This window comes from Dermacentor variabilis, chromosome 3 (assembly GCF_050947875.1).
Source record: "Dermacentor variabilis isolate Ectoservices chromosome 3, ASM5094787v1, whole genome shotgun sequence".
Classification (NCBI taxonomy): domain Eukaryota; kingdom Metazoa; phylum Arthropoda; class Arachnida; order Ixodida; family Ixodidae; genus Dermacentor; species Dermacentor variabilis.
Window position 1 is genome coordinate 44,861,480 of NC_134570.1, and position 56,008 is coordinate 44,917,487.

General features: G+C 48.0%; 2 protein-coding genes and 1 long non-coding RNA gene across 3 annotated transcripts; all 3 read left to right on the forward strand.

Annotated features, from left to right (window-relative positions):
• Positions 1-18,627: 18,627 nt before the first annotated feature.
• Positions 18,628-20,102, forward strand: LOC142574497 (uncharacterized). Its single transcript, XM_075683560.1, has 5 exons — positions 18,628-18,631; positions 19,078-19,276; positions 19,354-19,552; positions 19,630-19,829; positions 19,907-20,102. The coding sequence occupies exons 1-5, from the start codon at positions 18,628-18,630 to the stop codon at positions 20,070-20,072; spliced, it is 768 nt and encodes a 255-aa protein (XP_075539675.1). The 3' UTR covers positions 20,073-20,102.
• A 709-nt stretch (positions 20,103-20,811) lies between these two features.
• LOC142575489 (uncharacterized) lies at positions 20,812-25,504 on the forward strand. Its single transcript, XR_012826653.1, has 4 exons — positions 20,812-20,937; positions 21,015-21,211; positions 21,289-21,489; positions 21,568-25,504. It is a non-coding gene; the product is annotated as an uncharacterized LOC142575489 (long non-coding RNA).
• Positions 25,505-35,733: 10,229 nt separating this feature from the next.
• On the forward strand, positions 35,734-37,258 carry LOC142573949 (uncharacterized). Its single transcript, XM_075683148.1, has 3 exons — positions 35,734-36,841; positions 36,916-36,983; positions 37,065-37,258. The coding sequence occupies exons 1-3, from the start codon at positions 36,715-36,717 to the stop codon at positions 37,170-37,172; spliced, it is 303 nt and encodes a 100-aa protein (XP_075539263.1). The 5' UTR covers positions 35,734-36,714; the 3' UTR covers positions 37,173-37,258.
• Positions 37,259-56,008: the final 18,750 nt, after the last annotated feature.

The window sequence follows — 56,008 nt, forward strand, 5'->3', positions numbered from 1 at the left end:
CCCTGCGCCGTTCCGCAAGTCCCTATTCGCAAAACTAAGCGCAGCTACTGATGGAGGTGGCGTTGCTGCATGTCTGGTAACGAAGATCCCCCGCCGCCGACGATGACGCTTCGTGATCTATTTCGACGGCACAGCAACGACACGCCGCCATCCCGACATAGCCTGGAAGCCAAGAATACGCAAAGACAACCTGACGACGCCACGTACTATCCCCAGGTCAACGCGACGCAGGTGTGAACCGACGCGAAGATCGATGTGCAACGGAAGCAAAGAACCACTGGCCACGACGTGCTTCTCAACGGCCACGAAGTCACCGCGCTTGTAGACACTGCAGCCGACTACTCCATCGGTGGATTATCCGCCGCTGAGTTGAAGAAAGCATGGGACAGAACTCAAATTCGAACCCCTTGAGGACACCTCATGATTGTCATGCCGCCTCATGGCCACCAGTATCACGGGACAATATCTTCGTTTTTCTTTAACCTTTTCGGCAGACGAGGAGTCTTTTCATTGCAGTTTTCTTGTTGATTTACAAATTAACGCTTTCACCACTGCAAGTGGACTTGATAGCGACCGTTTACTCGTATTTTACTGTGATTGAATTTTGGCTTCTTTAGTATTGACACTGTTTGGGGATTCCCATTGATTCAATGCTCCAACACCTTTGTATATCTCTTGCTGAATTGTTTCCGCAGCTTCAACCTTCAGAGCCATGACTGTTTGATTTCATGTTTGGTAAAATTGTTTTGGGGTCCTTTTCGGGGGCCTTCCAGAACCCAACCCCGTATTGTCTCGACTACGATCAATCTGCTTTCGACATTTTACGTTCTACCAGCGAAAAACTCCCAATAATTGACCCCTTCAGCAGTCCTATGGCTTGTTGCAGTAGTCTCGGTTCTGTCACCCGCCACTTGTAGCTTTCCATTTTTCTCCTTGGAATTCTGATTTGTAGCAGGTAAACAGATGCGACGTCGGCTTGTAGATCTATTACCATGGCTGATTTCTTTCCTCGCGTTGCTACAGTTAATTGGACAACGTTAATTTGAAGTTTTCGTCCCCTTCGAATGAACCAGTCGTCGGCCTTTCGTGTAATATCTTCGCTCCTATTTCTCTTACTAATCCAGCTGCAACAAATATCCGCTGGCGTTCGCTGTCTAATATTAATCGACATTGTCTGCCACCTTATTCTTTCCCTATCCAAGCTACAGCAGTCTCCAAAAGCGCAAGATTGTTTTACATTTTCAGTTGCGTGTAGAGTAGCCGTCGTTGCTTCCGCTTGCTCTGTTCCGACCTGCTCCACCTTTTCCATGCCGCACCGTTATGCCTACTTATCTAGCATGTTGTCCTTAGCACTGCTTGTATTTCTCTCTTCCTCTACAAATAGGTGCAGTGTTCTGGTCGGTTGCATCTGAAACACTCTATTCTCAGTGAGAATGTTTTTCTTTTTCCTCATTGGAATGTTCCGATGACAGTCCTCAGTTACGTGGTTATTCTGCTTGCAGAGCAGGCAGCTTCTATTTCTGTACTATAAAAGCTGTAATTCCGAACCTGTATGCTATCATTCCTTGGCTTCGCAACGGTCCTGTCTTGTTAACACAGTCTTCCTCGGAACATATTTGCTATCGCTGGAATGCCTTAAGCCTGTCCAGCTTTTCTTTGCATTGCTTTCCTGTTGCTTCGCGCGCTAGCTTTCATGGCTGAGCTGTTTTTCATTGCTCCTTGTGACTTGGAACTTGCACTGATAACCCCGGTGGAATTGCTCTCTTCAACGCTGTCAACATCGACGCGAAACTGGCACTCGAATCACTGAAGGTGCAGACCGACAATCTGTTCAACTGCTCTCCGTGTCCTATCTTGCGTAGTTAATCAGTTTCTCGCGGCAACCTCACTTTCTCTAGACTCAAGAGCGCACTCATGCGCAGCTCCACTGCTCGTTCACGATTTCCGAACTTGTTCGCAGTATTTTTATCGCTTCATCGCAACTTTCATATCCAGATAAAGCAATGAAGCCCTTTTATAGCATACGCTGTCATTCCGGTTAGAGGTGCTAATAAACTTGTTCCTTGCTTATGTTACGTCTGAGGTGAACTGCTCACTTGTATTGAGTCCAGAAGCGATTCCACTCCAAGGGTCTTCCGCCAAACTTTGTCATTTGCAGATTTGGTTGCTCATGTATTACCCTTGCGTCTTCTGAACTGTGATGCCACCTGCGTTCCATTGTTCAAATCCAACTGTATGGCCTCTTGAATTCTGAACTTTATTGTAGGCAAGATCGTCGTTATTTCTATGACGTATTCTATCATTCAAAGACTGCTTTGGCAGTATTTTCTCTTACAAATTCCTCTATTTGTTCTTTGGCGCTGTTGAGGATTTCGCTTATTCTCTTGCGTTGTGTGCAACTTTTGTCTGCTAATTGCGTTGATCAGCTTCGTGATCTAGGGCGAATCGCTTTGCTTTTTTTCGTAAATATATGCTTCGCTCATTTCTAGTCGTGTAACAATGGCGTCTTGCTTCTCAGTGAGCTGGTCCGATGCTTATATATGGTCTTCCCTTCGGTCTCGTTGCCCGATCCGCTGCTCCGCCACAGTTTCCTTTTCTGCTTCTTAGCAGGTTGACCTTCCTTATGGGCGGAGAGGTAGTAGGCTGGTTCACAGCACCATTGATGAAAACGATAGACCGACGACTGCTTCAAATATGAGCGGTTTATTAAAGTAGCACGTGCTCGCGACACGGAACCGCCCTCTTGCTCAGTCTTCGAGTGCTTCTATGATATTTTACAATAGATTTCTGTACTGTGGCACATAGCCTCAGCGTGGGATCGGCCAAGAAGTGGGTGGTGCAATGGCACATTGACAGAACGGGTAATTGCCGAGGAAGCGGCCGGTGCAATTAAAATAAGACACGAACAAATACATGCTTGCTTAAGATGTCGCATTGTGTAGCGCGGTTAATTACGCGAGAGAATGTGCACTCGCCTATTTTCTTTAGGTCAAACACGCCGGTATGAACAGCTTCGTTAATTGCACAGAAATTCCAACGTGTTCGATGACCCCACATTTGTCTGCAGTTGCACTGTTTTTTACGGTCGCAGCACACGGGTATAGCCGATTGTTGTTGCATAGCTTCTCGAACGCGAGCGACTCTTTCTCGTATCTCTTACAGATTCTTTAGTTCCGTCCCAAGCTTGTGTTTTCGTGCTTTTGCTGCAGTTTTCCTCGATAAACCACATTCGTATTTTTCAATTTGCAACCTCATTGAAGTATCCGTCGAGAATTCGGGAGCTTACATATAACACGGTTTGCTTTGCCTTTCGTCTTACTTTGCATTAACCGTGGATACGTTCACTAGTGACCGCTTCCGGACAGAGCATGTCCTGATTGTGTAAGCCGAAGAGAGCTCGTGTGTCACCCTTGCTTCTTTACTGCTGAGATGATGGAAGGTTCGGTGCTGCAACACGCGCTTCCGCTTGTCGGGGATGGCTCGGCTGCTCAGCGCACGATAACACGTAACTTGGCTTCCCGCTGTTAATAAACCCCGTAGCAACGGTATCTTCTAGTTGCGTACTCGTTTGCTATAAACGCCATATGCGATAAACGATATAATTATATAACGTATGCCATAAACCTACTGACATTTTCTACATTGTCATATTGTTTCAATCATTTCATTCATACTAATAACCTAGATTTCGCAAGCATCAATTTTTTTTTGCAGCGTTGTTAACTAGTTTTTTTGTTCAGCCGGTCTCTTTTGCTTAATGTCCTGAATATCGACAGCTGTTTGCTCGGGTTCCTTGGCGATCTGCTTAAGGTCTAAGCCTGGGTTGGTTTCGATGTACCCTCGCATAAGAAGTAAGCTCCAGTACAGAGCCGTGTCGATCACCAAGAATGGTCGTGGGAAGGCTAGCGCTACTAAAAAAAAAGTATTGCCCTCGCTTACCCACGTACCACAACGTTTACCCACCTGCACAATGTAGGCGAGGGGATTAATTTGAGACCCGAGTGCAGGTAGCGCTGCCATACCCAGTCACCACGACGTTGACTGTGCGAAGTTTTCAAATTCTGAGGTATGGTTGCGCTATGTCGATATGTGCAGAGCGGTCCACACGTATAGCCGTTCAGTCGTACCACTTAATCCTACAAAAGGTGTAGCAGAGAGCAGCATCTGGCGATGTGCTCCTGCGCAGCCAAAGTCTCATCGAACCGCACTGCTTGTTCCACGCGTGCCGGCAGATCCGGCGCGAACATTAGCTGCACAACGTAAAACTGGTCAATTACGAGGTGAGTGTTGGTAGCAATGTCATGTTCATGCATTATTGAACAAGCAACTAAACCAGCCATTAAGATGCATACACTGTGCAAATGAGTGCGCAGGACCATGCTGGTTGAGTCGCTTGATACTAAAAAAGAGCACCGTCCTATGCTTTATGGTGTGTATGCGCCTGTTTAACTGGTTTAATTCCTTGTTCGGTATGCACCAACTCCCCCAGCACTTTGCCTTACTGCATCCATACCTTATTGTTCCAGAATCTTAAAACCTGTGCTTTCGGTTGCAGCCCACGTGTAAGATGGATATCCAATGCGCTGCTCCACGTTTGTCATCCTCCCAACGTCCCCCTCGGGAGATGGCCGAGAGCACCGCTCGTACCCTGACCGACCGTTCCCCGTCGCCTGTTCGGTCTCGCCGGCAGACGAGATCGCTCATCGCCCTTAGCTACGGGCAAGTACCACGCACAGACCACTCGTAGTACGGCTGTGTCCACGAGTGGTCGAAAAATGAGCCTTATTGTTTCTGTTCGTTTCAGATTCACCTTCCCTTTCGTTACATAAAGTTGTGTGATCGCTTAAACAAATATACGACGAAGGAAATAGAATGAGGAAAACCAGGGAATACAAGTGCTTGTCGGTAGCTGACTAAGTCCCTGTCCTCAATATTTTGCATTCCAGTGAAAGCGCTAACATATCATTCTCACTAAAATAGAAAGAAATGTAAATTTTTATGCAGCTCGTCAAAATTCACTTATCCGGACTACCATTTCATAAGGAAGTATGAAATGCATTTACTATGTAGTAATTATAATTCATCACATGACTAAACAAAGCTTAACGTTCTGTCAGCAATTGCTTCAGTTACCTCACAGGCTCCCGAAGGGGTATTGCGTGAGGGAAGGATACAGGGAATTAGCACAAAGGAGTACGAAGATAGTACGCATCGCTAGCGAGTAAACAGAAAGAACAAGTCTCTAACAATGATAAGGCAACACAAAACTTTGTTAGGCGAGGAAAACCCTACTAACCGTTTGTAGCGTGAACTTGGATAGCCCCGAAAAACGTGGCATCTAAAAATCAAAAAGAAAAGATACCTTGTACTACCGAAGCCTAGGGGGAAAAAACGAGGATTTGTAGCTTGCTGAAATGTCTCAGGACTTTGCTTGCTGAATTTCAGTTTCAATATTGCAACCATTCCCGACAGCGGGGTTCAAGAAGTCAAGCCTGTCTGCCGTAATTTGTCCTTGGTTGTTTATAAATTTTTTGTAGATCTCTTAACCTCAGTATTAATATGTCGCCAGTATGCACGTGTGGTTGGATTGCGAATATCAATTTGTAATTATCTCGGGAATCCCTAGTAGCCTGTTCTTCGGCAAGTTTAAAACCAAAGGAAATGCTTTATTTCGTCGTTTGCCTTTTAATTTTAGTGCTAGAAGTTGTGCCCCACATTACAATACACACTGCATCTGTGATCGTGTCGAAGATGGGCTTGACCTGCATTTAAGTGGCATTTGGTCTCGTCCTTCCTACAGCACCCATTCTATTAGATCGCTTCACGTTTAAATTTCCAACGTGGTCATTCCAAGGCAGTCATCGAAAGCATCCAATATTATACTGTTTGTCCGCTCTATATGATCAATGCCGCTGGACCTTAAGGGTTTACTCCCATGCTTCGAAAACTTGCAAAAAATGGCCACGTTGCTTTGCTTTATGTGCTGCAATTCAATTGCAGCTCGTTCACATCTGGCAACTTTGACAACTCTCTTAACCACCGGTTTGACTTTATCTGTTAAGTCAGCACTAGACAAAACAATTCATGTCATCCGCGTACAAGACCTTTTTTTTTCCTATTGGTGGAATGGTAGCGATATTTACTTATAAAGCAAAAAATAAAAGCTGCCCTAAAATACCCTTGTGATACACCTTTAGCCATTGACGTTAGCTTGGAGGTAGATGCACTCGTGTGAAACCCATTGCGACAATTTTGGAGATAGTTTCTAGTTAAGTTAAGCCCCCACCCACGAATTCTGTAAGAAAACTCCGTAAGAAGTGCTTAGTATTTGACTTCATCAAAGGCCCGTCTTAGGTCCAGAAATATTCATACTGCATTCTAGCTACTGTTCAATATTTTATTGCTTCCTTTGTTTGCAACATCGGTAGCTCAGTTGTCCCGCTGAAAGCTCCACTGGTGTCGCGAGACCACTTTCATGCTTTTTCAAGAAACCGAGCAATCTTTTTTTTTTTTTGTGCAAAACTCTTTGGTATGTTCCAGTGGAAATGCTCAGTACGGAAACCGTCTTTTCAGGATCCCGACGTCTGCGTTCGATTGAAGCCCATAAGTTATCCAGTGGGCTGCTCCCCGTTTGTCATCCTCCCAACGTCCCCCTCGGGAGATGGCCTAGAGCACCACTCGTACTCTGGCCCATCGTGTTTGTTAAATTACCTTCCCTCAACCATGGCGTCCTGCTGGCAGTCGGAACCTTGCTCCTCGCCCGCCACTGCTGGTGAGTATCGCGTACTGACGTCTCGTACTTTTGGCTCTGTCCTCGAGTGGTGAACAATGAGCCCGCTGCTGTTCTCGCTTTGCAGATGACCGTTTTGGATGGCGGTGAGCGCGGAGAACGTCCGAGGCAGTTTTGCCAAAAGGTGGGAAATTTTACATATCGTGGATATGTCCGAGATCTCGGTGGAAATTATTCTGGCAATGAAAAACGTGTTAAATTTGACGTCGGAAGTGCTTTTTCGCTTTAATGTGCTGCAGTTTACAAAAGCGTGGCAGTTTGGCTGAGCTGGTATGTCCTGACTTCTCTCGACTAGTAGCGCAGCTCAGAAAAGGCAAAAAGGAAGGGGGAAGGGGTAATCAAAGGGAACGTTCACTCTGTTCTCCGTTCCCTCTCATTACCCCTTCCACCTGCCTTTTTGCTCTTTCTGAGCTGCGCTGCAAGCCTAAAAAATGCAGCGAACTAATATGGGCAATAGTTGTTTATCTTCGCAGACAACTGAAGTCAATGCGACATGCCTGAATTACTACACGGACCCTATTTTGCGACATTTCTGAATGTCATCTTATGGTTGGTCAGCTTCGGTTGCGCTTTCTCCAGCTGACTGCAAGTTGCAGTTACACGCATTACCCAAGGCTCACGTAAGCGAGCTCGGCCACTTTTTGAGTCTCCAGTGCGAGTAAGACTAAATTTTGGAAGCGGTTTCAGCAAAGCGGGTTAGATCTTTCGTTAAGGCGCTGAATTGCTCCCCTACGGGGTTATGACCACCAGTTTCATACGTTTTGGGTCACGTGTTCAGCCAAAACGTGGCCATGTATAACAAACTGAACATCGTGCAATTATTTTCTAAGCCAAGTGTGACGCTTGAAACAGCCGATGAGGAACGGGAAGTGAAGCTTCTTATTTAGATAGCTTTCTTGACTGATGTCGTATATTACTTGGACGCGTGAATAGCTGCAACTAGAACTCGTTGTCTGAGGCGTGAAAGGGATTTTATCAAGGCGCTATACATGGTTTCGAAACTTCCCAATTTTCTTTTCTAACTGCCGGCCACTCAGGCGCACCTATCTTGGACTCCATCGTTCTTGTTTAGAGTTTCCTTGTCGAATGGGGTTTAGTTCAGTCAGCTGCAGTGAAATAGGCCACAGGTTCTCAGCAAGCCACTTCCTCACAGCGTATGGATGCTAATCTCAATAAATTTGGTCCTGGCGTGTGGAAAATTTTCGCCCACATATGTGGCAAAATTACACGTGACAATTTGGCAGCACCGGTTTCTGCTCAAAATTCCCAAGTATTTTCTTGCCTACTTTCCAGATCAGATGCTTCTGAGCAACAATCCTTCCACGGCTGTGGCCTTTTGCACATCGGCCGGCAACTGGACATCAGTCCGAGTGTGGCTACAACCCCAGGACCTGCGCAGCAACGCCTCGTCACGGCGAGCGTCGTCTCTGCGAGCTTCGCATCGAGCGTCCTAAACGCTCATCAGGTGGTCTTTGTGCATATTCTAGATGGTCTAGCTGGCGAGGGTGGCGCACGCCTTGGGGAAGTTAACTGTTTTGTAGTTTTGTAATGTATAGCGACATTACAGAATTGCTTAGCTGTAAGCCCGATGTTTTGTGGGCATGGCTTGCGGCCACACGGGTCTTCTCCGTGCCGGAATCGAAGAGGACGGGCCACGTGTTGCGGGGTGGCGGCCTATAGCTTCAGGTTTTAGCTGACACACAGGCTTAGCTCACACTGCGCAGGCTACAGCTGATAGCCGTCCTCTACGAGTGCGTCAGGGATATGGACCCTTCCGAATGGCCTTGCGACCCGACCCCACTATTTCGTGACAAGGTAGCCCGGGCGCGTCAGTGCTATCGAGCGAAATGTGGAATCACGGAAGCAAACGCCATTCTGAAATTGCCTCGCCAGCTTTTAGCTATTGCGGCGACCTTACGTCGCCTACGGTCTGGAGCGGAGCCCGGCCGTGCAGCAGCTACGGTGAGTGGTCCATTTCTTTGCGGTTCCAGCTGTTCATTTCCGGTTGTTTACTTTCCTCCTTGCGTCGCAGATGACCTTGATCACCACTCGTGCCGTCACAGACCGTCTTAACGCTTTTGCGTTCCCTCGGCGGCGAAGTGTTGCTGGTGGACTGGACTTCGTTCCTCGCCCAGCACTACTCCTGGCAAGTACTGTAGCGGCCCTCACGCAGCCTCGTCGAAAGACTGCCCCCGCATCAAGAGGGAGCGCGCGGTTCTAAAGCAAATGTCCAGAGACAACACGGCCCACAGGGAGGCAGCCGAAGTAGTCCGGCGTCGACAACGACACCATCGTACGTCTTCAAAGAAGGCGCACGCGCGAAGCGATAATACCCGCACCACTACGGTACCACTTTGTCGCGTCGCGAAAGGGCCCAACACTTCCACGAGGGAATCAGATAAGACTCTTTAGAGGAATGGCCCACGCTACCGAGCCGCTCCCTTGCTAAGCAACCTCAGAAGGTCGCGGCCCCACCAGAGCCTTCTCCGGCCATTGATGATTCACCTAAGACAGATCGTCAAGTCATCTCGGTGCTACGTTCCCTCATGGAGGCCATCCGAACGATTTTATTGGACATGGGGATACCGTCTGCTCGAAGCGCAATTAAAGTACTGGACGCCTAAAGCCCAGTGCTTGAATCCCTCAACTAGAAAGATGGCTACCCATAGCCCATCCTTCCGATAAGAAGTCAAGGCAGCGTCCGTCATCCAGTAGAACGCCAGAGGGCTAAAATCACGAATTTGAGATTTCCGTCAGTATGTGTACACCAATGTGTTTCTACTCATCTTCATTTGTTAGCCCAACCTGTCGAAACCAATCAGACTGTCAGGATACGAATGTATCAGGTCATCAACAAATGGTGCATACAGCAAAATCATCGTTTTTTTTTCGTCGTGAACTCGCCTATGTTTTGCAACCAATTGCGCCCCACGACGACAATGTGTATGCATCACAGTTAAAAAGAACCCTCTTGTTTACTCTCATAGGCGTGTGTATATCGCCTTCCAGTAATTTCGATACTAAAAGATTAGCGGATATCTTGAGTTTGTCCCGCCCCATGGGTCATCATAGCAAATTTCAATGCACACCATCCAGCATGCGGAAGTACAAAGACAAATGCAAGAGGACGGAGATTAGCAAGCATCGCCTACAGCTATGGCCTTACTCTCTTGAACGATGGTAGCCTCGCCTTTCTTCAAGGCGTGAAATACGGCAGCTGCCTCGACCTTGCTTTCGCCTCCAACTCTCTCGCCATATGTGTGAAGTGGTTTCCAGACATTGAGACACATGGGGGGTGATCACAATCCCACTTATCTGAACATCAAAGGCTTGTCGTCTAGATCTGGCCCACTGAATACCATTCGGACGATTCAATGGGCCAACTTCAAATCTGATATGGAAGATGCCTGCCGCGAGGGCCTATCCTCTGGGTTAGAGCAAATAATTAAAAATACGATGCAAATCGCCACTCGCGTGCTGACGACCTCTTACGCGCGAAACGACTTCGACATAGAATTAGAGCGATTTCGAGCACTTCGTCACCGGGCAGAACGTCGATAACGACGTAAAAATCAATCCATGACCTTAGAGCAGCCGGGAGGATTCAAAAGATTCAGCGTCGAATCTATAGATTAGCGTTGGAACGTTGGGCAACGTTTTGCCAGACACTCGACCCCCCGCAAGCCACTCTCACATTTGGAAAACGGTGCAAGGTCTGCGTTGCCTTCCGGAACAGCGTTTTCCATTCAAGGCGATCGCGCTTTTCTAAGAACGGCAAGACATCGATGTCGCAGAAGACTTTTGTGCGCGGATGGCAGACCAAGCGACACGTCCAGATCCTCCAGCCCAAGATGACGTCCCCCATTCCCGTGATTGCCGCATGGACCTTCCTTTCACAATGGATGAGCTCGAGGCGGCACTAGCTCTCTGCAGGCGCTCATCATCTCCGGGTCCAGATGGTATATCATACCGAGCCTTGTGCTATCTCGCAGAATCCGCACGGATAGCATTGAGTCCCTACAACACCTCATGGCAGGAGGGAAATGTTCCTGACGAATGGAAAGTGAGCCGCTTGGTGCCAATCTTGAAGCAGGGCATATCCCCTCTGGAGCTCACCTCTTGCCGCCCAATAGCGTTGGCCAGCTGGGTAGGAAAGATAATGGAACGGATGACCCTTGACCGCCTGGAATGGTACCTTGAACACTACAAGATTTATCCGAATTCCATGGCTGGTTTCCGACAGGACCGCTCTTCCATCGACAATGCAGTTAATCTCGTTTCATATGTCCAGCACGAAAGGTCCCGAAAACGTTTATCTGCAGCTTTATTCTTAGATGTGAAAGGGGCATACGATAGCGCATTACATGAGGCCATTCTCGACGCTCTTGTGACGATTGGCCTAGGTGGTCGAGTATTTTTGTGGATTGCAACTTACTTATCTGCAAGATCATTATGTGTTAACTGACGGTGGCCCAACGGCGCGACGCTGTACCAGCAGGGGCGTTCCTCAAGGCGGTGCTCTCAGCCCGACGCTATTCAACCTCGCTCTTATTGGGCTTGCTGAATACTTGCCAACTACCACCAAAATTTCAATATACGCAGATGACATCTGTGTCTGGACTTCGGCAGTCACACGTCCTCAGATACGTGCACGGCTTCAAAGAGCGGCTACTTTGACAAGGAGCTACTTGTGTGAACAAGGTCTCAGCATATCACCAGAAAAATGCGCCCTAGTGGCGTTTACTCGCAAACAAATGACGCCTTATGTCATCTCAATCAATGGGCGGACCATTTCCTATGCCAGAGCCCACATATTTCTTCGCATAATTATCGACCGAGACCTCTGTTGAAGCCCGCACGTGGCCTACATGAAACGGCGCCTGACAGCAACCTCCCAGTTGTTTAACTACTCGACAGGAAAGACGTAGGGGATGTCAGTTGACGCAATAATGACTCTACAGAGCTCTCTTTCTCGGTTTTTTTAATATAGACTATACCTGTAGTGAACACCTGCAAGACATATTCGTGTTCTGGAGGCAGCTCAAGCACTGTTTGCCTTGGTTTGCCCAGATGCACGTCAACAGAGGCTACTATTGCGATTGCTCGGGACCATCCAATCCAAACTCGCATCACGGTGGAAGCCCTGAGAACGCAGATCAGAGATTTTGCACGTGCCCCCTATCCCCACCTTGCAACGCTACCTTCAGACAGGCACCAATCATCATTCTCTAAATCTATCGTCAAGTGCATTGACAAACTTCCCTCGGGCTTCACCGCTGCATCTAAACCATCGATACCCCTTGGTGTCTTGTCAGCCCCACAGTCCATCTCAGCGTACCAGGAATCGGGGAAAAAGTCTGAGCTGTCGTCGCCTGTGCTGAAACTGTCTCTGCTTCTTCTGCACGAGAGGTACGCAGACAGTGCATATATTTATACTGATGGTTCCACAAACATCCAATGTTCCTCCGGTGCTGTGGTCGTCCCAGCAAGAGGTATTACCATCAGCTTTAGGACTGACCACCCAACGACATCAACAACGGCGGAACTAGCTGCTCTTCGCGCTGCGCTTTGTTTCGTCAATCGGGAACCATCTTGACAATGGTCAATTTTCAGTGATTCAAAGGCAGCCCTACAATCTGTGCTATCAGCTCTGCGTCGCGGGTCATTCGAACAGCTCGAACAAGCATATCCAGCGGGCGGTTCTGCACATCTAGTCTCCGGCCGTGTAACGCCTGCATTTTTCTCGCTGGTGGCTTTTAGCTGGGAGACGCAGATTCGTTAAACTCCCTGCGCTACTGACAAGTACCATCTATACACTCCAGTGGTACTACGGTTGTTTCCTCGTGTGGCGGATAAGCCCTGTGGCATTTAAGGTTCCGAACGTCTGCTTTTGAATGAAGCCGTGTTTTCCTCTGACGGCTATGGTTAGTGTTCTCTCAGTGCTCCTTTTCTTAATCCTGTTGCTACACCTTGCCGGTTCCGCAAGTACACAAACTTTATGGGCTTCCGATGAAATTTGCTGTCGAATGTATTTATTATGCAGACCTTCGAGGTTAGGTTTATGCTTCGGAAAACTTCGCCACAGGATTTCCAAAAGGCTTTTGTATGTCGCTCTCCCGGTAAGACTACGTTGAATTTCTTCCGTTCCTGGTTATATTTCTTAGCTGATTTCATTTCCTAAACCGTAATTTATTTCGTCTACTCAGAGTGCCACATTTTTCATGCTTTGGTAACTCCACGTAGTCTTCACTTTTGTCGAAGGTTGCCGTCGTATTCTCCGCAATTTTCTCCACAGAAACTGGGAGCAAAACTGGGTTCGCAGAATAGGTTCTCAGGTCCATCATGAACTTGTGTGAACGATTGTTTTCTAATGATACAACCTACTTCGTATACTTGGGTGTATAGTTCTCCATTATGCAGTACACATCCACCGATCGCTTTCCGCGGTAGACTTGAAAACCACGAATGAGCCTTTCACAGAAACCGCCCCCCCCCCCCCCCCCACAATGTTTTGGGGAGGAAATTTGCACTTGGTGATAGGTCGTAAATTGATCACTTGTATATTTACGTAATGTTCCTGTTACCGCATTCAATCCCTTATTCGTTCTCCTGAAAGTCTTGCATTGTTGCTGTGCACGTTTATGTTCGAGCTGAGAAACGCCGAAAATAGTGAAGAAAACCGATGTGAAGCGCCTCCAACAGTTCCGCAGTGTACACCTCTCGCCACGGCACTTGCGCAAGTTGCTACACAAACTTTGGCAATGTCTCCTTACTTTTTTTGTAGTTGCTCCCAGCGCATCGTTGAAACGTAGACCAGCTATTTCAGTCAATTTGGTCTTCGTTACTCTACCCTCAAGAGGAGGTACTTCTTACAAGGATCTGGCATTGTATCTTCGCCACACAACGCACTGTCGTATTATTTCTTACACGTATACGCGCCAGTGTACCGCGTACTTCACCGTGAAGTTTGTCCATATACGTGTCGCACTAATAGTCAACGGATTTATTCCATTTACATGTGATCGGGTGCTGCTCGTCTTGTGATACGGGCCCTACCGAAAGCGTCTTTGAAGTCTCATTGGTTCTTTATCGTAATATATCGAGTATTCACCTACTGTGCACATTCGCTTACTTGCTGAATTTCTGCGATTTTTCAATATACACTTTGTTCTAGCCAAATGAGGCAGATGTCAGCGGTATTTATTTCTTTTGCTTTTCGTGGACCGTAGAACTTGTCCTCCAATATTCACGGAACGAAACATTCACGTTGTTGCTCTCCAAATATTCAAGTAACTGCCGAACTTGTCAACTTCAATGCCTCCTCTTGGGATCATTTTCGACGTATATCTGACACGAGAATAATCTCCTTTCCTTTCATTTTTATCCGGCATGTTGTAACAGCTATTTGGTCTGTAGCAACTGGGATTCCTTCCACTAAATTGTTCACTACGACATCTTTTCTACGGGGATTCCTGGTTATATCTGCTCAACTTTTCACAACTATTGACGTATCCCCATTGTTCTCCTAATGAGAAATTTTTTTTCGTTAGTCTGTGTTCAACGGGTGCTTCGTGCACTTTCTCCAATGCAGCACGATCGTACAAGTGGTCTGATACTTCACTGTTGCTCGCAAGTTCTAATTTGCGAGACTGACAACGGTGTTCATTAGAGCAACTCTGTTCTTTGCCAGGACCAGCAGTGTCTCCGCTCTGATATAACATTACCATGAATGCTGCACTTGAATACACCACCGGGCTTGCATCCGAGAAGTGTCAGTCCTGAGGTTCAGTTTCTTGTTTTCGATGCGCTCTTGAGTCCTTTATCTTCCTCGGTATATTTTTCCATAGATCATTTATCTTTGTCTGGAAGAGGGTTGTCCCAAGATTTCGGTTTTTTCCCGTCATTGAATACCGATATTGGCTGTTACAGTGCAGGACGTTAAATTCCAGCCGACCGAATATTTTTGCCCTGGCTTGAAGTACTCATTGCTTCGTGAGCATTTCACTAGTCTTCATATCGATATAATAGCACAATACCGTCCGCCGTGTCCCAGTTCATTCCTAGAATACTGGTCTGGCTTGATCACGTAAGAACGGCACCTTGATGCGCATTTCAATTCTAATTTCTTCACTGTTTGATGTCCCTTTCCAAAGATTCATTGCAGCTCGGCGATTTTTTTTTTTTTTGCTTTTGCGTACACGCTTTTTGCTTGGTTTATGATGTTCCAAGCATAACTTCATCAACGCAAACTTAACTACGTTTGCTGTCGTTGCACTTGGATTGGATTGGAGCCAACTTTATGCCTGCAGTTGGGCGCTCGCGCGCCCCGACGAGGGCCTACGTCATCCTCGAAGTCGCCGTTACTCGGCGCGCGGGTCTCCGCTCGCCGTTGCCGGCTCGCTGGGTCCGTGCCTTTCGAGCGCCTCGAGGACCTGCTGGACGGCCCAGAGCTGATCGTCTCGGTCGTAGCTCTTCGCGGCTGCCTCGAGCCGCGGTGGGAGCGTTCTTGATTTTGCTTCCTCTGGATATTAAACGCAGTCCCACAAGATGTGCGTGTAGTCTGCGGTCTCCCTCCGGCAGACTCTGCACATATCTGTCCGATATGTCTCGGGGTACATGCGATTCATCAGTGTCGGGCTCGGTAGCGATCCGGTCTGGAGCTGTCTCAGTACTACCGCCTCCGCTCAACTGTCTCGGGTGCGGGGCGTGCCTCGGGCCAGGCGGGTAGGCCTTCGTGATTTCATTGTAATCAGTCTTGCGGTCCTTGGTTCCGAACCACGTCGGACGGTCTTTCGCCGGGGCGCGGTTGGTTTGCTCTCGTGCCGCTGCGTGTGCCGTCTCATTATGGTTCTCATTGCGTTCCGACGCGTCGCCCACGTGCACCGCGAACCACTTGAGTAATACTTTTCGTTCTTCTAGTTTGACCGCTCGCAGTACGCGCTCTGCCTCCCTGCAGATTTGGCCTTTGGCGAAGTTTCGCACCGCCTGTCTTGAATCACTCAGCACCGTGTGGCAGTCTGCGTCAGCGATGGCCAGGGCGATGGCCGCCTTCTCCGCTTGTTCCGCTCCGGCGCTTCTCACGCTCGCTGCCGTCCTCGTGGCGCCGGTTGACGCCTCTATGACGACCGCTGCGAAGGCGTTCCGTTGGTATTCGGCCGCGTCCACGTACCGCGCGTGTTCGTCGTTGGCATGCTGGTCGATGAGAGCCTTGGCCCTCGCCGCTCTTCTTCCCTTGTTGAACTCTGGATTCATGTTCTTCGGTATGAGGTCGATTCTGTTCTGGCGTCGGACCTCTTCGGGTACGGGGAGCTTCATCTCCGCCTCGTTCGAGCTTCTCATTCCCAGATCGTCCAGTATCTTCCTCCCGGCTTTGGTCATGGACAGCCGCTCCAGTTGAGAGGTCCGTTGCGCTTCGGCTATTTCTGCGATCGTATTGTGTATCCCGAGTTGTAACAAGCGGGTCGTGCTCGTGGACTCGAACAGGCCCTGCGCCGTCTTGTACGCTCTTCTGATGAGCACGTCGATTTTGTTTCGTTCGTGTTGCAGCCATCTGTAGTAGGCTGCAACGTACGCGACATGGCTGATGACGAAGGATTGGACGAGCCTACTTAGGCTCTCCTCTCTCATGCCAGCCTTCCGGGAAGTGACTCGTTTGAGGAGTCGAATCGCGTTGGCTGCTTTTGCCTTCAGACGGGTGATGGTTTCGCAGTTTCTTCCGTGCTTTTCGATGACCATGTCTAGGATCCTAATTTTGCCGACCTCGGGATTACGTTGCCGGATTTGGTAACGATTCTGACTTTTTCGTTTCCGCGTTCTGGTCTCGCCTCTGCTGTTTTTGGTAGGTGGGAGTATGAGAAGCTCCGATTTGCTCGGCGAACATCTTAGTCCGGTGCCTTCCAGCTGGCCTTCCATTGCGTCGACGGTGGCTTGCAGCGCACCCTCGATGTGGGCGTCGCTGCCACCGGTCACCCATAGCGTGATATCGTCCGCGTAGATGGTGTGCCTGACGTCTTCGATGTGCCCGAGCTTTTCAGACACTCCGATCATTACCAGGTTGAACAGCATCGGCGAAATTACCGATCCCTGCGGTGTGCCGGTGCTCCAGAGCTTCTTCTCTTGCGTCTGTAGGTCACCTGCTCGTAGCTCGACGGTCCTGTCTGTGAGGAAGTCCTTGATGTGGTTGTAGGATCTTTCGCCCATGTTGAGCTTCGATACTTGGGACAGAATCGCCGAGTGTTTCACCTTATCGAATGCGCTCTGCAGGTCGAGCGCTAGGATTGCTTTGTTGTCGCGGGCGCTGCCACCATCATCACTGATTTGGTATTTGAGCTGCAGCATCGCGTCCTGCGTGCTGAGGTGCTGTCTGAAGTCTATCAAAGTGGCTGGGTACAGCCCTCCTCGTTCCAGGTAGTCTTGCCACCTGTCTTGGCTGTCTTCCGCAGCTTTGGCAGCGCGCCCCCTCTCCAGCACTTGTTGAAGTATTTTGCTCGGTTTTCAATCGAGCCATCATCGAGATTCTTTAGCGCCTTGTTCGTGACGAGGTCCGGGCCGGCTGCCGACCGGCTTTTGAGGTCGTGCAGGGCAGCGCGTACCTCCTCGACGTCGATGTCACGATCGAGCTTCGCGTTCGGCAGGCCGCTGTACGGCGGGTGTTGTTCGGTGGGTGTAGTCGGCAGGTATTTGTCGTTAATGCGCCTGGTGACTTCGTCAACGCCGTGTGCTGAGACCGCCCGATGTATAAGCCTGGCGAGTCTGTCCCTTTGGTGCGACTTGTTCATGGTTTCGTCGAGCAGGTGCCGCAGCAGGTTCCACGTCTTCCCGCTGTGAATCTGCCCGTCTGCCGCGTTGCAGATCTCGTTCCGCTGTTGCGTGCAGAGAGCGCGGCAGGGATCTTCGATCGCTCGGTTCAGCTCCGCCACCTTCTTTCTCAGTCTTTAGGTTGTTGATGGTCACTCGCAACGCCGCGTTTTCTTGTGTTAGGATCTCATTTCCTCCCGCACCTTGTTCATATCTTCTTTCTTCGTGGCTTCGGTGATTTTCTGCGCGTTCCTTGTTTCCTTTCCCTGCGTCGACCCAGCTCACTCGCTCACGTGATGGTGACGTTTTTCTGCTGACGCTTCTCTTGCAGCAGCTGATGTCTCTGGATTTGGGAGTGCGGTTTTGCGATGGGGTCCTTGACTTTCGCGCATCTGGCGGCTTGTCGAGTGGCGGGAAATCGCTCTCAGACAGCAGCTGGCGTTCGGCCTGTCGGCTCTCCCATTGTAGTTACGCACTACGTAGGCGATCTTGTATTTCGCCTTGCACGTTCGGTCTCCGGTCTAGTGTTAGTCTCCGCACAACTTCCAAAATTCATTCACAGTGTAGGTACATCTGCATTCAAATTTCTTCCTGTCTGAAGATAATCATTCAGAACAGTCCTGATCTTAACCACGAGGCATCAAATACGTTTAATTTTCTTGCTACTCGATATTCTCGAATTTCTTGATGGCGCGATATGGTAGCTATTGTTCAGATTCTTCCGAGCACGCTCATTTTGCCATTCTAAGCGTGAAACATCTCGCATTGAAGAGTTGTATTTTTATCTCTGTACTGAATTTGTCTAGTGCCTTCGAGATAGTCTTCCGATTGCTACTTAGTTGATTTCCACGTTAACTTGCTCTCTCCATCCTTCTGAACAGTCCTTGTGACTACATAGTCCACTTTATACATTGTTTCTTTCTGAAGAGTTAAGCCAGTATTTTCCACCATTAAAAAAGTTCACAATACAAGTTTCGTCAGTTTCTGCAACGTCATGAACCATGGAGAGTTTCGCGTTTCGCAGTTTCCTTCTACACCACATGGGTCAGGCACAATCCAGTCGGAAATTTTCTATCTTCCATTGTATCTTCGTTTGGTCTTTCCACTGGGCTTTACTCCTCACCTCCACTACTACTGGTAAGTGTCCTTTACACGGGACTCGTATTACGGCTGTGTCCTCCAGTGGTTAACAAATAAGCATTGTTTCGTTACAGGTTCTGCACTCCTGTTTTCAACCGCGGTCCACAAGCGTACCCAGCGTGCCCTTACACGACTTACGGTCTGCGCTCCAAAAGGTTACTTCGGCCACGAGCATCACCTGTTCCGGGAGCGACTACTACTGCTTCTACATTCCCTCGCCAGTGGCGTCCTGCTGGTAGACTGGACTTCCCTCCTCGCCCTGCACTACTACTGGTAAATGTCGTTTACACGGGACTCGTATTACGGCTGTGTCCTCCAGTGGTTAACAAATAAGCATTGTGTCGTTACAGGTTCTGCACTCCTGTTTTCAACCGCGGTCCACAAGCGTACCCAGCGTGCCCTTCCACGACTTACGGTCTGCGCTCCAAAAGGTTACTTCGGCCACGAGCATCACCTGTTCCGGGAGCGACTACTACTGCTTCTACATTCCCTCGCCAGTGGCGTCCTGCTGGTAGACTGGACTTGCCTCCTCGCCCTGCACTACTACTGGTAAATGTCGTTTACACGGGACTCGTATTACGGCTGTGTCCTCCAGTGGTTAACAAATAAGCATTGTGTCGTTACAGGTTCTGCACTCCTGTTTTCAACCGCGGTCCACAAGCGTACCCAGCGTGCCCTTCCACGACTTACGGTCTGCGCTCCAAAAGGTTACTTCGGCCACGAGCATCACCTGTTCCGGGAGCGACTACTACTGCTTCTACATTCCCTCGCCAGTGGCGTCCTGCTGGTAGACTGGACTTGCCTCCTCGCCCTGCACTACTACTGGTAAATGTCGTTTACACGGGACTCGTATTACGGCTGTGTCCTCCAGTGGTTAACAAATAAGCATTGTGTCGTTACAGGTTCTGCACTCCTGTTTTCAACCGCGGTCCACAAGCGTACCCAGCGTGCTCTTGCACGACTCTACGGGCTGCGCTCCAAAAGATTACTTCGGCCACGAGCATCACCTGTTCCGGGAGCGACTACTACTGCCTCTACATTCCCTCGTCAGTGGCGTCCTGCTGGTAGACTGGACTTGCCTCCTCGCCCTGCACTACTACTGGTAAATGTCGTTTACACGGGACTCGTATTACGGCTGTGTCCTCCAGTGGTTAACAAATAAGCATTGTGTCGTTACAGGTTCTGCACTCCTGTTTTCAACCGCGGTCTACAAGCGTACCCAGCGTGCCCTAGCACGACTCTACGGTCTGCGCTCCAAAAGGTTACTTCGGCCACGAGCATCACCTGTTCCGGGAGCGACTACTACTGCTTCTACATTCCCTCGCCAATGGCGCCCTGCTGGTAGACTGGACTTGCCTCCTCGCCCTGCACTACTACTGGTAAATGTCGTTTACACGGGACTCGTATTACGGCTGTGTCCTCCAGTGGTTAACAAATAAGCATTGTGTCGTTACAGGTTCTGCACTCCTGTTTTCAACCGCAGTCTACAAGCGTACCCAGCGTGCCCTAGCACGACTCTACGGTCTGCGCTCCAAAAGGTTACTTCGGCCACGAGCATCACCTGTTCCGGGAGCGACTACTACTGCTTCTACATTCCCTCGCCAATGGCGTCCTGCAGGTAGACTGGACTTGCCTCCTCGCCCTGCACTACTACTGGTAAATGTCGTTTACACGGGACTCGTATTACGGCTGTGTCCTCCAGTGGTTAACAAATAAGCATTGTGTCGTTACAGGTTCTGCACTCCTGTTTTCAACCGCGGTCTACAAGCGTACCCAGCGTGCCCTAGCACGACTCTACGGTCTGCGCTCCAAAAGGTTACTTCGGCCACGAGCATCACCTGTTCCGGGAGCGACTACTACTGCTTCTACATTCCCTCGCCAATGGCGTCCTGCAGGTAGACTGGACTTGCCTCCTCGCCCTGCACTACAACTGGTAAATGTCGTTTACACGGGACTCGTATTACGGCTGTGTCCTCCAGTGGTTAACAAATAAGCATTGTGTCGTTACAGGTTCTGCACTCCTGTTTTCAACCGCGGTCTACAAGCGTACCCAGCGTGCCCTAGCACGACTCTATGGTCTGCGCTCCAAAAGGTTACTTCGGCCACGAGCATCACCTGTTCCGGGAGCGACTACTACTGCTTCTACATTCCCTCGCCAGTGGCGTCCTGCTGGCAGACTGGATTTGTCTCATCGCCCTGCGCTACTACTGGTAAGTGACGTTTACACGGGACTCGCATTACGACTGTGTCATCTAGTGTTTAACACATCAGCACTGTGTCGTTACAGGTTCTGCACTCCTGTTTTCGACTCCGGTGGGTGCCTAGCACGCTCGTGCACATCGACTCTCAGTTCTGCGCTCCAAAAGGTTACTTCGGCCACGAGCATCACCTGTTCCGGGAGCGACTACTACTGCTTCTACATTCCCTCGCCAGTGGCGTCCTGCTGGCAGACTGGATTTGTCTCATCGCCCTGCGCTACTACTGGTAAGTGACGTTTACACGGGACTCGCATTACGACTGTGTCATCTAGTGTTTAACACATCAGCACTGTGTCGTTACAGGTTCTGCACTCCTGTTTTCGACTCCGGTGGGTGCCTAGCACGCTCGTGCACATCGACTCTCAGTTCTGCGCTCCAAAAGAGATTACTTCGGGCACCAGCATCACCTGTTCCATGAGCGACTGATATTGCTTCTACGTTCTCTCGCCGACGGCGTCCTGCTGGCAGACTGGACTTAGCCTGGTGCCCTTACACCTAATTGTGGTAAGTATCGCGTAGACACGACTCTACTGCGCCTGCGTGTTTTACGAATGACCAACAAACAGGGCTTGTTCATTTCAGGTTCCCAGTTTCTGCTGTCGCTCGTGGCGCAAGAGAAATATTCCAGCACGCTCATTTACAAGAATATTCCTTGCCTTGCCTCCCGAGCAACCATCTTCAGCCCGATCGTCCTGCCCCGTGCTCTATACAACAAGCTTCCTAATGAACTCGTGAACGCGTCGCACGCCTGTCTTGGCGGTGTCCTGCACTGTGTTGACGGCGTGTTCATTCTCTGAAGGACTTCGTGTCGTCACCATCCCGCGACCGTCCATCGGATGTGCTCCTACAGTTCGCTGTTGCCTTTTTCCGCAAGCATATTTAATAAGGTCATTGTAGCAAGCTTTTCTGCTTTGGAAGAGTGGTACGTTGCTCGGCGAATGGATGCAGATTCTAGGAATCGGGTTAATACGAAGCAGAACATAAAGGTCTGGTTACGTGGACACCACCCGGTCCTTAATAAGGACTGTCAATGTTTTCATGAGCCGATCTGTAAATTTTGGGTGGCGAGAGTAATGGACATTCATTGACATTGTGCACTATTGTAGTAGCACGTTGGTGTGTGTGTGTGTGTGTGTGTGTGTGTGTGTGTGTGTGTGTGTGTGTGTGTGTGTGTGTGTGTGTGTGTGTGTGTGTGTGTGTGTGTGTGTGTGTGTGTGTGTGTGTGTGTGTGTGTGTGTGTGTGTGTGTGTGTGTGTGTGTGTGTGTGTGTGTGTGTGTGTGTGTGTGAGAGAGAGAGAGACCTACTGTGCTCCATTTTTTCTGTTTCGGTCGAGAACGTATGACATGAGCTCCACTGCTACTTGGCTCATTTCGCATTTTTTATGTTTTTGGTGGTAGCATTTCCAGCGTCACAGTTGCTTCACTTTTCACGGTTCATTCCTGTTGAAAGGTTCCTGGTTTGATGGTTTACTGTCGTCTATGGAGATCCGCTTTTGGATTGGTCGAACCGCTGGTTTCATTGGCTTTAGTCCTTGGGTTGAACTCTGTGCTCATTTCAGCATTCAGTGGATATGTTCTGGCGTCTTTCTCGTGCCAGAAACGAGGTCTTCACACATACTCGGTTCTTCCACGTCACTCATCACTGACTCGAATAGGTCAACATGCCACTGCAAAAGGACGCAATGTCAATGAATGGGAAAGGGGAGGGTGGTTACTCTCGCCAACAAAAATTTCCTGATTTGTTCATGATAATGGCGTCCATTTTTAAGACTGATTGGTGGTAAATGTCACCGGGCTCGCTGTTTCTAGTTTTTTTTTTTTTTGTCCTTGGCTCATCAAATGCTGTTATGGATCTACATGGTCCAACTTGTGTATTGCCTGTCGTTTGTTTACCGGACAGTCCTACCCGCTGTCACCGCTTGTTGACCATATAGTCTGCGCCGTAGTTTGATATTTTATGTGTCCACAACTATCGCGTACTCTGCGAGATCGGTAGGAATACTACAGGGCCGTGGCACCCTTCAGGCGGCTGTGCAGTCATTTCCTGCTGACTGTAGTTCAGATTACGCACACTAGTGTACTTTAATCCCGAAATTGCACCTCGTGAGCCACTGTCACAGCTGCTTCGAAGGGGCTACATGTACTCGCCTTACGCCAAGTCGTGTGTAAACGCGTCCAGACAACTGACGTGCACGAGCAGGCTCAAAGAAATCTTCATAAAATGTCCGCTTTACTTGTAATTTTAGTGTTGATGTGAATTAAGTTTACCAGAGTTTCGCCACGTAGTTGTTTTCTGTACGCTGTTAGTCACCGTTGCTCTTCGAATGCATCTCAATGTTTTTGCATTGAATAGTGTTTGAATTTGCACATGCTACAGCTATTGTCCTAATCTCCATATAAGGAAGCACACTTGATTTATTACGAATTACTTTCATTGTTCTCAACCTGTAATAACCTTACTTTTGCATCGCTTCATAACAAAAATGAGCATTGTCCATGCCAAATGGTTATATGTGCCGCATTACTCTGCCTATTTTTTTCGCTGCTTTCATCCGCTGTGATTAAAAAAGTCGGGCAACCACGCATGCGCGATTGTGCTCATTCGAATGAATTTTTCTTAAAGGGACACTAAAGGCAGATAAGTCGACGTGGACTGTTTAAACGTTATATAAACCTCCCAACGCTTGTTTCGTGCGGAGAAAAGACTTAGTTTACGAGAAAATTGCATCTGAAGGGCCTGAATACCTGTTTCGAAATTCGAGTCTCCCGCACCGAACCTGTTGAGTGGTGACGTTGCATACGCCATCGCCACACTTTCCTGCCGTCGGGGAGTAAAACGGCGCCCGAAAGACGGCGGTACCGAGCCAAGGCAGATCGGCGGATTCGCCGCTGCTCCTTGGTCAAGTGGCGTAGACCGTTCGGGCATCACGCGACATCACATGGAAGCTGAATTCTAAGCAACTTGCAGTTTGTGCGCGTATCGCGTTCCGGCAAAAACCAGCGCAGCACTAAGCGATAACTAACGAAGCGCGAAGGCGTGGGCGGCACATGGAGCGAAAACGTAGTCTTTCGACCGACCGCGTCGTTGTCAGGGTTATGTCAATTAGCTTATATTTTTTTTTGAAAAGTGAAATAGAACAGGACAAGCAGGATTTTATTTCGCCTTGTAATACAATGAAAGGACATTTTGTGCAAAGAATGGTTGAGCACTAGTGACATAATTTAACTGAGTGCTTTCGTCATCGGGCAACTATACTTGAGTCTCTCATCATGTCCGGCATTTACCTCAATTTCTCAACTAAGGCCATGTTCGCGATAATATTCACGCCTTCGATATTCCCGAACCCTAATCTATCACTTTATAGCTCGACTTAATATTTGCCTTTAGTGTCCCTTTAACCTCGAACATACATACAGCGCAATGTCGCCTTACCGTAGGAATTGTCTTTTCATTTTCCATCTTCAGTTACGCGACAGTCCTGCAATTGCGCCACACGGTGCTCGCAGTCAGTCTACGATACGACCAGTGTGGAGATATGGACTCCTTGATATGCATCCACCGTGGTTGCTTAGTGGCTATGGTGTTTGGCTGCTAAGCACGAGGTCGCGCTATCGAATCCCGGGCACGGCGGCCGCATTTCGATGGGGCCGGAATGCGAAAACACCCGTGTACTGCGATTTAGGTGTACAATAAAGAACGCCAGGTGGTCCAAATTTCCCGAGTCTCCCACTGTGGCGCTCATCAACAGATCGTGGTTTTCGCACGTAAAACAATTTTTGTTAATGTGTCATCTTGGAGGCTCTTCCTTGTTGTTTTTGTATAATGCAACTGTTACGTGGACGCAGAGAAAAGACACACCCACACAGCACTCAATGGTTCACAATACGACAGCGAGCACGAAATAGCTTCACATTGAGGTCATGATATTGGAGAATGTGACGTGGTGTATATATTGATCGTCGTCTAGAAATGTGTTGTAGTCCCTTCCGTACGTTTCCCTTCTAACTGGGAAAGTTCGCATACTTACGCACTTTCTTGTTTACTGAAAAAAAAAAAATATAACGGAAGCGTTTTGTTTAAATCTCCCAGTGAGGGCTCTCTACAAAGCTTACCCATTTCGTAGTTTCACAGCTTGAAGCTATTTCAGCTTTAATGTATGCAAAGAAGTCTGTTTCTGCGCCTTGGCTTGTGCTGTTATTTTCGGTTTATTGATCTAAGAAAACTGTCGTCAGTTTCACATTTTCATACGTTGAAGTATCGTGAAGCTGAGAAATTATCTGTGCTATGTAAATTGAAGTATGTATTTGACTTGTATTCCTGTACAAATGCATAAATGTATGTTAATGCACTGTACATATGTTCCTGTTTGAAAAATCTGGGATTAAGTCCAGTTATGTGGCATTGAATCGCTTTTATTTCGGTTTACTTCAGTCTTGTTTTGCACTGGTTGTACTCGGCATGCATTGCATTAAACTGCACCTTGCAAATCATCTGTCAAAATAAAACTTTATTCTTGTTGCCCGTCTCACTGACTCCATCTAGTGCAACGACTGTGCTGTGCCCGCCAACTGTAATGGCACATCCGCTGTCTGCAACTGGTCGAGCAACACCGACTGAATAGGAACATCACTGGGAGCCATTCAGAGTATAGGAAGACTGGCTTTCTAGGAACTCTTCGTTCTCCACCTTTCCGCTCCTTTGCTGCCAAAGACAGGATGCTGGCGTTTCAGGGCATTAACATCTCGAATTAAAAAAAAATGTAATGTGGCGCAAATGATAGAGATCGAAACGTTGGTAATGCGTATGCCTTTAATGGACTTCAAAGCCCGGTCACTATAGCAGTCCAAATCAGTTAACCCGTCGCTGTAGCGGCTGTGGGCTTCTGCTGCTCAGCTCTAGGTCAAGGGTTCGGCCGCGGCGGTAGCATGTCGATAACGGAAAACACTCTTGTACTTAATTTCAGATGCAGCTCACAGAGACCTGCTGAAACTAAGGCTTTCTGATGGCTTTGTGTAGGTTTTTTTTACATGCCTGGGAACTACAGTAAGTCATACTGTACTAGTATATCTAATACGATTGGAGCAGTATTTATATCTAAAGAAATGCAGCTGGTAATTGGCGCTGTATAAAGTTTATGGCCCAGGAGCAGCCAGGTAGCGTGTGTTTCACGTATAGCCAATATAAATGCGTAACCTGCCAACATTCATCGCACCATAGCATTGTCGATTTACACCCATAAAATTAGGTTGTAAAATAGGACTGGGGTGTTCCAAGGGTGTTCCTTTATGGAACACGTTTTTCTGGAAGAAAAAGTTTCATGGGTGTTTACAAAAGGGAAAAAACCCAAACACCCCTATTGCACTCATAAGGGTGTGAACATTTTAAGAGTATACAGTATATTCGCACTTACTCAGGTTGGAGTGATAAGAACATGATCTAGAAGAGAACGTTTCCGCCAAGAGACCATAATTTCAAGAATTCGTGATGCCTTGTGTCTCAAAACTAGTTCCATTTCCTCGCTATATTACGTGTCATGAAACAGCCTATCTAATGTCAACGCTCTAATAACATCCTCTCTCATATTACCACTGCGACTTTCTAATACGCAGCTCGCACAGGTAATGTCTGTCACGTGTTCTTAAAAATCTCTAAATACATGCAAAAGGGGAATTCGTCTTTCGCCGCAACAACTGCCTCAAATTTGACGGGGCTTGTTGCATTTAAGGGAAAGACTTAAAATCTAGTGATTGCTTGTTTCGAATTTTCGGTTTAGGTCTTCAATCTTTCATTAAAAAATCGCAAATTTTCAGAAAACGAAACTATTAAGTTTACAACTCCGTAACTCGGCAAGAAAAAATGATATAGCAACTCTGTTAATTGTATCTGATAGCACATCTAACGCCGACAAATTTGACATCTTGCACATGAATCTCAAAAAATTTATTCATCTCTAATTACAACTTTTGCAGAACCCTCGTAAACAACGTAACAGATTCACGTAAGATGTAAAATGACATGAAATTTGTCCGCTTTGAACGATCTACTGGATGCCTTCTTCAGAACCGCGATATATATTAGAACTATTAGTTTGAACACTTCGTGCTTCTATTTTTTCAAACTTATGAATTTTTAAAACCTTTTTACCAAATTCAAGCCCTAAATCGAAATTCCGCTTCCTACAGTCACTAGAACTTAACTTTCTCTCTCAAATGCAACACATTTCATTAAAATCTATGCAAGGGTTATCTCAGAAAACGTTTTTGCGTTTCTACATATATTTGAATAGGCCGCCTCGGAGTTGGGCCCGAGCTAAAGCTTCCTCTTAACACCAAGAACTGTATAACGCCTTGCAAACGCGCAGAGATGCGCAGTCTCCTGGCGAGCCTATTTACCCCCAAGTATTTTTCACTGTCAACGTGCCGTGGATTTGCGCATGCAAAGTCATGTCTTGTGCGTTTCACGTCATTTGTCTGGAGCCTACAGTGCACACTCGCCGAGCTACTTTCGAGACACCGACTAGTATTTCTAAGCAAGTGAATAACTTCTCCCGACGCGTCGCCACGCTTACGCAGACGACGCAGGCTATGTTATAGCGTCGTCCGTCAGGCGTCTTCCCACAGGCTGTCCTCCCACTATTTTGCATATCACGATCGCGATACGCGCGAGGTGACCCGGGACGGATATTTCAGCAACGCAGTCTCGCAGCCGCTTCTTATTCGCTTGCCCACGACACCCGCGAAGGAGAGCAAGTGGCAAGAGAGCCGAAACGTTCGCTTCATCAATGTGAGCCACAGCGCGAGCTACTGGACGCGTGGGCTTGTTCACGCGTGCTGCGGTGAATGAAATTGAGATGCCACCGTAGAGTAGGCGAGTTTAAGACAATCGCGGAGGAGTTAATGTTCAGGCCGCCCCGGTACGATATTTTAAAATTATTTGTTCGCATCAATCCAGTCCTCAGAAACTGCTGTAGCCGTACACAATGAGCTGAGCTACTCTAGCTAACTCTTCATGTATTTCTTTCTTTCTTTCTTTCTTTATTTATTTATTTATTTATTTATTCTACCACAAATGCCCCTGTATTTGGGTGCTTTTAGAAACAATGGATGATTTCTTCGATGTATTTCTTGAAATCATCGGGACTGGAGTGGTGCACGGCGTCGGCGGGTAAGTGCTTCCAGTCGATTGATGTTGTGACAACGGACTTTGCGAGCGCAGCCGTGTGCGCAGGTGGGAGATGCACTGCTCCGAGTTGAATTTCATACAACTGGGGAGATAATGCGGCTGGCGAAATTTACGAACGGTGACGGGCATGTCACTCGAAGTGCTACTTCGTGGTCTACAGGGGAATTTAGAGAGGAGTAATTATTTGGGATACGTTCTCATCCGCCCGTCAGCAGCGAGACTGACTGGACAGCCTGGCTCAGTTCCGGGGACGTCGACCGACAGCTTGAACTTGTGGACTGGGCGGAGAAGGCCAAGCAGGCCCTGGGCCTTACTCGAGCCCGATCCCTCAGCCACGTCCCGCATTTACCCTTCCCCCTTTCAATAAAGTTTACCACCACCACCATCGGCAACGACACTTCCGTGCTGCTCTGCTAAGCTTGAGGCAAATATGCACTGTTGTTCCACTTACGTATTTGACAAAATGCCTTTTTATGCATGAACCTAAAGAAATTACTGGAACTCGAATGTATTTCGGCACAAACGTTGGGCGGGAACTCATGTCTGTTGTCATCCTCAGAATTCATTCCAGGTGGATATTAATTTCGAAGTCACTGGCTACAATTCGAAAACTGCAATATGTGCCATAAAGTAATTAATTTAACAGTTTAATATAGCAACTTCGTTAATTATAGTAGGATATTCCTCTTGATTTCCCTCACAGGTAATGTCCACCTCTGAGAAAAATTAGCTCAGTAATGAAAAATTTGCCACATGCTACGGTTAACTTTTTTTATTTCTGTTAAATTTTTTTACAAAACGAGAAAAATTGTGAAGAACCCAACTCACGATGTCTGTCGACGGTAGTGAGTCAGCACTGAATCAATATAGCAACGACGTGTTGCCACCGTGGAAACGAGTCCTGTGAGGCGTGTAGTGCCGCGGAACTCCTCTTTCGCGCTTCCCGAAGAACACTCACGCCATCTTGTGGCACCGCCGCGAAGCCTGCGCTTGGCCTCCGAAATGCGTGGCTCGCCGGTGCACGCGAGCGCTGAGAAACGCGTCATCCGGGCAACAGGGCTCCTCTCTCGCACTTCGTTCTGCACGCGCTTCGCCATAGGCGCCGACTACTGGTGAGCTCCGAAACCCGAGACGTCCCCCCAACCCGTAATTTTCCGGAGGGGGCAGAGCCCCTCCCCCTCCGGCGATACCGAAGCCTACTCCCCTCCCTACCTAAAGTCTAATTGCCGGAGTTTAGTCACCCACATCATCTGAGGCTTCTCTTGAGCTGCCTTGACCTTCTCACTTAAATTTTATTCTGGCTGATAACTTACTGCTTCATTGTTGGCGCGGACGAGCACAGCTTTTAATTCATACTTTCGCACTATTTCTGCAAATCCTGACAAACGGAGGACAAGCGCATTAGAAGCATCAGAGGCGGCTGCCTCGTCTGTATTTTCTGACTTCAACATTGTTTTAAGTACACCATGCACATATGCAACATGCTTAAATATATGCACAGGTTAAAGTTTATTATATTCTTGAAAGAGAATGAGGTAGCCAATTAACAATTATTTTTAAAGGTATCGATAGCCTATGCCTAGAGAAGGAATTTGTTGTTGTATGTTCACCTCGCTTCAAATTGCTTTGCGTGCTTTTCTGACCCTGAAAAAGACCTGTAGACTAGAGTGACCACTTCAGCAGAGTCTTTTATCAACGTCGTGTGAAATGCACGTGAATTGTATGTGTTTTAGTAGTGCTTCTCTTTCCAATAGGCAATGCTAACGACTCATGAAAAAAAAATTTTATAATAATCTACAACATTTATTAGGGATGGCAATATCGTCACTTGCATGCAGAGGTCATAAATATAACAGGGCGTCCCAATTAACTATCATGCACCAATTTTTTTTGTTACTGAGATTTAATTGGATAACTAAACAAGTATCGAACTCGAGACGTACAATCCTAATTACCAAAGTGTCAGTGAGGCATTTGTAGGCACAACCAAGGGACATCTAACTGCGGTGTTTTCAGTGACGTACAAATTACGTACTAATTTTCCCGACTGATAAATAAACCCCGCGAAATATGGAAAATACCACGTGACTTCGGTCCTACCTGCATCATAAAGCAGCGCCCTCAAATGAGCTGTTTCAAAGCAACTGCATTACCCATCGGAAGCCCGAAAAGACACCCCACCACCTGCATGAGGAGCAACAACAGCAGGTTTCGCGGCTTCGCAGCTATTCCTAATTTTTACGTCACGCTTATTATCCGTTTCTCAAGGCCGACGGATCACATTGATAGCAAAACCCTCCTGATAACGCAGCCGAAGCGCCGATCCGACCACGCACGAACCGTGAAAAGCAGTGTAGTCTTTGTGCATGATATTTAGGGCACCCTGTATAATTCAGCACTCAGCAACTAAAATGAGGCCAAGCCGGATTCACTCGAAATCGGAACCAACAGCAGTCATGCGCAGCTAGCAGCGCTTATACTCGGACTCACAGCAGAAGAAAAGAGAGAAGGAGGGAGAAGCTGCAGCTTTGAAAGGCGAAGCAGTATTAGCGAAAGCGAAGTATGCGACAATTACACGAAGGAAGACTACACCAACAAGAAACGCCAGATTCTTGGTGGTACGAGAGGACTCCGTCTGTGAAATTGTCTTGTCGCAGTCCGCCTTTTATTGTGCGCATACATAGTGCGCATATATTCAAGTGTACGTCCATTCTTATTCTTGACACGCTGCCGATAGTATGGGCGTAAGTTGCCGTGACAGTTGGGGTAGATGTGTGTAGATACTGTGCGCGAAACTAATTATTATGACAGAAAGAGGCGCTACTCCCTTTGTCATTGTTTAACGATCGGTACTGACTCTTGCCGACGTTCCGGGGCTGAAGCCCTTTATTTGAAGGTTAGCCATACAGCCCTGGTGGATGAGCAATTTTTGTATCCTCGATGAAAACCGTGCGCATCTCGAAGTGCCGGTTACACGTGCGGACAGTTGCAGCAGCGGTCCGCGAACTTGGCCCCACATATTCATTCCATTCCTTAATATGCCAGTCACTATTTTTTCAGCCAACTACTGCACACGTCTTCATTCTACAAGGTTCAATCCAGCATGATTAAAGCACAGTGCGTCAGCGAAATCTCAGTTGCATTTCCGACAACTGATTGCACAGAAGCAAGGTGGAAGCGGTACTGGTCTCGTATTCGTGCACTGTCGCTGAGGCCACGTTTGGCGCGCCGCCGAAAGCGCCATCTCGTTTCTCTAGAACAAACTGCTCCGCGAAAAGGGACAATATGATTCATAATAATCATTTCCTACCAAACTAAGAATCCTTAGCATTACGTAAATCTCAACTCGATTTGAATCTGCGTAATTTTTGAGAGTGCTTAGTTTCGTGTACTCTAAAAACACATTCACACCTTCTGGGGCTTATCATGTGCCCAAAACCCAAGCGCAATCTCCACTACACTCTTAAAACGGTTGCGCCCTTTGGGGTATGTATTTGTCGCACAACAACAATCGTCATCTGCCTTGCTTGCGTTTCCTTTCTTGAAAACTCGGCTCTGGCTACTTTCCTGTCGAGAATGCTGCGTCACACTGATAACGCGCATGCTGTTCGTGACTGGGAAGTACCGGGCTCGCAGCGTTAAAGAAAGGAAACGCGGGCAAGACAGATGGCAATTATTGTTGTGGGACAAGATACGCCCCAAAGGAGGCCACTAGCATCCTAGCTAGCACTGCAGCAGATGTGCTTAATATACTTCAAGACGTTCAGCAATCGTGATAGTCGACGCAGCCTTTCGAAAGGGCGAGAGAGCTTGAAGTGCCTGTGGTCTGCGAGAAAAGTCAAGTGTTTGCAGCGAGCAGACGTCGTAGCAGACGACACTTGTAGCATATCGCTCAAGGGCACAACACTTTCTCACAATAAAAAAATTTATTTCCATAAACACTTCATGAGTATTTTTATATAAGTACATGCACGCTTGTTATTGCTGTTGCAAAAATAAATAAATAATTATTCTCTGGCGTTAAATCCAGAACAGAATCGCACAAAAATGCATACCCTGGTGTGTCCTGGTGACAAACCATAGTAAACCATGCTTCCATCTCAAAGTCATACAAAGTTTATGTAGCGTGTTGCACATTATGTAACATAATGCAGAAATAAAATTAGATTTTACGCGATAATATTTGAGTATAGCTTCGTTTACTGCGCCGCAAACAAACGACACTACTCTAAAGATCGAAGTCAATCCGAAGCCTGTACTTCCCATCATTCCCATGTTGGTTGAGGCAACGCTCAGGAGAGCCCCGTAGACACTAGCGCCACATTTCCCTCTAGGGTACTTATTTATAAACTCTATGGTCCCGACCATAGAGTTTCATATTAGTATACCTAGAGGCAAATTTGGCGCTGCGATCGTTCAACCATCATGGGAATGATGGGAAGTACAGGCTTCGGATTGGCATTCTATTGACTGGCGAACTAGTCTACAAGTATTTTTTTGGCAATTTTGGTTTCGCTCCAAGCGCAATTGCTCTAACATGCAGTGGGACAGTGCAACGCAAAGCTCTGCCTTTGTTATGTTGCTCGGACTGGCGATAGCGCGCTGGGCCAGCGACTGGGACGATGCTTGTGTCGCAGTGTGGCGTCGAAGCCGTGACGAGAAAGCGGCGGCATCGTAAACGTTGAAAGAACATGTTTTCAGCGTTTGGACCTTGGTTTCTTAAGTGTGTTAGGTTGTCGCTGTAGCGTTACGTGCTTTATGAAACTTCAGAATACAAGACATGTACAGTTGTACTTCTAGTGGCTTGACAATACAATTTTATTGAGGGCTTCATTATGCATTCCTCGTTTATGTGCTCATTGAAATGCGTGTTTTAGGACTTTGAGAACACAAACTTACTTGTGGTAGGAAAGATAGCTGCTTCCTAGCTGTAGTCTAGTGTCGCACAATGGGTACCCGCAAAGCCACGCTGTAACGTTTCGGAAGCGGTACGCCAATATAAAATATGATGAAGCATACCCGTAGGAGGCCACTAGCATCCTAGCTAGCACTGCAGCAGATGTGCTTTAAATACTTGAAGACGTTGAGCAATCGTGATAGCCGACGCAGCCTTTCGAAAGGGCGAGAGAGTTTGAAGTGCCTGTGGTCTGCGAGAAAAGTCAAGTGTTTGCAGCGAGCAGACGTCGTAGCAGACGACACTTGTAGCATATCGCTCAAGGGCACAACACTTTCTCACAATAAAAAAATTTATTTCCATAAACACTTCATGAGTATTTTTATATAAGTACATGCACGCTTGTTATTGCTGTTGCAAAAATGAATAAATAATTAATCTCTGGCGTTAAATCGGGAACAGAATCGCACAAGAATGCATACCCTGGTGTGTCCTGGTGACAAACCATAGTAAACCATGCTTCCATCTCAAAGTCATACAAAGTTTATGTAGCGTGTTGCACATTATGTAACATAATTCAGAAATAAAATTAGATTCTACGCGATAATATTTGGGTATAGCTTCGTTTACTGCGCCGCAAGCAAACGCCACTACTCTAAAGATCGAAGTCAATCCGAAGCCTGTACTTCCCATCATTCCCAAGTTGGTTGAGGCAACGCTCAGGAGAGCCCCGTAGACACTAGCGCCACATTTACCTCTAGGGTACTTATTAAGAAACTCTATGGTCCCGACCGTCAGCAGCAGAGCAGCCGAACGCGGCACTAGAAATTTATCAAGCATGACAAGCACCAGCGCGAGAGCGAGGGTGCGGAGGAGAAGTTTGACGTCCCTCGGGGTACTCTGGTCGCGAGCGGGCGAAGCGCGATAGCAGCGCTGGGCCCACAGCCGCTGCGGCCGCCTTCGTCATGGTCCATTTTAATCTGTCCGCGACTGTACATGCCTATAACTATTTTGTTAGGATGTAAAGTGTCTCTGGGCATTTCGGAGCTCTATGAAAAACAACAGAAAACGTACCCGCGTTGACAATTATTATTATGATTTTTTTTTTGCAAGACCTTGACAACCAGCTACGGCTGGTGAACAGGGCTCGGACGGCGGCAGCAGCCATGGCTACCCGGACTGAGGAGACCACCCACCTTTGGGCTCAAGAAGCCTGGTCTAGCAATAAAGTTTATTTCTCTATCTCTCTATTTCAGTGAATCGTGCAGTATTCATTGAAGTTGTCATGGCTCTAAACGTTTTGTTTATTAAACACGCAGTTACTTCATTCCCTACATTATTTACGTACAGTTCTGAACCCACAATGAAAGGTTGTTTTATCCTGCGCTAAACTGGCACCCATGCTAAGCAGCTGCCTTCCTTGGCCAAAGGCATCGAACCGACGACAACTTGTGCTTAGCACGAGAAGGCCATTGTTCAATTAGGCCACTCTTGAGGTGTCGCTGCGCAAAGCAAAAACAAAACAATATTTAAATAAAGTTATGAAAAAAATTAGGAAGTAAAGAAAATTAGCTCTATATACTACCGACCATACCAACGCGAAGGAAGCGGGTGGTGGGATCAGATGGACTAATCTTTGGTAAATGAAGTTTTCAACAAGGAATCGAAATATATTGAAAAGTGCTATTTGTGATTAGATGCTTCATGGAATAATTTTGTCATGATATTTCTTGGGGTTATGAAATCTTCATGCGTGTGATCTTCTCGTCCCAAATCTTTCGCGATGTCTTTTGCGCCGAGTCATTCAGAGTAGAGGAAGAACGGCCTTCTGTTAACTGAGCTCTTCGTTCTCCGCCTCTCTATTACGTTGCCAACAAAGACCGAATGCTAGCGTTTTGGGACACCTACATCCGGAAAAAGCACAAGTGGCGCAAGTGGAGTGGCTGTGGGGTTCCGCTGCTCAGCTTCAGGTCGAGGGTTCGATCGCAGCCGCGGCAGTCGCACTTCGATAACGGCCGAAATGCAAAAATGCTCGTGTGCTTCGTCTTAGATGCACGTGAAAGAACCCCAAGTGGTCAAAATTAGCCCGTTAGTGCCCCTGTTACGCCATGTCTCAAAATAAGATCGCGTCGTTCGGGCACACAATTGAAGCTACAGAAATTAAATTTTTTTGTTCCAAGAAAAACAATGCGGCAGGAGCAGACGACTGCGCGTACAGACAACTCGACACATGTCGCGGCGCGCGCTCACGAGTTGCAAGTCATGCTCGCTGCCGGAGCCCAATGCGAATGTGAAGGCGGCCACGGAACCTGTATGACGGAACCGCGAAGATTCCGTCCGCGGGTTATCATATCCATAAAACTACCGCGACAGCGCTAACGCCATTGCATGTCCAAGAACACAGTGGAAGCATGTGGAAGCTTCTAGAACATTCCGAGCTCGGCAACTACGCAGGCTGCAACATTTTTTTTTTTATTCCTTTGGTTTAACCATCGCCCTCGCGCCAGTCGCGGTGATAAAAGCGGCACGGTGGCTAGCGAGCCGGTGACGTAGATCGACATTAGACCAATGAGAGAAGAAAAGAAATTGTCCGGGCGTATCAACGCATGCGCCGAAGAGCTTGGCATCGTGGTTGTCGTGGGCATATAGCGAGCATCCGGGGGCTTCCGCCGCCATTTTGCCTTTTCCGTCTGCTTCGGCGTGCGTCGTGTCTGCTGCCTTCTGCGTCGCACCCTACGTCGAGGTCCTGCTGGTCTTAATTACGCGCTAACAGTGGCAGCGCTTGTCGAAGTTACACGCTGCGCTTGTTCCCGCCTTCGGCCGACTCTGGAAGCACTGGCTTCATGCACCGGGGCCTGAAAAACGTGAGGCACTCCTCGAGAGACTTGTTGCCCGACCCGCCTGCCGTCTCGGCAATTCCTGGCCCCGCTTTCGAGCTCCCGGAGCGCCAGCCGGCATAACTACGTTACTATACGCCGACGACACTCCGGTCGAGCCGGCGCAGCGTATATAAGCCGGAAGTCGTTCCTGCCGAGTACTCGTTCTTTTGTTTGTGCGCATTTCCACCCCCTGACGGCGCCGGGACTATTGAACTGTGGATGAACTCTGAGCGTGGCCACCAACTCCAGGACCTGCGCGGCAACCCCTCGTCACGGCGAGCGTCGTCTCTACGAGCTTCGCATCGAGCGTCCTAAACGCTCAAAAGGCCTGTGTGTGCACTCTGTGCATTTTTTCTAGATGGTCTAGCTGGCGAGGGTGGCGCATGCCTTAGAGAAGTTAACTGTTTGTTCAGTTGCACTAGCTAGCGCTCACTGGTGTTGTATAGCTACACTACAAAATTGCGTAAGGTTAGTGTTGTTGCTTATCTTTATAAGCCCGAGGTTTCGTGGGCATGGCTTGCGGCCACACGGGTCTTCTCCGTGCCGGAATCGAAGAGGACGGGCCACGTGTTGCGGGGTGGCGGCGTATAGCTTCAGGTTTTAGCTGACACACAGGGTTAGCTCGCACTGCGCAGGCTACAGCTGATAGCCGTCCTCTTACGACTGCGTCAGGGACATGGACCCATCCCAATGGCCTTGCGACCCGACCCCACTATTTCGTGACGGAGATAGCCCGCGCGCGTCAGTGCGCGTGCTATCGAGCGAAATGTGGAATGACGGAAGCAAACGGCATTCGGACATTACCTCGCCAGCTATTAGGCACTAACCCGCTCTACGCAGCACCTCGACGCCGGACGTCGCCTGCTGTATTCGTCGGAGCTGGCCCGGTCAGCAGCTACAGTAAGCGGCCCGTTTCGTTGCCGTTGTTGCTGTTCGTTTTTCGATGTGGGCTTACTGTCCTCGCTATTTTCCAGAGCATCACTCGCACCGCGCACGGCCTACAGTGTTCCCTCGTCGGAGTGGCTTTGTGGCCCTGCACCGGGTAAATACCACGTGCAGATTAATAACAGTACTACATCTGTGTTCTCGAGTGCTTAAAATAAAAGCCTTGTTTTCGTTTCAGGATCCCGAGGTCCGCTTTCGAGATTGCGGACCACCAGTCGGAAGAATATCCAGTGTGCTGCTCCACGTTTGCCATCCTCCCAACGTCCACCGCCGGATGTGGCCTTGAGCACCTCTTACCGTGGCTGACCGCGTCGGCTCCTTTGCATTTCCACGTCCATGTCGTCCTTCTGCTACGGCGCACTTCGTTTGCTACTACTGGTAAATATCGCTTAAACACGATTCGTACTATCGCTGTGTCCTATTATTATTATTATTATTATTATTATTATTATTATTATTATTATTATTATTATTATTATTATTATTATTATTATTATTATTATTCCTTGTTGTTCATTGTTACTAATATTATTCATTGTTAGTATTGTTGTTGCTGCTATTCCCAATACCGCCGCTCTTGACTCGGAGCACAGCATGTGTAACTACTCCAGGCACACAGGCCCTTGGTAGGCGCTGCAACGTGTGGCCGCGTTGCCAGGTGCTCGCATATCGTAGGTGATAATGAACGCCATAGCGCGCGAAAAATAAACTACGCGGCTCGCGCGCTGTTCGAATCGATGCAAGCAAAGGTTTCTTTACTGTTGTCGCCGATTGCCGTCAATTAAAGATTTTTTTTTTCGCGTCGGATGCATTCTAGCGCAGAGTTAGTGTGCTATGTTGCCTTGTGTAAACGACTTGTTCGTCTACGTAGTGCACAGGCCGCCCAGCGATGCGTGATTTGCTTGTGCACCATTGTTCATAGCCGGGGAGAGAGGTCGGCACTATCATTGCCTCACACAGCGAGTGGCCGTGTGGCCGTATCAGTGGCATGGGCTCATTCGGTTCGCTATGTACGTATGTTAACGGTCAATTCTTGAGTGTTCCTACAACTAATGCTACAATTATGCGTAGCTTCTCCATTGTAGTTGTACTTCTTGAGATGATTTTTCGCATCGATGTCTTCAGGCTTCGTAGGAGGGGCTCGAAAAATCCTCCCCCACCTCCATGGGGCGCACTCGGCTATTTTCCGTTGGTGTGTAATGCAGTAATCCTTCGCCCGTTTGTGCCCAACAGCTTCAAGCATTTCCTTCTCGGCCTTAGTAAAGGTACTGACATTGTACGAGCAGATTACGGCAGGTATAATCCGTCGTGCGGTGAATTGCCGGAAAGCTTGAAAAAGAAAACTGGATATCGACATGTCATTGGTCATCTCCAAGTGTACTCGTTACCGCGCAGGTGAAACTTAGTACGTATTCTTCTAAAATGTCGTATTTGTTTTTCGCATAAATTGTTCCGGTGAGGTCAGCTCCTGCGACTTGCAATTACCCTGATTCGTTGACTCAGTCCGCCGGGAGGGGAGGCAGAATTTAATTGGCCGGTCTTTAATTGTTTCTTGCCGACTACGCATTTATTTTACTCTTTACAGCTTGGCGGCCTTGCAATATTCAGAACTTAACCCGCAGTTGCGCTATCTTTGCTTGAAATCCGCCGCGCAATATTTGAACGTGACGTATTGGCGGTTCAGTGAAATACCCGTCCTTTGGAAATACGATGACGTGCCGGCTTTGATTCTTGGCTGTATTGCAAAAGTGTTTTGTCTTGGAAGTCCTTTCTTGTAACAATACTTGTCCAATTATTTTAAATTATTTAGCGCTTGAATCAGCATTGCCACTTGGCTGCCTGAGTAGTACTTCTGTCGCATCCAATATGTCTCTGCAATTCTCATTTCCTGTAAACGGCCTTTGTGATCTTGCTTTGTCTATGAACCTGAATACCCATGCTCTTGCTCTTAGAGTCCGGGCGTAGGACGAATTTTTGATTTCCAAGATTAGTTTATTCTCTTGTTCCTGTGCAGGAGTGTGACAATGTAGTTCGTGTTCATCGTCCATCTGTACATTCGTGTGAATCACGCTTGCTGTTTACGGCTTCCACGGATGTAACTCATTCGGGTCCATGCCACCCTATTTTTCGAGTCCGTCAACGTCATTGCGCTTATACCACGTGTGTGTAGATGGGCCAGCCTGTTTTCACCTTGAATGCACGACTCACTCGTTTGTGTTTTTTCTTACTTCTGCGACTCTGTTAACAAATGTATCCCCTTTGCTTGTCCCTTTGATACAATAAAGTGCAATAACTGAGTCGGTCAAGCAGGCTGCTTCAATTCTTGTGAAGTGACTTTTGATGAAGACTCCTAGCCTTGATGCTATCACCGCTGCCATTAGGTCAAGTCTTGCTGAACTTGGTTCTCTGATTGGGTCTACGTCGCTTTTCGCTGAAGGTAGGCTTGACTTTGTTCCATCGGTTTACACTACTGCCAAGTAAAGTGCCGCTTCTTATGCTGTTCGACTTCCGTCAACGTAAAGCTTGTATAGGTGTTCTACTTGATCCTTGATTGCGTAGTATTGGAGAACTAGAACTAGCAGCTCCTTCGTTTTAGACATCAGGTCTCTCCACTTGTCGCATTCTCCTTTAAGGAGTGGCTCATCTTGCGCGTCGTCCCTTCTCTAATTTTTGAAAGCCTATCTCTGCGCGTATCGTCAAAGGTGACGGCAAGCCAAGCGCATCAAGTATCTTTCCTGTTGCTTTCGCAGCACTGTCGTTTTGGTTAAGTACGTTGTTGCGGGTAAGGGTGCATACTTTTCCACAGGAAAAGATAGCACGTCTTTTGAGTACTTCCATAAAATGGCGAGGAGGATTGTGTATTCTTTCGATCGAATCCCTATGTGATCGTCGTCCCTTTCGTTGTCGTTTATTTTGTTGAGGCTCTCTTCATTAGATGTCCATTTTCCCGAGTTCATTGCCGCCTCTTTGATCAGTTGTTTTGCCTTTTTGTATAACTTGACAGCACCTTAAAACGTCGCTGCCCATAGGATTACATCATCCACGTAAATCTTTCTGTACTGGTTCTTGCATCTCCAAATCACTCAGCCACTTGTTTCAAATGGTGCTTGACCGTAGCTGCCAGAAGAAACGGGCTCGGGGTTTTACTGGAAGTTACTCGTCATGCGGCAGGTTTGAACTTCATTCCGTAGCTTTTCCTCACGTCATGCTCCCACCACAGAAATCCCGTGGCATCTGTCCTCTTAGTGGATCGAAATTTGTAGAAATCCCTTTTCAACGTCTCCAAATAGGGCCACCTTTTCCTTAAAGATTTGATTTCCTGCCTCGAGATAGTAGTTTATTGACATGCGTTTCTGCGTGTTTGAAGAGACATCGAATACTACACGAACCTTTGTCGTGGCTCGATCTTCTCGAAAGCAGTTTATCAAATGTCATCGTTCAGCGCATGTATTTGCATATTGCATGCACGCAGGACGCGAACTGTGTTGTTTTCTGGAAGGCATGCCAGCACCAGCGATTACTTGGGAACTTTCCATGACCCGCTGATCAGATTTTCGCCGATTGTGTTCGCCACTGTCGTTGTCTTGAGTATAGCCTGCGTTTCTGGTCACACGTCCTCTCAAAGTTTCGCCATTCTAGTTTTCTACTGTGTTCTTGATCATCATTGCCACTTGACATCTGGTAGGCGTGCTTCACGTTAATGCACCGGACGCTCCCAACAAGCCGCAATCCAAGCCCGAACTCCGAAGACCACCAACGTCGCGAAGGACCAGCGAGGTATATGCAGGCTGCAAGGACTGCCCCCGGAGCACAGACTTCTGCCTGAGACAACCAGGCAGATTGTGGCAGTCAACAACCATAATGGAAGCCCCAGGGTCCATGTTTCAACCCAGGGAGCCACCAACTTTCATAAAGCTTCGTCAGACGATCCGGAAACCTGGCTTTCTTAGACTTCTGGAAGAATCTCGGCCTTCAACAACTGGACCTCTGAAGATAAGCCACGCCACGTCCACTTCTCCCTGGAAGATGCCGCGAGGACATCCGCCCTTACAACGTGGGACCAGTTACGCAGCAACTTCCCGAGAACCTTCACGAGTGTCATCCGGCAAGGGCCGAAGTTTTATTGGATGCCCGAGTGCAGCTACCGAACGAGAACGTTGCCATGTTTACTGAAGAAATGAGGCGTATATTCCGCCACGCCAACCCGGAAATCTCCGAGAGTCCTCCTCAAGCGTGGTACGATGCAATAACTTTTAGCCGGTACGATTCGAAGACCGTCGGAGAGTTTCTTCGTCAGGCAACCACCATTGGCAAAACACTGAACATGCGGGGCCGACAATTAAACCGTCGCACGGTGTCAACAAATGTAGCGGTCATGCGGGAAGAGCTTCAGAAGTTGACCTCTTCATCACCGCATCAAGTGGCTTCGATTGCTGACGTCGTACGCGAGGAAATCCAGCAGTCACACGGGGTCCCTCAGTCGCCTCAGCCGTGAGTGATGACTCAAACCACCGTAGCCCGCCATCCCGTTCCCCCTCTGCGAGCGCCAGGTTCCGATAACGCCGCCTGTCAGTCTTCCACCGCTACCTCTGCCAGCACGGCAATCTGTCGTCCCACGCAGCGTGCCAAAAGACTGACGCTTGGCCCACCACAATCACTTTAGCTACCACTGCGGAGAAGCGGGCCACGGCTATCGCAGATGCCCATTGCGCTAGTCGGTTCCCAGTCTACACGCCACGTCCACCAGCTTTGCGAGCTGCCACGTGATATAACCATGACTACATAGCCGGGACGCAGTGGAGGCCCCAACGTCCTGCGCGTTCGCCGTCGTCAGTACGCTACCTGTCACCGCAGCGCCGACCATACACTGGCCCAGCCCTGCGCCGTTCCGCAAGTCCCTATTCGCAAAACTAAGCGCAGCTACTGATGGAGGTGGCGTTGCTGCATGTCTGGTAACGAAGATCCCCCGCCGCCGACGATGACGCTTCGTGATCTATTTCGACGGCACAGCAACGACACGCCGCCATCCCGACATAGCCTGGAAGCCAAGAATACGCAAAGACAACCTGACGACGCCACGTACTATCCCCAGGTCAACGCGACGCAGGTGTGAACCGACGCGAAGATCGATGTGCAACGGAAGCAAAGAACCACTGGCCACGACGTGCTTCTCAACGGCCACGAAGTCACCGCGCTTGTAGACACTGCAGCCGACTACTCCATCGGTGGATTATCCGCCGCTGAGTTGAAGAAAGCATGGGACAGAACTCAAATTCGAACCCCTTGAGGACACCTCATGATTGTCATGCCGCCTCATGGCCACCAGTATCACGGGACAATATCTTCGTTTTTCTTTAACCTTTTCGGCAGACGAGGAGTCTTTTCATTGCAGTTTTCTTGTTGATTTACAAATTAACGCTTTCACCACTGCAAGTGGACTTGATAGCGACCGTTTACTCGTATTTTACTGTGATTGAATTTTGGCTTCTTTAGTATTGACACTGTTTGGGGATTCCCATTGATTCAATGCTCCAACACCTTTGTATATCTCTTGCTGAATTGTTTCCGCAGCTTCAACCTTCAGAGCCATGACTGTTTGATTTCATGTTTGGTAAAATTGTTTTGGGGTCCTTTTCGGGGGCCTTCCAGAACCCAACCCCGTATTGTCTCGACTACGATCAATCTGCTTTCGACATTTTACGTTCTACCAGCGAAAAACTCCCAATAATTGACCCCTTCAGCAGTCCTATGGCTTGTTGCAGTAGTCTCGGTTCTGTCACCCGCCACTTGTAGCTTTCCATTTTTCTCCTTGGAATTCTGATTTGTAGCAGGTAAACAGATGCGACGTCGGCTTGTAGATCTATTACCATGGCTGATTTCTTTCCTCGCGTTGCTACAGTTAATTGGACAACGTTAATTTGAAGTTTTCGTCCCCTTCGAATGAACCAGTCGTCGGCCTTTCGTGTAATATCTTCGCTCCTATTTCTCTTACTAATCCAGCTGCAACAAATATCCGCTGGCGTTCGCTGTCTAATATTAATCGACATTGTCTGCCACCTTATTCTTTCCCTATCCAAGCTACAGCAGTCTCCAAAAGCGCAAGATTGTTTTACATTTTCAGTTGCGTGTAGAGTAGCCGTCGTTGCTTCCGCTTGCTCTGTTCCGACCTGCTCCACCTTTTCCATGCCGCACCGTTATGCCTACTTATCTAGCATGTTGTCCTTAGCACTGCTTGTATTTCTCTCTTCCTCTACAAATAGGTGCAGTGTTCTGGTCGGTTGCATCTGAAACACTCTATTCTCAGTGAGAATGTTTTTCTTTTTCCTCATTGGAATGTTCCGATGACAGTCCTCAGTTACGTGGTTATTCTGCTTGCAGAGCAGGCAGCTTCTATTTCTGAACTATAAAAGCTGTAATTCCGAACCTGTATGCTATCATTCCTTGGCTTCGCAACGGTCCTGTCTTGTTAACACCGTCTTCCTCGGAACATATTTGCTATCGCTGGAATGCCTTAAGCCTGTCCAGCTTTTCTTTGCATTGCTTTCCTGTTGCTTCGCGCGCTAGCTTTCATGGCTGAGCTGTTTTTCATTGCTCCTTGTGACTTGGAACTTGCACTGATAACCCCGGTGGAATTGCTCTCTTCAACGCTGTCAACATCGACGCGAAACTGGCACTCGAATCACTGAAGGTGCAGACCGACAATCTGTTCAACTGCTCTCCGTGTCCTATCTTGCGTAGTTAATCAGTTTCTCGCGGCAACCTCACTTTCTCTAGACTCAAGAGCGCACTCATGCGCAGCTCCACTGCTCGTTCACGATTTCCGAACTTGTTCGCAGTATTTTTATCGCTTCATCGCAACTTTCATATCCAGATAAAGCAATGAAGCCCTTTTATAGCATACGCTGTCATTCCGGTTAGAGGTGCTAATAAACTTGTTCCTTGCTTATGTTACGTCTGAGGTGAACTGCTCACTTGTATTGAGTCCAGAAGCGATTCCACTCCAAGGGTCTTCCGCCAAACTTTGTCATTTGCAGATTTGGTTGCTCATGTATTACCCTTGCGTCTTCTGAACTGTGATGCCACCTGCGTTCCATTGTTCAAATCCAACTGTATGGCCTCTTGAATTCTGAACTTTATTGTAGGCAAGATCGTCGTTATTTCTATGACGTATTCTATCATTCAAAGACTGCTTTGGCAGTATTTTCTCTTACAAATTCCTCTATTTGTTCTTTGGCGCTGTTGAGGATTTCGCTTATTCTCTTGCGTTGTGTGCAACTTTTGTCTGCTAATTGCGTTGATCAGCTTCGTGATCTAGGGCGAATCGCTTTGCTTTTTTTCGTAAATATATGCTTCGCTCATTTCTAGTCGTGTAACAATGGCGTCTTGCTTCTCAGTGAGCTGGTCCGATGCTTATATATGGTCTTCCCTTCGGTCTCGTTGCCCGATCCGCTGCTCCGCCACCGTTTCCTTTTCTGCTTCTTAGCAGGTTGACCTTCCTTATGGGCGGAGAGGTAGTAGGCTGGTTCACAGCACCATTGATGAAAACGATAGACCGACGACTGCTTCAAATATGAGCGGTTTATTAAAGTAGCACGTGCTCGCGACACGGAACCGCCCTCTTGCTCAGTCTTCGAGTGCTTCTATGATATTTTACAATAGATTTCTGTACTGTGGCACATAGCCTCAGCGTGGGATCGGCCAAGAAGTGGGTGGTGCAATGGCACATTGACAGAACGGGTAATTGCCGAGGAAGCGGCCGGTGCAATTAAAATAAGACACGAACAAATACATGCTTGCTTAAGATGTCGCATTGTGTAGCGCGGTTAATTACGCGAGAGAATGTGCACTCGCCTATTTTCTTTAGGTCAAACACGCCGGTATGAACAGCTTCGTTAATTGCACAGAAATTCCAACGTGTTCGATGACCCCACATTTGTCTGCAGTTGCACTGTTTTTTACGGTCGCAGCACACGGGTATAGCCGATTGTTGTTGCATAGCTTCTCGAACGCGAGCGACTCTTTCTCGTATCTCTTACAGATTCTTTAGTTCCGTCCCAAGCTTGTGTTTTCGTGCTTTTGCTGCAGTTTTCCTCGATAAACCACATTCGTATTTTTCAATTTGCAACCTCATTGAAGTATCCGTCGAGAATTCGGGAGCTTACATATAACACGGTTTGCTTTGCCTTTCGTCTTACTTTGCATTAACCGTGGATACGTTCACTAGTGACCGCTTCCGGACAGAGCATGTCCTGATTGTGTAAGCCGAAGAGAGCTCGTGTGTCACCCTTGCTTCTTTACTGCTGAGATGATGGAAGGTTCGGTGCTGCAACACGCGCTTCCGCTTGTCGGGGATGGCTCGGCTGCTCAGCGCACGATAACACGTAACTTGGCTTCCCGCTGTTAATAAACCCCGTAGCAACGGTATCTTCTAGTTGCGTACTCGTTTGCTATAGACGCCATATGCGATAAACGATATAATTATATAACGTATGCCATAAACCTACTGACATTTTCTACATTGTCATATTGTTTCAATCATTTCATTCATACTAATAACCTAGATTTCGCAAGCATCAATTTTTTTTTTGCAGCGTTGTTAACTAGTTTTTTTGTTCAGCCGGTCTCTTTTGCTTAATGTCCTGAATATCGACAGCTGTTTGCTCGGGTTCCTTGGCGATCTGCTTAAGGTCTAAGCCTGGGTTGGTTTCGATGTACCCTCGCATAAGAAGTAAGCTCCAGTACAGAGCCGTGTCGATCACCAAGAATGGTCGTGGGAAGGCTAGCGCTACTAAAAGAAAAGTATTGCCCTCGCTTACCCACGTACCACAACGTTTACCCACCTGCACAATGTAGGCGAGGGGATTAATTTGAGACCCGAGTGCAGGTAGCGCTGCCATACCCAGTCACCACGACGTTGACGGTGCGAAGTTTTCAAATTCTGAGGTATGGTTGCGCTATGTCGATATGTGCAGAGCGGTCCACACGTATAGCCGTTCAGTCGTACCACTTAATCCTACAAAAGGTGTAGCAGAGAGCAGCATCTGGCGATGTGCTCCTGCGCAGCCAAAGTCTCATCGAACCGCACTGCTTGTTCCACGCGTGCCGGCAGATCCGGCGCGAACATTAGCTGCACAACGTAAAACTGGTCAATTACGAGGTGAGTGTTGGTAGCAATGTCATGTCCATGCATTATTGAACAAGCAACTAAACCAGCCATTAAGATGCATACACTGTGCAAATGAGTGCGCAGGACCATGCTGGTTGAGTCGCTTGATACTAAAAAAGAGCACCGTCCTATGCTTTATGGTGTGTATGCGCCTGTTTAACTGGTTTAATTCCTTGTTCGGTATGCACCAACTCCCCCAGCACTTTGCCTTACTGCATCCATGCCTTATTGTTCCAGAATCTTAAAACCTGTGCTTTCGGTTGCAGCCCACGTGTAAGATGGATATCCAATGCGCTGCTCCACGTTTGTCATCCTCCCAACGTCCCCCTCGGGAGATGGCCGAGAGCACCGCTCGTACCCTGACCGACCGTTCCCCGTCGCCGGTTCGGTCTCGCCGGCAGACGAGATCGCTCATCGCCCTTAGCTACGGGCAAGTACCACGCACAGACCACTCGTAGTACGGCTGTGTCCACGAGTGGTCGAAAAATGAGCCTTATTGTTTCTGTTCGTTTCAGATTCACCTTCCCTTTCGTTACATAAAGTTGTGTGATCGCTTAAACAAATATACGACGAAGGAAATAGAATGAGGAAAACCAGGGAATACAAGTGCTTGTCGGTAGCTGACTAAGTCCCTGTCCTCAATATTTTGCATTCCAGTGAAAGCGCTAACATATCATTCTCACTAAAATAGAAAGAAATGTAAATTTTTATGCAGCTCGTCAAAATTCACTTATCCGGACTACCATTTCATAAGGAAGTATGAAATGCATTTACTATGTAGTAATTATAATTCATCACATGACTAAACAAAGCTTAACGTTCTGTCAGCAATTGCTTCAGTTACCTCACAGGCTCCCGAAGGGGTATTGCGTGAGGGAAGGATACAGGGAATTAGCACAAAGGAGTACGAAGATAGTACGCATCACTAGCGAGTAAACAGAAAGAACAAGTCTCTAACAATGATAAGGCAACACAAAACTTTGTTAGGCGAGGAAAACCCTACTAACCGTTTGTAGCGTGAACTTGGATAGCCCCGAAAAACGTGGCATCTAAAAATCAAAAAGAAAAGATACCTTGTACTACCGAAGCCTAGGGGGAAAAAACGAGGATTTGTAGCTTGCTGAAATGTCTCAGGACTTTGCTTGCTGAATTTCAGTTTCAATATTGCAACCATTCCCGACAGCGGGGTTCAAGAAGTCAAGCCTGTCTGCCGTAATTTGTCCTTGGTTGTTTATAAATTTTTTGTAGATCTCTTAACCTCAGTATTAATATGTCGCCAGTATGCACGTGTGGTTGGATTGCGAATATCAATTTGTAATTATCTCGGGAATCCCTAGTAGCCTGTTCTTCGGCAAGTTTAAAACCAAAGGAAATGCTTTATTTCGTCGTTTGCCTTTTAATTTTAGTACTAGAAGTTGTGCCCCACATTACAATACACACTGCATCTGTGATCGTGTCGAAGATGGGCTTGACCTGCATTTAAGTGGCATTTGGTCTCGTCCTTCCTACAGCACCCATTCTATTAGATCGCTTCACGTTTAAATTTCCAACGTGGTCATTCCAAGGCAGTCATCGAAAGCATCCAATATTATACTGTTTGTCCGCTCTATATGATCAATGCCGCTGGACCTTAAGGGTTTACTCCCATGCTTCGAGAACTTGCAAAAAATGGCCACGTTGCTTTGCTTTATGTGCTGCAATTCAATTGCAGCTCGTTCACATCTGGCAACTTTGACAACTCTCTTAACCACCGGTTTGACTTTATCTGTTAAGTCAGCACTAGACAAAACAATTCATGTCATCCGCGTACAAGACCTTTTTTTTTCCTATTGGTGGAATGGTAGCGATATTTACTTATAAAGCAAAAAATAAAAGCTGCCCTAAAATACCCTTGTGATACACCTTTAGCCATTGACGTTAGCTTGGAGGTAGATGCACTCGTGTGAAACCCATTGCGACAATTTTGGAGATAGTTTCTAGTTAAGTTAAGCCCCCACCCACGAATTCTGTAAGAAAACTCCGTAAGAAGTGCTTAGTATTTGACTTCATCAAAGGCCCGTCTTAGGTCCAGAAATATTCATACTGCATTCTAGCTACTGTTCAATATTTTATTGCTTCCTTTGTTTGCAACATCGGTAGCTCAGTTGTCCCGCTGAAAGCTCCACTGGTGTCGCGAGACCACTTTCATGCTTTTTCAAGAAACCGAGCAATCTTTTTTTTTTTTTTTGTGCAAAACTCTTTGGTATGTTCCAGTGGAAATGCTCAGTACGGAAACCGTCTTTTCAGGATCCCGACGTCTGCGTTCGATTGAAGCCCATAAGTTATCCAGTGGGCTGCTCCCCGTTTGTCATCCTCCCAACGTCCCCCTCGGGAGATAGCCTAGAGCAGCACTCGTACTCTGGCCCACCGTGTTAAATTACCTTCCCTCAACCATGGCGTCCTGCTGGCAGTCGGAACCTTGCTCCTCGCCCGCCACTGCTGGTGAGTATCGCGTACTGACGTCTCGTACTTTTGGCTCTGTCCTCGAGTGGTGAACAATGAGCCCGCTGCTGTTCTCGCTTTGCAGATGACCGTTTTGGATGGCGGTGAGCGCGGAGAACGTCCGAGGCAGTTTTGCCAAAAGGTGGGAAATTTTACATATCGTGGATATGTCCGAGATCTCGGTGGAAATTATTCTGGCAATGAAAAACGTGTTAAATTTGACGTCGGAAGTGCTTTTTCGCTTTAATGTGCTGCAGTTTACAAAAGCGTGGCAGTTTGGCTGAGCTGGTATGTCCTGACTTCTCTCGACTAGTAGCGCAGCTCAGAAAAGGCAAAAAGGAAGGGAGAAGGGGTAATCAAAGGGAACCTTCACTCTGTTCTCCGTTCCCTCTCATTACCCCTTCCACCTCCCTTTTTGCTCTTTCTGAGCTGCGCTGCAAGCCTAAAAAATGCAGCGAACTAATATGGGCAATAGTTGTTTATCTTCGCAGACAACTGAAGTCAATGCGACATGCCTGAATTACTACACGGACCCTATTTTGCGACATTTCTGAATGTCATCTTATGGTTGGTCAGCTTCGGTTGCGCTTTCTCCAGCTGACTGCAAGTTGCAGTTACACGCATTACCCAAGGCTCACGTAAGCGAGCTCGGCCACTTTTTGAGTCTCCAGTGCGAGTAAGACTAAATTTTGGAAGCGGTTTCAGCAAAGCGGGTTAGATCTTTCGTTAAGGCGCTGAATTGCTCCCCTACGGGGTTATGACCACCAGTTTCATACGTTTTGGGTCACGTGTTCAGCCAAAACGTGGCCATGTATAACAAACTGAACATCGTGCAATTATTTTCTAAGCCAAGTGTGACGCTTGAAACAGCCGATGAGGAACGGGAAGTGCAGCTTCTTATTTAGATAGCTTTCTTGACTGATGTCGTATATTACTTGGACGCGTGAATAGCTGCCACTAGAACTCGTTGTCTGAGGCGTGAAAGGGATTTTATCAAGGCGCTATACATGGTTTCGAAACTTCCCCCTTTTCTTTTCTAACTGCCGGCCACTCAGGCGCACCTATCTTGGACTCCATCGTTCTTGTTTAGAGTTTCCTTGTCGAATGGGGTTTAGTTCAGTCAGCTGCAGTGAAATAGGCCACAGGTTCTCAGCAAGCCACTTCCTCACAGCGTATGGATGCTAATCTCAATAAATTTGGTCCTGGCGTGTGGAAAATTTTCGCCCACATATGTGGCAAAATTACACGTGACAATTTGGCAGCACCGGTTTCTGCTCAAAATTCCAAGTATTTTCTTGCCTACTTTCCAGATCAGATGCTTCTGAGCAACAATCCTTCCACGGCTGTGGCCTTTTGCACATCGGCCGGCAACTGGACATCAGTCCGAGTGTGGCTATACAACCCCAGGACCTGCGCAGCAACGCCTCGTCACGGCGAGCGTCGTCTCTGCGAGCTTCGCATCGAGCGTCCTAAACGCTCATCAGGTGGTCTTTGTGCATATTCTAGATGGTCTAGCTGGCGAGGGTGGCGCACGCCTTGGGGAAGTTAACTGTTTTGTAGTTTTGTAATGTATAGCGACATTACAGAATTGCTTAGCTGTAAGCCCGATGTTTTGTGGGCATGGCTTGCGGCCACACGGGTCTTCTCCGTGCCGGAATCGAAGAGGACGGGCCACGTGTTGCGGGGTGGCGGCCTATAGCTTCAGGTTTTAGCTGACACACAGGCTTAGCTCACACTGCGCAGGCTACAGCTGATAGCCGTCCTCTACGAGTGCGTCAGGGATATGGACCCTTCCGAATGGCCTTGCGACCCGACCCCACTATTTCGTGACAAGGTAGCCCGGGCGCGTCAGTGCTATCGAGCGAAATGTGGAATCACGGAAGCAAACGCCATTCTGAAATTGCCTCGCCAGCTTTTAGCTATTGCGGCGACCTTACGTCGCCTACGGTCTGGAGCGGAGCCCGGCCGTGCAGCAGCTACGGTGAGTGGTCCATTTCTTTGCGGTTCCAGCTGTTCATTTCCGGTTGTTTACTTCCCTCCTTGCGTCGCAGATGACCTTGATCACCACTCGTGCCGTCACCGACCGTCTTAACGCTTTTGCGTTCCCTCGGCGGCGAAGTGTTGCTGGTGGACTGGACTTCGTTCCTCGCCCAGCACTACTCCTGGCAAGTACTGTAGCGGCCCTCACGCAGCCTCGTCGAAAGACTGCCCCCGCATCAAGAGGGAGCGCGCGGTTCTAAAGCAAATGTCCAGAGACAACACGGCCCACAGGGAGGCAGCCGAAGTAGTCCGGCGTCGACAACGACACCATCGTACGTCTTCAAAGAAGGCGCACGCGCGAAGCGATAATACCCGCACCACTACGGTACCACTTTGTCGCGTCGCGAAAGGGCCCAACACTTCCACGAGGGAATCAGATAAGACTCTTTAGAGGAATGGCCCACGCTACCGAGCCGCTCCCTTGCTAAGCAACCTCAGAAGGTCGCGGCCCCACCAGAGCCTTCTCCGGCCATTGATGATTCACCTAAGACAGATCGTCAAGTCATCTCGGTGCTACGTTCCCTCATGGAGGCCATCCGAACGATTTTATTGGACATGGGGATACCGTCTGCTCGAAGCGCAATTAAAGTACTGGACGCCTAAAGCCCAGTGCTTGAATCCCTCAACTAGAAAGATGGCTACCCATAGCCCATCCTTCCGAAAAGAAGTCAAGGCAGCGTCCGTCATCCAGTAGAACGCCAGAGGGCTAAAATCACGAATTTGAGATTTCCGTCAGTATGTGTACACCAATGTGTTTCTACTCATCTTCATTTGTTAGCCCAACCTGTCGAAACCAATCAGACTGTCAGGATACGAATGTATCAGGTCATCAACAAATGGTGCATACAGCAAAATCATCGTTTTTTTTTCGTCGTGAACTCGCCTATGTTTTGCAACCAATTGCGCCCCACGACGACAATGTGTATGCATCACAGTTAAAAAGAACCCTCTTGTTTACTCTCATAGGCGTGTGTATATCGCCTTCCAGTAATTTCGATACTAAAAGATTAGCGGATATCTTGAGTTTGTCCCGCCCCATGGGTCATCATAGCAAATTTCAATGCACACCATCCAGCATGCGGAAGTACAAAGACAAATGCAAGAGGACGGAGATTAGCAAGCATCGCCTACAGCTATGGCCTTACTCTCTTGAACGATGGTAGCCTCGCCTTTCTTCAAGGCGTGAAATACGGCAGCTGCCTCGACCTTGCTTTCGCCTCCAACTCTCTCGCCATATGTGTGAAGTGGTTTCCAGACATTGAGACACATGGGGGGTGATCACAATCCCACTTATCTGAACATCAAAGGCTTGTCGTCTAGATCTGGCCCACTGAATACCATTCGGACGATTCAATGGGCCAACTTCAAATCTGATATGGAAGATGCCTGCCGCGAGGGCCTATCCTCTGGGTTAGAGCAAATAATTAAAAATACGATGCAAATCGCCACTCGCGTGCTGACGACCTCTTACGCGCGAAACGACTTCGACATAGAATTAGAGCGATTTCGAGCACTTCGTCACCGGGCAGAACGTCGATAACGACGTAAAAATCAATCCATGACCTTAGGGCAGCCGGGAGGATTCAAGATTCAGCGTCGAATGTATAGATTAGCGTTGGAACGTTGGGCAACGTTTTGCCAGACACTCGACCCCCCGCAAGCCACTCTCACATTTGGAAAACGGTGCAAGGTCTGCGTTGCCTTCCGGAACAGCGTTTTCCATTCAAGGCGATCGCGCTTTTCTAAGAACGGCAAGACATCGATGTCGCAGAAGACTTTCGTGCGCGGATAGCAGACCAAGCGACACGTCCAGATCCTCCAGCCCAAGATGACGTCCCCCATTCCCGTGATTGCCGCATGGACCTTCCTTTCACAATGGATGAGCTCGAGGCGGCACTAGCTCTCTGCAGGCGCTCATCATCTCCGGGTCCAGATGGTATATCATACCGAGCCTTGTGCTATCTCGCAGAATCCGCACGGATAGCATTGAGTCCCTACAACACCTCATGGCAGGAGGGAAATGTTCCTGACGAATGGAAAGTGAGCCGCTTGGTGCCAATCTTGAAGCAGGGCATATCCCCTCTGGAGCTCACCTCTTACCGCCCAATAGCGTTGGCCAGCTGGGTAGGAAAGATAATGGAACGGATGACCCTTGACCGCCTGGAATGGTACCTTGAACACTACAAGATTTATCCGAATTCCATGGCTGGTTTCCGACAGGACCGCTCTTCCATCGACAATGCAGTTAATCTCGTTTCATATGTCCAGCACGAAAGGTCCCGAAAACGTTTATCTGCAGCTTTATTCTTAGATGTGAAAGGGGCATACGATAGCGCATTACATGAGGCCATTCTCGACGCTCTTGTGACGATTGGCCTAGGTGGTCGAGTATTTTTGTGGATTGCAACTTACTTATCTGCAAGATCATTATGTGTTAACTGACGGTGGCCCAACGGCGCGACGCTGTACCAGCAGGGGCGTTCCTCAAGGCGGTGCTCTCAGCCCGACGCTATTCAACCTCGCTCTTATTGGGCTTGCTGAATACTTGCCAACTACCACCAAAATTTCAATATACGCAGATGACATCTGTGTCTGGACTTCGGCAGTCACACGTCCTCAGATACGTGCACGGCTTCAAAGAGCGGCTACTTTGACAAGGAGCTACTTGTGTGAACAAGGTCTCAGCATATCACCAGAAAAATGCGCCCTAGTGGCGTTTACTCGCAAACAAATGACGCCTTATGTCATCTCAATCAATGGGCGGACCATTTCCTATGCCAGAGCCCACATATTTCTTCGCATAATTATCGACCGAGACCTCTGTTGGAGCCCGCACGTGGCCTACATGAAACGGCGCCTGACAGCAACCTCCCAGTTGTTTAACTACTCGACAGGAAAGACGTAGGGGATGTCAGTTGACGCAATAATGACTCTACAGAGCTCACTTTCTCGGTTTTTTTAATATAGACTATACCTGTAGTGAACACCTGCAAGACATATTCGTGTTCTGGAGGCAGCTCAAGCACTGTTTGCCTTGGTTTGCCCAGATGCACGTCAACAGAGGCTACTATTGCGATTGCTCGGGACCATCCAATCCAAACTCGCATCACGGTGGAAGCCCTGAGAACGCAGATCAGAGATTTTGCACGTGCCCCCTATCCCCACCTTGCAACGCTACCTTCAGACAGGCACCAATCATCATTCTCTAAATCTATCGTCAAGTGCATTGACAAACTTCCCTCGGGCTTCACCGCTGCATCTAAACCATCGATACCCCTTGGTGTCTTGTCAGCCCCACAGTCCATCTCAGCGTACCAGGAATCGGGGAAAAAAGTCTGAGCTGTCGTCGCCTGTGCTGAAACTGTCTCTGCTTCTTCTGCACGAGAGGTACGCAGACAGTGCATATATTTATACTGATGGTTCCACAAACATCCAATGTTCCTCCGGTGCTGTGGTCGTCCCAGCAAGAGGTATTACCATCAGCTTTAGGACTGACCACCCAACGACATCAACAACGGCGGAACTAGCTGCTCTTCGCGCTGCGCTTTGTTTCGTCAATCGGGAACCATCTTGACAATGGTCAATTTTCAGTGATTCAAAGGCAGCCCTACAATCTGTGCTATCAGCTCTGCGTCGCGGGTCATTCGAACAGCTCGAACAAGCATATCCAGCGGGCGGTTCTGCACATCTGGTCTCCGGCCGTGTAACGCCTGCATTTTTCTCGCTGGTGGCTTTCAGCTGGGAGACGCAGATTCGTTAAACTCCCTGCGCTACTGACAAGTACCATCTATACACTCCAGTGGTACTACTGTTGTTTCCTCGTGTGGCGGATAAGCCCTGTGGCATTTAAGGTTCCGAACGTCTGCTTTTGAATGAAGCCGTGTTTTCCTCTGACGGCTATGGTTAGTGTTCTCTCAGTGCTCCTTTTCTTAATCCTGTTGCTACACCTTGCCGGTTCCGCAAGTACACAAACTTTATGGGCTTCCGATGAAATTTGCTGTCGAATGTATTTATTATGCAGACCTTCGAGGTTAGGTTTATGCTTCGGAAAACTTCGCCACAGGATTTCCAAAAGGCTTTTGTATGTCGCTCTCCCGGTAAGACTACGTTGAATTTCTTCCGTTCCTGGTTATATTTCTTAGCTGATTTCATTTCCTAAACCGTAATTTATTTCGTCTACTCAGAGTGCCACATTTTTCATGCTTTGGTAACTCCACGTAGTCTTCACTTTTGTCGAAGGTTGCCGTCGTATTCTCCGCAATTTTCTCCACAGAAACTGGGAGCAAAACTGGGTTCGCAGAATAGGTTCTCAGGTCCATCATGAACTTGTGTGAACGATTGTTTTCTAATGATACAACCTACTTCGTATACTTGGGTGTATAGTTCTCCATTATGCAGTACACATCCACCGATCGCTTTCCGCGGTAGACTTGAAAACCACGAATGAGCCTTTCACAGAAACCGCCCCCCCCCCCACAATGTTTTGGGGAGGAAATTTGCACTTGGTGATAGGTCGTAAATTGATCACTTGTTTATTTACGTAATGTTCCTGTTACCGCATTCAATCCCTTATTCGTTCTCCTGAAAGTCTTGCATTGTTGCTGTGCACGTTTATGTTCGAGCTGAGAAACGCCGAAAATAGTGAAGAAAACCGATGTGAAGCGCCTCCAACAGTTCCGCAGTGTACACCTCTCGCCACGGCACTTGCGCAAGTTGCTACACAAACTTTGGCAATGTCTCCTTACTTTTTTTGTAGTTGCTCCCAGCGCATCGTTGAAACGTAGACCAGCTATTTCAGTCAATTTGGTCTTCGTTACTCTACCCTCAAGAGGAGGTACTTCTTACAAGGATCTGGCATTGTATCTTCGCCACACAACGCACTGTCGTATTATTTCTTACACGTATACGCGCCAGTGTACCGCGTACTTCACCGTGAAGTTTGTCCATATACGTGTCGCACTAATAGTCAACGGATTTATTCCATTTACATGTGATCGGGTGCTGCTCGTCTTGTGATACGGGCCCTACCGAAAGCGTCTTTGAAGTCTCATTGGTTCTTTATCGTAATATATCGAGTATTCACCTACTGTGCACATTCGCTTACTTGCTGAATTTCTGCGATTTTTCAATATACACTTTGTTCTAGCCAAATGAGGCAGATGTCAGCGGTATTTATTTCTTTTGCTTTTCGTGGACCGTAGAACTTGTCCTCCAATATTCACGGAACGAAACATTCACGTTGTTGCTCTCCAAATATTCAAGTAACTGCCGAACTTGTCAACTTCAATGCCTCCTCTTGGGATCATTTTCGACGTATATCTGACACGAGAATAATCTCCTTTCCTTTCATTTTTATCCGGCATGTTGTAACAGCTATTTGGTCTGTAGCAACTGGGATTCCTTCCACTAAATTGTTCACTACGACATCTTTTCTG

What these genes read in the sequence shown, in the direction of transcription:
- LOC142574497 (XM_075683560.1), top strand. An exon ending in CTCGCCCTGCACTACTACTG is followed by an intron (nt 19,553 to 19,629) that starts GTAAATGTCGTT and finishes GTGTCGTTACAG; the next exon opens with GTTCTGCACTCCTGTTTTCA. An exon ending in CTCGCCCTGCACTACTACTG is followed by an intron (nt 19,830 to 19,906) that starts GTAAATGTCGTT and finishes GTGTCGTTACAG; the next exon opens with GTTCTGCACTCCTGTTTTCA.
- LOC142573949 (XM_075683148.1), top strand. Translation starts at nt 36,715, where the DNA reads ATGACGGAAGCAAACGGCATTCGGACATTACCTCGCCAGCTATTAGGC. An exon ending in TGGCCCGGTCAGCAGCTACA is followed by an intron (nt 36,842 to 36,915) that starts GTAAGCGGCCCG and finishes GCTATTTTCCAG; the next exon opens with AGCATCACTCGCACCGCGCA. An exon ending in GCTTTGTGGCCCTGCACCGG is followed by an intron (nt 36,984 to 37,064) that starts GTAAATACCACG and finishes TTTTCGTTTCAG; the next exon opens with GATCCCGAGGTCCGCTTTCG.